The sequence below is a fragment of the Loxodonta africana genome, chromosome 22 (genome assembly GCF_030014295.1).
Source record: "Loxodonta africana isolate mLoxAfr1 chromosome 22, mLoxAfr1.hap2, whole genome shotgun sequence".
NCBI classification, from domain to species: Eukaryota; Metazoa; Chordata; class Mammalia; order Proboscidea; family Elephantidae; genus Loxodonta; species Loxodonta africana.
The window spans coordinates 64836389-64897336 of record NC_087363.1 but is presented as its reverse complement, the minus strand read 5'-3'; the positions used below and the strand labels follow the sequence as shown (position 1 = coordinate 64897336).

The 60948-nt window shown below is 51.7% G+C and overlaps 2 protein-coding genes across 2 annotated transcripts; both read left to right on the top strand.

The window, feature by feature from the left end:
• Positions 1 to 2192: 2192 nt before the first annotated feature.
• Positions 2193 to 24505, top strand: LOC135228452 (potassium voltage-gated channel subfamily H member 2-like). The gene is made up of 15 exons (XM_064274258.1): positions 2193 to 2268; positions 2954 to 3011; positions 4125 to 4152; positions 4867 to 5047; positions 5168 to 5398; positions 5703 to 5722; positions 6020 to 6106; positions 7934 to 8009; positions 8920 to 9059; positions 9214 to 9342; positions 17648 to 17756; positions 17976 to 18128; positions 21901 to 22065; positions 23119 to 23559; positions 24165 to 24505. The coding sequence occupies exons 1-15, from the start codon at positions 2193 to 2195 to the stop codon at positions 24503 to 24505; spliced, it is 2235 nt and encodes a 744-aa protein (XP_064130328.1).
• A 1849-nt stretch (positions 24506 to 26354) lies between these two features.
• KCNH2 (potassium voltage-gated channel subfamily H member 2) lies at positions 26355 to 36241 on the top strand. The gene is made up of 11 exons (XM_064275035.1): positions 26355 to 26462; positions 28689 to 29117; positions 29592 to 29979; positions 30265 to 30464; positions 30963 to 31215; positions 32150 to 32343; positions 32613 to 32709; positions 33121 to 33393; positions 33484 to 33670; positions 34013 to 34190; positions 35593 to 36241. The coding sequence occupies exons 1-11, from the start codon at positions 26355 to 26357 to the stop codon at positions 35740 to 35742; spliced, it is 2457 nt and encodes an 818-aa protein (XP_064131105.1). The 3' UTR covers positions 35743 to 36241.
• The last annotated feature ends 24707 nt before the right edge of the window (positions 36242 to 60948 follow it).

The following is a 60948-nucleotide window of genomic DNA, read 5'->3' as shown; positions in this document are numbered from 1 at the left end:
GGCCCTCTCTTCCTCTCAATTCCCTGATGAGAAGAGGAAGAGACTTCACCTATATGTAAATCTTCCTGGACTTATCACAGGCAAGCCAGCATCCAGGGCATCATGGGGTGGGGAGGGGGCTGGGCCAGTCATAGACTGAGTTCCACCCCAGTAGCCACCTGTATGGATGCATCTGATGTGAAATCACAGAGGAAGGGAAGCCTTTGCCACTGAAGACCCTGGGCATCCCAGTGAGGAAGCTGTTGGAGGTGGAGGGGGGCTAAGGAATGACTGTACAGGCAAGAGCCTCTGGTCTTTTTTAGCATCAGCTGGTAGAGCCACCTCCTTCTCTCCCACTGGCTGCCTTCCTGAGTCACTGCCCACCCACCAGCAAATAAAAAGGGGTTGTCATCTGCTGGTCAAGGGCCCCATTTGGTCCCAGTGTTTCCATCTTTTTGCTCTTGGTTGGAAGGTTAGAGTCGGGGTGGGGTGGTCTCACCAAGACCTCTCTGGACCTTTCTCCTTCCAGACTCCGCTTTCTTCTCTCCGCCTTTTGTTCCTCCCCTCCCCCCCCCCCCCCCCACATCTCAGGATGGGTCTCCCTGGTGACAAGACCCACCCCTTGCTTCAAGGACAGAGGCAGCTGCAAGCCCTCAGGAACCGCCCATGGCCCCATCCTTCTAGACAGGTCTCTGATCCCAGCGGCAGGGGAGGGGACCAAGGCCGGCTGCTCAGCTGCCGACTCCTCCCCGCTGGCCGCTCAGCTGTCAACACTCTCCTCCCAGCCCTGGCCTTCCTGGGGCCTGCCTGGCTGCTCAGGCCGGGGACGCCTCTGTGCCGGAGCCCCTCACGCAGACCCAGGCAGGCGGTGGGCAGGCGGCCGGCAGACACCCTGCCTGCCCTTGAGCATCCTCAGGCTTCCTTGCCTAAATAAGGGAGCTGCAGCTGGAGCGAGCCAGCTGGCCGGGGGGAGGGGCCTAGGGCTAGGCCAGGGTTTTCCGCGGGGCTGGGCCACCGCCGCAGGGCCCCGCGTCCGCGGACTGGGTCAGCGAGGCTGGTCCCGCGTTGCAGGGGGTGGGCAAGCCGTTCACACAGGGGCATCCCCAGGCTGGAATCTTGCGCTCGGGGGCCTCTCTTATGCCGCAGCCAGGAGGCCGCAAATTCTGTCAGAATGTCCCTCTGCGTATCCCCCAGGGGAGGCCCCGACTACCCCCCCGCCCCGAGAGGGCGTGTGTGTGTGTGTGTGTGTGTGGAGGCGTCCCCAACCCGGGTACATACCCTCCTAAATCTCACCCACCCTTATCTCAGATCGCGGCTGGCCTGCAATCTCCAGATTACCCTGACCTTCTCATTTCCCGGGTCTCTGTCGTGCCCAGGGGCCCAGGCCTCGCCCCTGGCACCTCACCAGCAGGCACCGGGCGCATGCTGTGTGTACCTAGGCCGGTGCTCGGCGTGGCTGGGCACCGTTCGTAAGGGACAGGCTCCCTTCCTTCAAATCAGGCTCCAGAGCCCTTCGAATCCCGGGGCGGGGGCAGGATCCGCAGCCCCTCCCTCGCCGCTTCAAGGCCAGCCCTCGCACCTGTCCTCACGGCTCCCCTACCTAAGGGTCCCTTCCTCCTCTTCGGGGCACGCGCGTCCCGGGGCTCCGGGGCGGAGATAACGGGCCGGGTGGGGGGAGCTCTCGGGGCGGCTCAGCCAATGGGAAGGGCGGGCGCGCGAGCCGGGGGGGAAGAAGGCGGTGCTGCGGACGCGGGGGGCCGGGAGGCGGGGGCCCGGGCCCAGGGGCGCGCGCCGCGTTAACCCCTCCGCGGCCGGGCCGAGCCGCAGGCACAGCCTGAGCCGCGGGCGCCCGGAGCCGCTGTCTGCACGGCAGGCGGGCGAGAGTCAGGAGAAGGACGCTCGGGAAAGCGGGCGGGCGGGCTGAGCGCAGCACAGGGACGCCGCAGAGCGGGCCCGCCGCCCGGCAGGAGCCGGCAGACAGGTGTGCGGGAAGCCGGGCGGCCCCAGCTCTGGCGGCTCCAGGCCGGGCCCGCGGTCCGGAGCCGGGAGCTGAACTGGGACCCCGCGCCCGCAGCCCAGTCCCGGCCCCGCCGGTGCTCAGCTTGGCCGCGGGGTGCGGGGATCACGGCCGGGCGGGGACACCCGAAGCCTAGTGTTGGGCCGGGCCGGGCCGGGGTGGGTGGGGGCCCGCCCGGCCCGCCCATGGGCTCAGGATGCCGGTGCGGAGGGGCCACGTCGCGCCGCAGAATACGTTCCTGGACACCATCATCCGCAAGTTTGAAGGCCAGAGTGAGTGGGGGAGGGGCCGGGCGGGGAGGGGGCTCTGGGGGCGGGCCGAGCTCTCCGGAGTGTGGATGGGGGGCGTGCCCGGGCCGTGTGCATCGACAAATGCAAGACAAATGGTGGCTGGTGGGCTGGAGGCGCTGGCCACGGGCCGCGGGTCAAGGCTTGGCGCTCGGCTTGGAACTCAGGGGGCTGTGGGCCTGGGGCCAAGAGGCCTGGTGTTGGGGCGAAGGCAAGAGGTTCATCTCAGGCTTCTGGGATCCGATGTGAGGTTGTGGGAGACACCTTGAGGGCGCAGGGAATGGAGATGGGATGGCAGTGGACGGGTGTCCTCAACTCTGGGTGGCTGGAGGTGCTTAGGGCTGTGTGAGAGCAAGGGCAAGAGGATGGTTATGACCCACACAGTGGGGCCCTACATGTACTTTGTGTGCCGTCTGGATTGTGTTGTCTGTCAAAGGCTGACATGTAAGGCTGCACACCTAATCTGCTCTCGAGTGTGTGTGGGGCATGTATATGACCCTGAGCCTGTATGTGTCATGCATGAGTTTGGCCCTGAATGAGCAGTGGGGAGATATCTCTGATAGGGCAAAGTGATTGTGGGTCCTGAGGTGACTGGGTGTTGAGGGGCTGAAGCCGGGCTTTGAGGGTACACAGGTTGGCTCTAGTGTCCCCATGTTGTGAATCTTCTTAGCCTCGGCACTGTCCCCCAGCCTCCTTATGGGGACTACAGCACCCCTAACGCTGCCCTGGTAAGGAAGGCTTCCAGAAAGTGTCCCAGGCTAGGTGAATGTTCTGGGTGTGGGCATTTGTGCCTACCCTGCTTGCGTGCACCTGTACCCAAGGCGTCATGTCTGTGGCCACAGGAGGGGGGAGGGGTGTGACTGCCAAGGGCCCTGGGAGCGGGTGACATTCCTTGCACATGACCCTGTGAGCACAGGACAACGTGTGCTTGTAACCATGGTCGGGGGAGGGGGTCAGTCGGATGGGAAGCATTGTCTGAAGCTGAGGAACAGGGTGATTTCAAGGGGGAGGAGACAGTGATACTGGCGGAAGGCGGTGGGGTGGGGCCCAGGGGCTTTCCTCCCCACCAGCTCCACAGGAGGCTGTGCAGGCAAAGGGTAGCACGCTGGGCTGGGGCTCAGGGGCCTGGCTTCTGCTCCACCTCTGACCTTGAGTGACTCTTCCCTCTATGGATGGGATCTCAGTTTCCACATTCTGTGAGGGAGTGGTCAGGCCAAGGGGGTCTTTAATGTGTCTTCTGTGCTGATATTCCAGGATCTCTGGGAATGTGGTGGGGATGGGGTGGCACTTGCCTTCGAAGAAACTCCTTCTTTTCTCAAGGCCTGGGAGAGAGGATAAGAGGTGGTTTTTCTTCCACGAAACTGGCATTGTGGTTGGTGCCCTGTGGACTGCCTTGGGTTGAGGTGGAGATAGAGGCAGAGCCAGGGGGTCTTTTCATGTGACCCTGAGCCCTGATTCCGAGGTTGATGGCTGTCTGGGAGTTTTGGGGGGCCTGGAAACTGACCTAAAGATAACTCATTTCCAAAAAGTAACTTCCTGGAGGCCAGGGGAAGGGAAGACATAGGAAGGTGGGAAAGGCCAGATTCTGTTGGCAGCAGCCTGCCTCAGGGAGCCCCTGCTGCAGCAGCCTGGACCTTGCCTATGGAAGTGGCCAGAGCTGCAGTCCATGGGCTGTGCCCATGGGGGCGGGGGGGGGGGCAGAATTCTGACTGCTGCTGAAAGCCCCAGCATTACAGGTTAACGTGGCCGGAAACTTCTGTGTTTATAAAAAGCTCCTATCCCTGGAGCTTCTTCCCTGGCACGGGCTGGGGCTGCTGCCTTGTCTGCTGCTTACCCGACAGTCTGGCTCTCGAGGCAGATGTGGAGGGGGTGAGCCAAGTGTAGCTGAAATTGGTCCACTGGGACTTCTATCCTTGATGGAGCCAAACTGAGGAAGGCCTCACATCCCTGGGGAAGGCCCCTTCCCTGGGTCTGTTTTCTTACAAGTGGACCACCATTTCAGGCCCAGGTATCCCCAGGGTTGAGAGCAGCAGGGGCCTTTTCATTCTCCCTCTGACCTTGGGCTTCTCTGCCTGTGACCCTCAGCTTATTCCTTCACCTTCTACCTGACCTAGGTTCAAAATATGGCTCTGTCATTTACAAACTACAAGACTTGGGCATGTTTCTTAATTCCTCTTGAGCCTCAGTTTCTTTATAAAATAAGGATAATCATACCTTAATCAACCGTTAAGAGTTTTATGTGAGATAAGACACCTAGCACAGAGCAAATGCTCAACACGTTACTTCCCTCATCCTCCTTAGCTGCGCCCCTCCCAGCCCCTGACTGCCCTTGGAGGTGGTGAGGAAGAGTATCAGGAAAGTACAGGTCCTAGGGAGCCCTGGGGTGAGGAGTGGCCGGGGAGCGCCCCCCCACCCCGAGTCTGAGAGAGTGGGGGTCAAGAGTTAGAAGCCAGAGGGGCCAGCAAAAAGGGGAGGCCGCGGCTGCGCCCGGGCGCCATCTCTGGCCCTCCCCAGGCTCCCTCTCCAGGCCCAGTGTTTATCCCTCGCCGCGGCTGCTGACACGCGTTGCTGACACCCGCCCAGGCCGGCCTCGGCCCGGGCGCTGAGGGGGCGGCAGTCTGCTGGCTGCCTGCCCGGGGGAAGCCACGCAGCCAGCCCGCGGGTCGGGCGGGGAAGGGGGCGCACTCGCCGGGTTGTGCCCCGCGGAGGCACCTGTGTCGGGCGCAGCTGCGCTCGCCCCCTGCTGGGGACCCTAGTCCCCGCTGTGCCCCCTGAGGCGGGGAGTCCCGGGGCGTCTGCGTGTGACAGGGGAGTGTGGGAAGGGGCCCGGAGTCTCGGAGGCAGGGGTCCCTCGCTCACGCGCCCTCTTCTCCCCGCCCCCCAGGCCGCAAGTTTATCATCGCCAACGCTCGGGTGGAGAACTGCGCCGTCATCTACTGCAACGACGGCTTCTGCGAGCTGTGCGGCTACTCGCGGGCAGAGGTGATGCAGCGGCCCTGCACCTGCGACTTCCTGCACGGGCCGCGCACGCAGCGCCGCGCCGCCGCGCAGATCGCGCAGGCCCTGCTGGGTGCCGAGGAGCGCAAAGTGGAGATCGCCTTCTACCGGAAGGATGGTAGGCAGGGCAGGGGCGGGGCCAAGGGGGCGGGCAGGGGCGGGGCGGGGCGAGGTCGGGGGTGCGGGGATGGGCGGCCGGAAAACCGCTCAAGCTCGGGTAGGTTACACCTGGCGGCCAGCGCTGGGAGGCGTGGTCCGAGTTGGAGCCCTGACAGTGCGCCTGGCGGGCGGCGCAGGCTGAGTGTGGGGGCTGCAGGGCTGGTTGGGTCTCTTCGCCTCACTCTGACGGGATGGTTTTCGGGGTGGCAGAGGGGCTACTTGGCTGTGGGTCTGGTGCCTCTGGTTCCTTCCTCTCTGGGTAGGTGTGGGCATGTTGAATCAGGTGAGCTGGAGTTTCACGGGGCCAGAATGGCAGGTGCGCGTTCGTGGAGTGAGGATGCAGGCTGGGGGCTAGGCGCTGACCTCCGGCCTCAGGTCGTCCCTGCCAGGTGACGGAAGATGTCACTGAAGTCGGGGCGGGGCAGGGCCACAGTGTTCTGGCTGCTGCCCCTCACCTGTCCCTTCGCTCTGTTGCACTTCAATTGCACCTGGGCAGGGTGCCCCTCCCTACAACCTCAGTTCTCTTTGTCTCATCTGTAGAACTCCCCGCCCTCCCTACCTCCCCTCCCCTTTGCACCAGGTGTCTCTGCTCAGCCACCGCCTCCCAGCCCAGCTGCTCCTGGCTTCGAGAGAGCAGATAAACAGAGCCCTGGGCGGGCCCGTTGGGGTGGGCTCTGCTCTGCGAGGGCAGTGCAATAGGGATCTCTGGGGTCCCAAACCGAGCTGTCCGCTAGTGTGTATTCCACAAGCATTTACTGAACATGTGAGCCAGGTGCTGCGCTAGGCTCTTGGAAGCGTAGTGAACCAGTGAACAGACAAGAAGGTTCCTGCCCTCATGGAACTTACCTTTGGTAGGCAGTGAACATACCTTGCCCCTGTTGCGGGTGAGGCAAAGTGAGCTGCCCTATGCCCCTGGCCCGCACAGCCTTCTGTGTGATCAGGGTTGGCTGATGTGGCCCTGCGTCTGCAGGCATGCACACTCTGACATCACTGGGGTCCTGGAAGGACAATTTGCTTATACCAAATAGAGGTTCCCTGAGAGGTAGGGAGTTCTGTCCATTAATGTATCCCCGGAACCTTCATCAGAGCAGATGTGCTTTTTATCTCTGTTTAGCTATCCCGAGATAGTTGACACTGGTTGGTGGCTCCACACATTGTGTGGGCACTGTCCCATGTCATCTTCACAATAACCCTGGGAGGTAGATGCTATTTCATTTCCTGGTTGAGGAACCTGAAGCTCAGAGAATGTAAGCAACTTCCCAAAAGTAACACAGCTAGAAAGTGGCAGAACTGGGAATTAAACCCATGTTTGCCTGACCAGGGCCCAACCCACTTTGTCTGTTATATATTAAAAATAATGCCTGAATAAGTTATGGGTATGTCCTTTTTTTTTTTTTTTTATGTCTGTATGTTGTATATTCTTTAAAATTTTTGTTTTAAAAGTTTTAAAACCCTGGAGTAATGAAAAGAACATTCATGGGAGCCATGGGTTCAGGTCTAACATTTGGAATTATATAATACTGGACAAGTTGATTACCTTTCCTGAGCCTGTCTCTACCTCTGCAAAATGGGATATTGGGCCTTGCTTGGGAACCTCACAATTACGCTGTGAGGCTTTTTAGAGAGTGCCTTGATCTGTTAAACATCATGCCACACCCCTGTGGCCGACGGCTTGTGCTGTGTGATCTGGACCCTTGGCAAGAGGCACCTAAAGGCTTCCGACTTTAGCCTGAGTGTGTGTGGGGTCCTCCTTGGTGGAGTTGGCCCTCCCTCTTGCCCCATCCCAGCTTCTTTGCGACACTGATGGCCATAGGACCCCTTCTGCAAAAGTGCTATCATGGAATTTTGGAGCTGGAGGTGACCTCAAGGACCATTTAATCCAACCCACTCAAGTTACAGATGAAGACACTGAGAACCAGAGGTCCAGTTACCAGGGAATCTGGAGAAAGTGGGACTAGCACACAGCCTCCAGCTGTGAGCCTCTTTCCACTCTCCACGCGACTACTACAGACGGGGCTGTGGCCCAGAAAACCTTCTGCCAGCCAGCTCTGCCTGCCCCTCTCTGGTCTCACCTAGCCTGTTGGCTGGCCAGCCTTGGTCCTAAGTGGGTCCCCATTTACCCTGGTCCTCTAGGCCTGGGTTAGAAACAGAGTTCCTACGCCACCCCCTCATCCCCTGCTTTGAAACACTCAGTCCCTTGTGCAGATCCCAGTGCCTGACCTGAGCTCTGTGTGTGCATGCGCACGTGCACATGCATGCGTGCACAACCTGGTGTGCTCATGTGTGCACGAGCTGAGAAGGGAGGCAGGGGTGAGGAGTGCTGATGACATCCCTTGTTTCTACCTGGGCCTTTCACAGGGTCTCTGCCAGGGTCAGCCATGGGGCAGTGGATCGCTGGGCTTCAGCCCCAGGGAGGTAGGGGTGGCTGGGAAGGAGGCGGGCCTTTTGCTGGCAGGCGCCACCGCAGACAGCTGTGCCGTGTCGGTGCCTCTAGCCCAGCTCTGTGCAGTATCAGGGCCTGGAGCCAGACAGCCCCATTATTCAGTTGCGGGGACTGCTGGGAGTTGGGGGTGGGCTGGAGGGAGAGACATGGGGTGCCAGTGGCTGTGGAGCTGCTCATTGGCCTGTGCAGATGCCCCTTAAAGTCAGGCCCAGAGTCAAGTCAAGATGGAGTTGGGAGCAGAGCCCAGCAGTGTGGAGCTGGGGCAGTAGCACCCCTCTGGCTGCCCCCCCATGGTGGCGGGAGGGAGGGAGGTGGTAGTGGTAGTGGTGCTTTAGCAGCAGGTGCAGGCAGGTACACACATGGGGCACATGACACAGTAAGCAAGGTAAGCATGGGCTTACTTGTGCTTACTTACTAATCTGTAGTGAAATTGGTCACTACAGATTAGTAAGCACAAGTAAACTGCGCTTACCTTGCTTACTGGGTCATGCGCCCCCGTCAGGGACTGTAAATTTGAAAAGAGGCTTTAATTCTGTAGGAAGGTGCTGTGAGGATAGGAGACAGACGCCAGCTAGAGCTAGAAGCAGAATCTTTGATATGCTGAAAAAATGTGAAATCGTACCCTATGGATGATCGGTGTAGGGGTGTTGTCCACCTCGCCTTGTCTACTGGGCGATCCACCCCTGTACACACCTCTGTTCCCACATCACTCTCTCTCCTCCTCAGCCTGTGGGCTCTCCTACTGTCTGTCCCTCTGCCCTTTGTTTCCATCTTTCTGCCCTCACCTCCTGGCTGGGGGCCTCTGCCTATGCCCCAGCGTCTCTGCTGCACTTCCTGTACCCACCCTCTGGCTTCCCTGCCTTTGTCTGCTGGAGTTGCTGCCACCTGGCTGGGGACCCTGTCCCCCTAGTCTTTATCTCCTTCTCCCTGCATCAATACCTCTTCTTCCCTTCCCTTCACACCCCACCTGAGCCTTCCTTCATGCCTCTCTCCCTCTCCCTGGGTGCCCCTCCATCCCTCTGGGCCTCTGTCTCCAGGTCGCTGTCTGGCTTCCCCCACCTCTGACTATCCTGGCCTGGTCTCTGTGTCCCCAGGAGCCTGTGCGTGGGTGGAGATGGGGGTGTCTCTGGAGGAGAGTCTGAAGCTTCTCCACTTCAGCTGCAGGCCGGTTGCCATGGTAACAGGGTCAGAGGGCCCCCGCTGCCGCAGCTGAAGCCGCCAGGGTGGGGGGAGGGGTGAGGGCTGGCAGTTGCTCTACCCCCCCACCTGCCTGTGGGAGGCCAGACCCCAGAGATGGCCCCCCTGCCACTGGTCTGCTGTGCCCACCTCAGACTCTGGCCTTCCAGTCTACAGTCACTTCTTGCGGTAATGGTTTTTGGCGGATCCTGCCATGTTCCTCCACACTGAGGCCATTTCTCCTGGGCCTCTCCTCGACTTTCCCCAGCGCCTTCCCTGTGTTTGTAAGCCAGACTCCCTGCTCTGATCTCCCACTCCTCCCTGCTGCCCGCCTCCTTGTTTTCTCCAATCCCTACTCCTCAGGCCCCCAGAGCCCCATCAGTCTGGGTTGGTGGTAAAGAAGCTTTCCCAGAGGAGCCCTGAATGTTTTGAGGCTGAGAGGGCAGACCAGAGAGAGGCTGGTGTCCAATGGTGTTCTGTCTTCCTGAGAGGGAGTGGACTGGGGAGAGCCACAGCACCAAGGACAAGCACGAGGAGCCCTTTTCTGTGGGGGAGCTTTCCTTCACCTCCGGTTGAGATGTCCCATGTCCCTGGCCAGCTTGGGGATAGGACCAGGTGGGATGACTGTGGAGCCCCCCCACCCGCCCCGGTCAGGCCTCCTCAGCTGCCTCTTCCCACCCAGCTCTGCCCACCTGCAGACCCTCTGGCACGCAGGGCTCCAGAAGCGTGCCCTGGCCTGTTGGGGGCTTTCTGTCTCTGCCCATCCAGGGGTGAGGCAGCTGGGATGTTGTCCACCTCATCTGCCTACCCTCGGGTCTGGAGAGTGTTGGGAGGGTGGCTCCTCACTGTCCTGTCTTCCGCAGCCCGAGAGGAACTATGTAAATATTTGCGCAGAGCTGTCTGGGACACTCACAGTCTGACGGTGGCCTTGGGCTCTGGGGAGGGGGACACGGGGCAGCAGAAGGGCCGGCTTAGGGGTGTTAACCAAGCATCTTTGCTGTCCAGAGGTGGCCTCCTATGGGGTGTGACTTAGAAGGTTCCAGGAAAGCCCTTTTACTTGAACACACCCTGTGGTGCATGAAACGCTGCCATTAGAAAACTTTCACTTGGGCTGAGAATTATCCTTTTTCTTTAAAAACACATTCTTTCTTATCACCACCCCTCCCCCATATACAGAACCATGGAAAGTAACCCTTTAGGGCAAGTGAGTTTAAGATCCTCCCTTCCCTGACCTGGGGAGAAGGGACATGGGGTCAGGGCCAGAAGAGAAGGGGTGGACGGACACCTGGGACCGATGGTGTGGGTGGGAGAGGCTCCAGTGAGCCACTCCCACCTTGGAGGGCCCCTCATTGCCCTTAGCCCGGGGTTCTACAGAGATCTTCTTACGCCATCGACTGTGGTTGGCCTAGAAGGAGCCCTCTACTTTTTGGTCTCTTGTCTACTAGAAGCACATTAAGGCCAGGCAGTGTTTTCCCCTTTGCCACTTCATCTCCCAAGCTCTCAGTCCTGGGTGAGGTTGTCATGGGAGTTGCAGGAGGGCAGAGAGCAGCCCTCATCTCTGTGCCCTGGTGACTCTGTGTCCAGCACACAATGGGAGCTCACTGCCAGTGAGGAGTGAGGTGTGGCTGTTGTAGCGGGGAAGCCTGTCCTGGGGAGGTGACTGGGGATCCATTTCTGGCTTGATTACAGAATTGCTGTTGTCCTGGGGCAAACCGCTTCTATCTCTGGACCTTGGCCTCCCCTCTGAGAAAAGCCTTAGAATAATAGGATGCCAGGGCTAGGAGGGGTTGTAGAGGATGGGGGACCATCAGGGCCAGAGGCAGGTGACCAGGGAGAGGGCTGGGGGACCACTGAGCGGGATGTGGCCTGTCCCTTCAGGTGGGACATGGAGAAGGCACCTGGAACTCCCAGCCTGTGCACCCTCAGAGGTGGGCTGGGGAGGCCCCCAGTGGGGCAGCAGTTTTGGAGCTGCCAGAGAGGGGCAGAGCTAGGGTAGGGGCTGGCAGCTGCACCAGCAGCACACACAGGCACTTTCATTGTTGTGTCTGTACTTTACAGTTAGCAAATTGGGGCACATGTGTAATGGCAGGTGGGCCTCGCAGCCCTCTGAGAGGCAGAATTCCTCACTGCCATTTGACAGAAGGGAAGCTCTTACTTAGGAAGGTTTAGGAAGTTTACGCAGCCAGTTCTTGCCTGAATGGGAACTTGAACCCAGCTTTCCTATTTCAGCTCCACAGCCCTACCTGACACAGAGCATCACTGCATAGGGTGTCTTGCCCCAGAGGGCCCTTTCGGGGGTGATGGGCCTAGGGCCTCAGGAAAATTGTGTGTTAGTTCTGGCTCTGCCACTGACCTTGGCCAGAATTCTGAGAGCCTTAATTACTCATTTACTACGTGGGATAATAACACCTTCCATGTACCGTTGAGGGGAGATTCTGTAAATAAGATGATAGGTGCCAAAACGTTTTAAAGCAGTATTTCGTGCCAGGTAAGCTCAAGGGCTCATCATGCTTGCCACAGACTAGTGGCCAGGGGTCCTGGCCAGTGCTGTTGCTACCCTGGGAAGTGAGCCCAGCCCAGAACCTTAGTGCCCTTGTTCCTCATGGCACGCCCCACCCTGCCCCATTCATAATCTCTGCTGGCCTTTCCCCTTCCTCTTGAGGCTCCTGCTGGCCCCAGCTCCTGCCTCTTTCCCAAATAATTATGATCATAGTATTTGTGTTATTTTTCTCTTGCATTTTATTTTCTTTCGTCTCACTTCCCAGCCTCATTACTCTCCCCATAGGCAACCATTCAAATGTACTTAACGCGAGTGTTTGCTTGTATATGTTGCAAAATGTGTATTTTTGTTTAGATGCATACAGGTTTAATTTATATAAATGATACTGTGCTACAGATTGGATTCTGGTGCTCACTTTTCTTGCACAAAATACCCCTTTAAGTCCAACCAGGTTGCTGTTTGACATCTCGCCTGTAGCTTTGTATTCCATGGGGTGCACCCACTCCATTTCACCTATCCACTCCCCTAGACCCCCAGGTTGTTTTCAGCTCCCTGCCACCATTAATAATGCTTCCATGAACATCCTCACACAGGATCTGGCTGATGAACCCAGAATCAACAGGTCAGATGGCAGGCTTCTGGCTCACAGGGCTCCGGAGCTGGCAATTCCCAAAGTTGGCAGGTCAGATAACAAGCCACTGGCTCAAATCCCAAGAACCAGAGGTCGAATGATGATGAACTGGAAACAGGATCCAGAGCAAGCTAGCAAGCTTTGCCAGAACCTCCATATATATATATATATACACACACACACACACACACATACATATATATATATATATACATATATATAGGGTACGAGCCACACCCCTGAGGAAGCTTCCCTTACAACCAATTGGCTGATCACATCATGGAGGTGATTATATTACATTACTTATGGGAGATCTCAAAATGGAGTTTAATCACATTAGATCACAAAATAGAGGATGATTACATAATACTGAGACTCATGGCCTAGCCAAGATGACAGATAGCATTAACCATCATAGGCTCCCTTTGGACTTGTGTGAGGGCGTCTTTGGGATACGTGCCCAGGAGCGGAACTGCGGGATCACTGTGTGTGTGGACACTTAATTCAACTAGGCACTGCCAGGCTGTGCTCCAGAATGGCTGTCCCCATCTACATCCCCTAAACAGAAGGTGGGATTCCTGTGCCACACTTGGCATTATCTACCTTTCTAAATTTTGCCAGTCTAATAGGGTGACGGTAATATCTTGTTGCTTTAGTTTGCATTTCTTTGACTTCTAGTGTAGCTGCGCATCTCTTAGAGCCCTGGTGGCTTTTTCAAAGAGAGATTTGATTTTTTAAAGTCATTTTAGATTTATAGAAGAATTGTGCAGAAAGGTCAGAGTTCCCATATGCCCTCTCCCCCTGCACTTAATTTCTCCTGTTAACATCTTACATTTCTGGGATACGTTTGTTGCAATTGTTGAACCAGTGCCAATACATGATTATTCACTAAGGTTCATATTTTACGTTAGCGTTCACTCTTTGTGTTGTATAGTCCTGTACCCCTTACCCGTTGCCCTCAAGTTGATTCTGACTCATAGCAACCCTGTAGGACAGAGTAGGGCTGCCCCATAGGGTTTCCTAGGCTGTAATCTTTACGGGAGCAGACTGCCACATCTTTCTCCCATGGGGTGGCTGGTGAGTTTGAACCGCCTAACTTTTGGCTAAACAGCCGAGTACATAACCACTGCACCACGAGGCCTCCTTGTCCAGTCCTACAGACTTTGACAAATGCATAATGTCACGTGTCTGCCGTTACAGTACCCTACTGAATAGTTTCACTGCCCTGGAAATGCCCTGCGCTCCACCTCTGGATAGCCTTTTCAGTTTACTTTGTTATGAATTTTCTACTTGCATCCTTTGCTAGTTTTTCTATTGAGTTTGCTGTCTTTTGTTCTCATTGATTTGCAGGAGTTCCTTGTGTTTCTAGAAATACAAGTGCGTACTGCTGAGTAGTCAATATATAGCCCAGACATTAATTCCTTGTAGAATTGAGATATTGCAAATGTCTTTTCCCATTCAGCCATCTGTTAAATTCACCCAACAAAAACACCTAATTTTGATACAAAGAAGTTCAGTTTTTTTTGCTTTGTTTGTGCTTTTGAAGTTTCGTTCAAGAAATTTTCCCCATTCCTAGGCCACGGAGGGGGAAAAAGAAACCCAAACCCGTTGCCGTTGAATTGATTCTGACTGATAGTGACCCTATAGGCCTCCATTTCATCTATTGTTTTACTTGGCCCAATTGGGTCTTTAATCCTTCCTGAGCCTATGTCCGTATGTGGTGTCAAGTAGGGATCAAGTGTTATTTTTTTCCGTGTGGTGAGCCAATTTTCCCAACGCTGTCTAGTAAGCAGTCTGTTCTTTTCCATTGATTTGTGGTGCCGCCTTTATCATAGATTAATTTCTCATGTATCCATGGGTCTCTCTCTGAGCTCTCTGTTGTGTTCCAAATATTTGCCTGCTCTTGCATCAAATCCACAATTTTATAAATCCTGTTGCATTTTATATGTCTTAGTATCTGGTAGGGCAAATCCCCCCTCTTTATTCTTTTTAAAAGGCTGATATAGCTATTCACGAGCCTCTATTTTTCCTTGTGAACTTTAGAGCAAGTTTTTTAAGCCCTGGAAAGAAAAAACCCACTAGAATCTTCATGGGATTAGATTGAATTTATAGATTAATTTGAGGAGAATTGACATCTTTATAATATTAGTTTGTTGCATCCAAGAGCCTGTCCTGTCTCTTCATTTATCAGATCATTTTTTGTACCTTTTATTAGTTTAAAGTTTTGTTTTTCCCCATAGAGGTCTTAGGCATTCTTGATTAATTCCTGGAAAACTCGTAGTTTTTGTTGCTATTATAATTTCTTTTTACTTTATTTTCTAATTGCTTATTGCAGTTGTAGAGAAAGACTATATTTTTTAGGCTGATCTTGTATCTAGCAACCTTGCTGAACTGTCTTATTCTAATTGTTCACCTGTTGTTCTTGTTGGTTTTCTGGGGAGATGACCCTATTATCTGCAAATAACGCCAGCTTTCTCTGTTTCTATTTAGGTCATTGTCATATGTTTTGATGATTGAACATTCCTTCTAGCTTTTTTGAGGGCTTCCACATGCACTTGTATTTGTTTACTGGTGCTTCATAGTGTCCCTGGAGGTGGGCAAGTCAGGGATTACGACCCTTGGTTTAATGAACAAGAAGCGGTGGGCCACTCAATGACAGATGCAAGAGCTGGAATTGGGACAGAGCTTTATCAAGGCCTCCTCCAGCCCTGCTGGGGTATGCTGGGAGCCAAGATAGGAGCATAGCTCTAGAAGTTCACAGAGAACTAGAGCACAAAGCAAGGGACCTCCAAGTCTCTCCTAGTGGGCAGAAGGGGCTCTTGTGTGTCTTCACTGCCCTTGGCCAGACTGTGTGTTTGTGAAGGGGGAGCGGAGTACAGGTCACAGTGAAGAGGGGTTTGGAAGTATCATAGACAGTGGGGTCCCTGCTCCAGTGTCTCTCTGACCCAGCATTCCTCGGTGGTCAGCCTCTGCGTTCCATGGTAGCTGTTGGTCAGATGTAATACCACGTCAGCCAAAGACACCTCAGTTCCCATGGTGGTCCAGTCTGCTGTCTAGAGTCGGGGCAGAGGGAACCATGTGTTTGATATGGGCAAATTCTGTGTTAAAGGAAAGGCAGTGTCTCTGGCTCTGAGACAGAGGTTAGAGGGCGGGGGCAGGGGCCTCTCCCCACCTGCCCGTGACTGTGTTTTCCTCCCTCCTTCCCCTCCAGTCTTTCTCTGTCCTTTGACAAATACCCTCACCTCCTGTGAGACCTTGCCCTGGCCTCAGGGATCTAACTCTGGGGCAGAGAAAGGAAGCTCACCCCTAAGCCAGTGTAGAGTTACCTCCTAAATCCGGGATATACTTTTAGAATCGTTCTCAAAGAGAGAAAGAGCCTTGTGGGCTAGAAGGAGGGGTCCTGTGGGGTCTAGAAGAACTGGTAGGAATTGGAGACGAGAGCCCCTGCCCCTGGCTTGGACTCAGCATGCCTGTGTGCACAGGGGTGGGAAACCTAGTGGAGAGGGCAGGCTGCCAAGCCTCTGCAGAGGTGATGGGGAGCAGGGGTCCAGGAGACTCTGAGGAGGGGCAGACCCCAGGAAGCAGGAGGGAGGAGGGGATGAGGGTGGGCCTGGAGAACAGCTCTTTGTGTCTAGACATGCCTTTGAGTCCCTCTTGGGATTTGGGAAGGAGGCAGGGATAATGACTCTGTTCACAGACAATGACACTGTGGCCCAGAGAGGCATGTGGCCCCTAGCAAGTTGGTCCAGGGCTAGGTCTGAGAGCTTTTCTGAGCAGAGCTCCCCTCTTAAGGTCACTGCAGTGATGCAGGTGAAGGGTGACAGAGGCTCACCACATGCAGTGGGCTTGGGGGGTCTGGATGGATAGAGGGCTGCCCTGGCCATGATGGCACAGAAGCCCCGTGGCCCTGTGTAGCGTTGGCAAGGTCTCAGGCTGGAAAGGCCCGTGGAGGAGTCTATCTGCAGGTGCTCCTCTGGGAGTTGAGGTCTTGATTGTGGCTCTCCCCAACCCCAGCGCTGCAGTGAGTGTTCCCAGGATCTCTGCTCCTGGAGTCAGGAGCATAGGCTTCATATTTCTCTCTCATACACGCATGGACACACGCACACACAAATGTACACCTAAACACACACGTATGCATGTGCATAGGCACACGTGCACACACACATGCACGTGTGCACACACCACACCCACACACATGCTCATGTGCACACACACACTATGCACACCGCCCTCATGCATGTGTGCACACACATGCATGCACACAGGCACATGCACGTGAACTGGCTGGCCTCTCATGCTCCTCCTGTCTGACCTTGGGCCTGCAATGTCCCTGCCTTTCCTAGGCCCTCAGCTGTCCAAGAGAGTGGTGTTAGTGACAAGGTGGCCCCTGGCCAGGAGTGGCTCCCACTGCATCTTACTGTCGCCGCCACCAAGCTAAATATAGCCTGACAGTGCACAGCCCTGCACCGGAGACAGCCTCTCTTCCTGGGGGCTGACGGCCAATGGGAGCCCCAGCCTCCTGCCCTCAGCATGACTTTGGGTGTTCTGGGTGCAGCCCTGTTGCAGGAGTGAGGCAGGGAGGGAGCCAGGGTGAGGACAGCTGCCTGCCTGCGGTCACCTTCCCCGCAGGGCCTGTTTCCTGTCTTGGCACAGCCCCTCTTTCGCACATCTGTCATTGCATCTGGCACCCAGGGCAGGGAGTCTGAGGCTCGGAGAGGCAGCTGGCTTGCCTCCAGTCACACAGCACGGCCTCCTGGTGGTCAGGGCTCCTTGTCTGTCCAGTTCACTCTCTTCTCCATCTTTCCCCTATGCATACATACTGGGACCTGTTTAAGTCTTGGCTGAATGCTGGCAGCGGCCAGGCCTCTCTTGTTCATCATTTAGCCCTAATGTTCCTCATGCAGCAGGCTCATGGTGTGGGCTCAGTGAACATTTGGGGGTGGGGGGGGAGCCAAGATTGTATGTAGTTGGCAGGTGAGGACACCAAGACTCTGAGCTGAGGAACTTGCCCAGGACACCTAGCTGTCACCTGTAGGCCCCTTCCCTGCCTGTGAGCAATAAGGCCTGCCCCCACCCCAGCAAAGTAGGGCTTCTGCCTGGGGCCTAGCCATGGCCAGGGGTGCTCAGAGATAAGGACCTGGGTTTGGGCCCGTGGGTGGCCCCTGGGCCCTGTGTGGGACGCTGAGCATGGGCTGGCATCATATGGAAGCAAATCAGGCGTTGCGTTCTGATGAGTGCTGGCGGCTCTGTTCCTGCCGTACCTGGAATGTGGGGAGGCCAGCTCTCCCTTGGGGCCCTCCCCATGGCCCTCCTCCCCTCCTCGGTGAGTTCATGACCTCTGTGGCACTGCCAGGTGAGTGCCCTACCTGCCTGGCTCGGCCGTTGGAATGTGAGATGAGGCAGAATATGGATGGCTGCTGTCGATCCGTGTCCTCCCTTTTCTTGTCTCCATCCCCAGGGAGGCCGGGAGAACTGGGCTGGGGGACGGATTGCGGATGGGGCTGTTCTGCACCAGGCATGTCTGCCAGGCCAGCAACGCTGCACCTTCCATTCCTCGGACCTTCCCTGTGCGCATGCTGTGCTTTACTTTGCAGGCTGCTGTTTGTCCCTGCAGCTCCACTCTGCAGAGTTGCACCCTGGGGCTCAGGAGGGCCAGAGACTTGGTCAAAGTCATTCTGACTCAAGGAGGGAAGGCAACCTGATTCCAAAGCTTGCACACCCTCCCTCCACAATTCACTGTGGGGGCGGCACGGGCCCTCCTGCTCCCTCCAGTCCTTGTCCCCGAGTGGCCCGGGCTCCGCTGCTTCTGGAGTGTGGGCTGTGCCTGCCACAAAGTGGCTCCTGGTGGAACTGCAGCCTTGGCCCGGCTCTGGGCAGTGTCGGCACCTTCCTGACATTGGCCTCTGCCCCTGGGTACTGGGATGCGGGTGCTGAGCAAGGTCAGAGGGGGATGAGGAGCAGATGTGAGGGGCCGGGGGTCAGGGCAGGTGGGAACGGGCAGGGCTCTGTGGTTTTGTGGAGACAGCAGGCTGGGCTACACTCTCTCCAGGGAGATGCTCTCCCCAGGGCTGCCCAGCCCTGCTTCTCTGACCAGCTTTCTCCGCTGGGGGGAGCCCAGAGGCCAGTGCTCCACTGTGCTCTGGGCTTGGCTCCAGCCTGATGCCCAGCTCAGGGCTGTCTCTGGGCCCTACGCCCGGCCTGGCTGACTTTTATCTGCTCTCAGGGACCCCTGCCCAGGATCTGTCTCTCGGGCACACAGCCAGTGATGGAGCAGGGTCAGCTAGGGGTAGGGAAGCCCGTGATGGGGAAGAGCTAGAGGTGGGTGATGTGGCAGCTCCTGGGCAGGACTCAGCCACCCCAGTAGGGGCTGGGGGCAGTGCTTCAGAGGGCTCTGACAGGTGCGGGCTACCCTCTCTTCTTCCTTCTACCACCTCACCCCATCTCTCTCCCTCAGCCTTCATGCAGAGCTCCAGGTCACATTTTTGGAACAGGGCTTTTGTTGCAGGGCAAGGCTTTCCAGCTTGGGACCAAGTCCTGCCTAGGTTCTCACCTTCTACTGACCAAGAATGATCAGGAGAGGCTCAGAAGTTCCACACGAACAAAGGTTTATTAGTGACAGAAAGAAAGCTGAGGCTCGTCAGGGAGAGACAGAGAGGGATTTCCACGTACGCTAGCCTCCAGTCTCTCCTAATGGAGGTTTTTCTGGAGTTTATAAGGGGTTTTAGGTGGGAAGGATCTTATGTTTTATTCTTTGCTGTCTTGGGGAAAAGGTGGGCCTTTCTGGGAAATGGCTGGGTTAAAGAAATTAGGGACCCAAGGTGGAGTCAGTTTGCACAACTTCACGTCACTACCACGCGGTCTCTGTGGCCACAAGACTGTAGAGTCGCACCCATTCTCACTGTGCATGCCCCGGGGATCAGCTGATTCTGTTCATCTTTGGGAAACAGCTTGTAGGGAAGATGTGTAGAACTCCACGCATCAGGGTCCAGGATGTGAGTATTTTTGTGACACCACCCACTATGGTGGGGTCCTGAAAAACAACTTACAAAAGAGATACGCAAAACTTTGTGCCTCCTAGGCTGCATGTGTGGGTTATCTTGTAACGCCACCCCCCACCCCCTCATAGAGTCCCAGATCAACGGGCTGGTTATTCCAGCCTTGAGGCTGTCCAGCCTTCTGTCCCTGTCTCACTTTGACAGGCTTATTTGAAAGGAAAAATTCCTTGAATGTCGACAAAGGGAGAGGCCGAGGGGCCGTGTGTGAGCGTGTCTAGAGGCAGGCCTGTGCTGACAGCATAGCTGTTACCTGGACTTTCTGTCGCCTGACCAGGAGAGGGGGAGCTGGAGGGGCTGGGGGTAGTGGCAGCACTTTGGGCTTGTAGGCTCTTGGGCTGAGTGGGCTTCAGAATGCAGTTCTGGCTTCAGGCTGAGAAGCTAGAACTCAAGTGGGGGTGGGACAAGGAGGTCTGAACTTCATAATTCCTGGGGCCTCGTGTTGGTGGCAGTCTCCAGACCATCCTGAAGGTTGGGGTTGTCTTGGTTCCAGACTCTGGATTTTTCTGAGATGGGTTTCCTGGTGAGGAACGAGGATTAGGGCTCTGGATTGCTGGGATTCTCGGGTGGACGTTGGGGTCTCCAGGGCCGAAGTCTCCTGGTCTTTCCTTAGGCCTGAGGAGGCCAGTCCCTGTTCAGGCCGCTGCCGGCCATCACCATATTAGGGCATAAACTCTAGGCAGGCTGTCTGGGTGCCAAACGGTCTCGAACTGGGCTGGCCCTCTGGTCTCCCAACACCACAGTTATGCTTCAGCCGGGGCGTGTTAGAGGCCGGAGGTCAGGGGACGGGAGAGGCAGAGCTATGGGCCTCCTGCGGTGAGTGGAAGGGGGTGGGGTGGTGGAGCATTCCCTGCAGCCCCTCCCCTGCTCTAGCCTCTCACTCAGTGCCATCCTGTTCTATTTGGCTCCAGGGAACCTCACTGCACAGGTGAATCCATAGCCATTAGGATCCTGACCCTCTTACCTCTCTCAGCCCCATCCCTGGCAGGTCCTCCCCTAGCCTGGTCAGCATCTCCCAAGAGTCAGGCCTTCCTCCTCGATCTCATTGGTCCCCTCAGGCTGCTCCCACCACCTCCCAGGGCCTGGTTGGCAGAGTCATCAAGCACTGCCAAATCGAGGGCTGTCTGGTAGTGCCAGACCTCAGTCTTGACTCAAAGCCCCACCGCCATCACCCCTGCTGCTGGCTTGGATCAGGGATGGGCCTGAGGGGGACACAGGGATGGGGACCAGCCCAGGGAGGTTATGAGAGGTGAAAGGGCCCTCCTCATCCCCTCTCCAGCACAAACTCCTCCCCTCCGCATTGCCCTTCAGGAAAGGCTCCGGTCAGTACCTGGTCCCAGCATGTGGTGTGCTAGCGACAAGGTGCGCCAGAGGGGCACAGGCACTGGGGAGTTAGGCCTCTGAAGTTCAGGGAAGATGGGGAAACACAGGGAGAGCCAAGACAAGGAAAGAAGAGTAGGGAGGTGAAGAACAGGCCTGGGGCCTTGCAGGGTCCAGAAAGAAGGAGGAATAGGATTTTAATATGCTTCTGGATTCATTAAGGGACTTCCTGAGCTCAGTGGGTTTTGAGCTTGGCCTTTGGTGGGCCTGAGAGCTCGGCAGTGGTCTACTTCAGAAGTCAGCAGGGGCGAGGGTGTTGGGGCCGCTACACTGGACAGGGAGCAGAGGGAGAGAAGGAAAATCGGGCCTGGCTTATCTAGGAGGGGGTGTCTGAAGGGATTCGCCTCACCTGGTGGAGGGCTTTGGTGACCAGAGAGAGACTGAGAGGGAAAAAGTCAAGGACAGAGAGACAGATGTAAGACGTGGGAGTGCTTCTCCCATTCCTTAGTGAAGGATCAGTTTTCTTTATTTCTAATGATGTTGCAGACCAATTCTGGGAAACACACAGTCACGTGCTTGGACATTGTGGCAATGCCAAATTGCTGTAAAGGCTTTGAAACTCTGGCTCTCAATTTCTGACTTATCTAGTTGTGGCTGACACAACAGTTGGGTGCTGAGCTAGTGAGAACAGAGACAGTAATAGCTAGCCCACCTGTACTGCTTAGTATGTGCCAACCATCGCTTTAAGCACTTAGCATGCATTGATTTATGTAATTTTTACAGTTCATGAGAAAAGAACCCTTATTATTCCCATTTTATAGATGAGGAAAATGAGACACGGGGAGGCTAAATCATTTAAGAAAAGTGCACAAATGATTAAGCAGCAGAGCTGAGATTTGAACCCAGCAATTCTGGGTCTAAAGTTTGTGAACTTAACCACCATGCCACACTTCCTTGCATGAGGTAAAAAGCAAAGATGGTTTGGGAGGGTAGGGGGGTAGGGAAAATGAATGAATGAATAAAAAGATGGAGGAAGAAAGGGTTATAAGCCAGTGTGAGAGCAAATATGCCAGGAAATACGGTAGGCAGAGTGAGAGAAAGGGTGACTATGTGGCCAGCAAGCTGGAGAAGACAAATTTGGGCGAGAAACTCCGAGTGCCAGGCAGACACCAGAATGAGGCATCAGGGCAGAGGACACAGAGGAGGGGCAGGAAATGGTGGGGAGCTGTGGGGGTGGAAATGGAAGGTCCTGCCGGGCTCAGGGGTCTGCCTCACCTGGTTCTGCTCAGCTCTACTGGAGGTGCCAGGTGTCACAGTGGCTGTGGCTGCCCACCTGCAGGGAGCTGCTTCCTGTGCCTGGTGGACGTGGTACCCGTGAAGAATGAGGACGGGGCTGTCATCATGTTCATCCTCAACTTCGAGGTGGTGATGGAGAAGGACATGGTGGGCTCCCCAGCTCGGGACACCAATCACCGAGGCCCCCCTACCAGCTGGTTGGCCCCAGGTAAGGGCAGCCTCATTCCTCAGCTAGCTCAGGCCACGAGCCTGTCTAAGGCCCTTCAGAGGTGGGGAGAGCAGGCCAAGGAGGCAGCCTAGGCCTGCCTGGCCCAGGATGGACAAATGGGGTAGAGTGACAGACAGGGCCCAGAGTCACAGATCCTTGGGGCAGAATAGCCCCTGTTTCCTAGCCTAACCTGCTTGGGTTCCCCCACATCATCCTGAGACTGCCTCTCTCTCCTGTCTGTTCCTGAGGAGCCCCTTGGGGGTGGGCACACCCTTCTCAGATGACCCAGGCCACCTCTGAGTGCCCCCTTTGATCTTTAGGAAGCTCTGTCTTGCATGGACTCCAGTTTCTCCCTATGTGGTTTCTATCCTTTGGGGCTGGTCCCTGGATTGGACTGGTCTCATTCCCTACCGTGGCCATGGTTTATCTAGGAGAAGGTTTCTGAAGGGTTTTGAGGGGCTTACTCACCTCGGCTGGAGATGTAGTGGTCTGCCCTCATCCCCTCTGTGACTCACACGTTCAGATCCCCTACCTCCCACCCCCACTCCAGAATGGCTTCCTGGGTTTTGATTTTTCCCTCAGATTTATGGCAAAGTATTGCACCTCTTGGCTCTAGAATGTCAATGTTAATACTTTGGGCCCCACTGGTTCTACAGATGCCTTGAAAGGCTGTAGGGCTTGGGGGAAACGCAGTGGTTGCACCTCCAATTCAGATACAGGCCCCATTTATGGGTGACCAGAACTGTACCACACAGCTCATTGAGGCCACCATTTCCTCCTCTATCAAATGTGGATAATGGTGCCCACCTAGCACAGTGGCGTTAATCAAGGATAAGGGATGTAGGGTCGACCACCATGCCTGCTCAAGAAATGATGTCTATTATTATCCTGAGTCTTAAATTAAGCCTGTGGTCTAGAAATGTTTTGGAAATTCTTACTAAGGTCTCTGCAGTGCGGTAGGATGGAAGGGCGCTGGCTGCTCACTGCCTCGGCGGCTCCTGCAAGGGCTCCAGCCACCAGGCCTCCCAAGTGCTCATCTTCCGCCTTTCACAGGCCGCGCCAAGACCTTCCGCCTGAAGCTACCTGCGCTGCTGGCGCTGACCGCCCGGCAGTCGTCAGTGCGGTCTGGGGGCACTGGCGGCTCGGGAGCTCCAGGGGCTGTGGTGGTGGACGTGGACCTGACGCCTACAGCGCCCAGCGAGTCACTGGCCCTGGACGAGGTGACGGCGCTGGACAATCACGTGGTAGGGCCCGGGCCGGCTGAGGAGCAGCGCGCGCTTGTGGGCCCCGGCTCGCCGCCCAGCCGCGCCCCCGCCCCGCATTCGCCTTTGGCGCACAGCCTCAACCCCGACGCCTCGGGCTCCAGTTGCAGCCTGGCCCGGACCCGCTCCAGAGAGAGCTTCGCCAGTGTGCGCCGTGCCTCCTCGGCCGACGACATTGAGGCCATGCGTGCTGGGGCGCTGCCCCCGCCACCTCCACGCCATGCCAGCACTGGTGAGGCCCAACTGGGACTGCCCCTGGGGCTTAGTGGGGTCAGCGGCCACCGCCAGGTCTGCTTGTGCCAGGACTTCCACTCCCTCACTCTCCACCATCTGGCCTGTGCCTGGGAGATGGAAATCCCACTAACCGTTTATTAATCCCATAAGTGGCCCTTTACTCCATTAAATATCTATTCACCCTGTTACGTTCTTGGACTCACAGAGGCTTTGCTGGTCCCTGGAGCTGGCTTTCCAGGGCAGACTGGAGCTTGGACAATCATGGGGAGTCTGAGGGGCAGGAAAGGCACCCTGGACCCTTGCCCCTCAGGTCGGGTCTACTGCCTGCTGACCAGCCCCTTCTTGGGGGCCTCCTCCTCTTCTGCCACCCCTATTTCCTCATGGCTTGTTCCTTAGAGTGGGTGGAGTCAGACTTGCTTGTGCAGGGCCTGGCTGTTTCTCAGTGACCCCTTGTCTCCTGAGCTGATTGCCTCCTGGTTCACCTGTACCCCATGCCCTGACTTGTGCTGGGCCCAGTGTCCACTCTAGCTCTTCCTGGTGATGGCCTGGCTGTCCTCTGGCCCCTCCCTGCCGGCCTGACCTTGCTCTCCCTCTCCACCCCAGGGGCCATGCACCCCCTACGCAGTGGCCTGCTTAACTCCACGTCAGACTCGGACCTTGTACGCTACCGCACCATTAGCAAGATCCCCCAAATCACACTCAACTTTGTGGACCTCAAGGGTGACCCCTTCCTGGCTTCACCCACCAGTGACCGGGAGATCATAGCCCCCAAAATAAAGGAGCGGACCCATAACGTCACTGAGAAGGTCACCCAGGTAGGCGCCCATCTCCTCGGCTCTCACCTCACCTTGGAGGAGCTTGGAGGGGGAGGTGTGGGCAGGTGCCTGGCCAGGGATGGGGAGTGGCTGAGGTCAAGAGGAGGGGATGGAGGGGGTGGCCAGTGAGGGTCTCGTGAGAGTGTGCAGATCTGCTGGCTTGGAGGGTCTGTTCTAGAGCTGGAGGTGAGGTAACAGTCTGAGAGGGCCTGGAGAAAGGCAGATGGAGGGGGCGGGGGGAAGGGAGGGGAAGGACCAGATACAGAGGGTGCGTTGATGGGCGTGTGGCTCAGAGGGCACAGGGTGAGGGCAGGGTGTTGAGGCTGGGCAGAGAAGTCCAGACTTGAGAGGGCCAGGGTGGGCAGAGAAAGCAGCTACAGGGATGCGACAGGGTCTGGCCAGGGTGTATGTGAGGCGGGTGTTGGGGGCAAACCAATAGGAGACTTCAGATTAGAAGGGGCCCGCTGAGAGGGAGGTGGGGGGGGGGAAGTCAGGAAGATTCTGATTCTGCTAGGCCAAGGGGAGAAGCCAGGGTGAGGGTGGGGACCAGTGGTACTAGGTATGGCCAGGATGGCCTGGGGTGGCCATGCCATCTGGGGGCATCCTTCCCACTTGTAGGGAGGAGGGGAATGTCTGCTGTGGACGCAGAGATAGGGAAAGGATCAAGTCCCTGGGTCCTGACCAGAGAAGACTAGCAGCCTTTTGGGGCATTGTCCACCACTGCCCCTGGGAGCCCTGGTGGCGAAGTGGTTGAGCTCGGCTGCTAACCAAAAGGTTGGCAGTTTGAATCCACCAGCTGCTTCTTGGAAACCCTATGGGGCAGTTCCACTCTGTCTTATAGGGTGGCTATGAGTTGGAATCGACTCCACAGCAAAGGGCCCGGGCCCCTGGGACAGGGCCATTCTGGCCTCCTGCCCCCTCCTGGAGCACTGACCTGGCAGCAAGGTCATCTGCAACATCCCCACTCCCCAATCCATCCCAGCTTTGTCCCCCCTCCTGCCCACCTGCAGTGAGTGAGAAGCCTTAAAGCTTGTCCCACAGCTGCTGCTGCCCCCTCCCGTCCCCCTTCCATGCACGTCCTTGGCTGGCCTGCACAGGGCTGGCATCCCTGCCTGCTCCTGGCTTTGCTCCTGCTGTCTTTGGTACTCTGGGTCCCTGCCAGGCTCCAGCCCCTTGGCCTTGGCTCCAGAACTGTCCCCCTCACCCCAAACCCCATGTCTGGCTGCCCGCCTCTCTTGCTTTTCCACCTAGAGCCCCTGGCGTCTGCCCTGCTGCTGCACCAGGACTGGTGCCTGCTGGGGTGCGGGTGTGGGTGTGGGTGCGTGTGCGCCTGGGTCTGCGTGCGTTTCTGGCCATGCCGGTCACTCTGGCTGTCTCACCATCTCTGGGTGTCTCTCTCTGACTCTGGCTTGGCTAGCACTCAGACCGGCAGGGCGGGGGTGTCGGGGAGGCCATTAATCTGCGATGACAGGCCGGCTGCCGGTGGAGGGGGAGGGGCAGGGCTGCAGGAACGGCTGCAGCAGAGCCCTGGAGCAGACCGTGGGGGAGGGGGCCGTGGGCCTGGCACAGGGCGCAGGGGCGGGCAAGGCGGGCGGGAGCCCGGGTGGTGGGGGGGGTGGGGACCGTGAAGGAGGAGGGGCCGGCTGCTGAGGAGGTTCCGACCGACCGCGGCCGGCCAAGCTGCTGGGGCTGCTGGGCTGGTGGCGTGGGGCAGAGCACAGCACCCTGGCAGCGGGGCCCATACCAGGGGGCCATGAACAGTGTGAGCCAGGTGGGCTGCTGCCCACGGACACTGCCAGGGTGACCCCAGCCCCTGGGGCCCAGCCCCAGCCACCCTGGCTTCATGCCAGAGCTGCCCTGGGAGCCAGTCTGCTGGCCTCGGGGGCGCAGCCTGGACTGGGATTGCTGCAGGGCGCAGGTGGGGGACTGGCCGGGCCCTTGGACCCAAGGCGGGCAGGCCTGGGGAGCCAAGTCCTCAATGGCAGCCACAGCAGGGAAGGCGAGCGGGACAGGGGCTCTGCAGGCCAGGGCCCAGAAAGGCCGGGTGAGGCGGGCTGTGCGCATCTCCAGCCTCGTGGCCCAAGAGGTAGGTGACCCCCAGCCCCCTCCCTCTGGGGGCCAGGGCACTGAGGCAGGAGGCCAATGAGTTGGGCAGGGCCCAGAGGGCTCTGGCTCTCAGCGGAACCAGGACAGGAAAAAGCTCGAGAGAAGCAGACAGTTCAGAGGGCGTGGGGTCTGCAGCCCTGCTTACCACCCTTGGCTCCTACTGGATTTTCTCCAGGCCCGGTGGGTGGCAGTGCTTTCTGCCAGGGCTTCCCCATGCTATGGCTTCCGTTGCCCACAGCCTCCTAGCTCTGAATGCCAAGCGGGGGGGGGGGGGGGGAACAGGAGTGGAATGGGCACACAGGGGCTCGTGGGCAGACTGAGGAAGGCTGGCAGGACTGGGAGCGGGTGCGGGCGGCGCTTGGGCTCCGCTATTCCCCACTCCGTGGTGCTGGATGGGCCCTGAGTATGGCAGGTGTGGGGGTCCAAGGTTTGGAGCTGAAGTCCAGGAGAGTAGGGTCTGGGGGCTGTGGGTGGATGCAAGGGCACACTGAGCTGGGGGGCCTGGCTTATCTTTTCCGGAGAGCCTGGGGTGCTGGTAGCTGGGCTGTGGTCTCCAGCCTGATAACTCTATAGGCACCCATGGGGAGCCCCGCTCTGTTCCAGCTACTATCTGGGGACCTCTGACATAGAGATGGAGTGGATAGGGAAGGAACGGCTGGAGATGTGACTCCTCCCCCCCACCGCCTGGGTCACCTAGCCACCCACACCCGCTTGCACCTGAGCGGGGCCTGGGCACATATGTTCCTCACAGCTAGGGGACAGGTACAGGTGAAGATTTAGGGTTTGGCTTAAATGAGCTCCTGCATTCTACAGAGAAATGGGTCCAGAGGTGTTAAGTGCCTGGCCCAAGGCCATATGGGCAGTGAGTGTTGCAGAGTTGGGACAGGCACCTGTGAAAATGAGGTCAGCGGGTCTCGGCCTTGTAGCCTATGCTGGCCTGTCTGTGTGCGTGCATGTGTGCCTGTGTTCGCCTGTTGGTGTGTGTAGTAGGTAAACTTGGAGGACGGTCACCGATGTGTTTGGTCTAGCATAGCCCCAGGCCTCTTGATGGGGAGGAGTCCTGCTCTAGGGGCCAGGACCACCTTCTGCTCCCTTGTCTGCAGAGGCCCTGGGTGGTTTTATTTTAACTCTCACTTGATTCGTGAAAGGCCACCACCTGTGCAAACGTATTCCTGCCTTAAAGAGTGGGAGGTTGGGCTGAAGGCAAGGTGGAGGGGGAACCTGTGAGCGCTTCCATATGCCCCTCCCTGCCTGGTGCCTCCAGAGCAGTTGTGTCCACTCTAGGTGCCAGTCCCCTAACTATGGCCTGTCTTAATGTCCAGTTCTTTCCTTTAAGGGGTATTTGCCAAATAGCACCATCTTGTGAAGCTGGTCCAGAGACCCTGGTTTGAATATGAGTTGGGGAGCCTGAGGACAGAGCCCTGGCAGGCGGGACTCTGGGAGCAGTGCTGGCCTCTTTGGCTCTCAAGGGGTCTGGACAAGGCTGAGCGTCAGGCCACAGATGGCAGGGCCCAGGCTGGGAGAGCCTGGGGGAGTCTTGGGTTGAGTGATACGTCTGTGAGAGAGGTGCTGAGGGGTAGACAGAGGCTCTAGGGACAGAGTCCTCACCTGGCTAAGGGGCCTGAGACAGGCGGCTGGTACTTTTGCGCCAGTGGCATAAAGAGGCCTTTAGGCCCTTGGTCCCTGGGCCGCCCAGCAGTGGGACTGCCACTGTCATATATGCTGAGACAGTGACCCCCGAAGCCATTGTACAGGCTGGGAGCCTCAGGCCTTAGACCACTTTCTGGGCTGAGATGAGGGCGTGCGTGGGGGCAGCATCTAGGGTGGGCAAGGTTGCACAGTAGAGCCGTAGCCTGTGGTTATGGGTCTACCTTGCTTGTGGGGAGCTTTATTTCTGGGTGTTGCTGCTTAGTGCCCGGAACTCAGGTGTGCTGGGGCTGTCAGCCCTGCTGGAGCCAGCAGGGGGTCCCCGTGCTACATGGCATTCTGGGAACTGTACTCCCCACGTCTAGGGGTAGCCAGTTGCTGTGGCCACTTGGCTGCGGGATGGGCATTCTGACTGAAACCTTTTTTGCTCCTCCCCCACTTGACCTCTTCTCCGGAGGCCTCAGCAAAGATGTCACCCCTCTTGAAGTCCCATGGCCTGGCCTCCTCTGCCCTGTACCCCATGGGACATCACCCATCCCTGCCCCACCCCTGTGTGCAGGTGCTGTCCCTGGGTGCGGATGTGCTGCCGGAGTACAAGCTGCAGGCGCCACGTATCCACCGCTGGACCATCCTGCACTACAGCCCCTTCAAGGCTGTGTGGGACTGGCTCATCCTACTGCTGGTCATCTACACAGCTGTCTTCACGCCTTACTCAGCTGCCTTCCTGCTGAAGGAGACTGAGGAGGGCCCCCCGGCCCCCGACTGCGGCTATGCTTGCCAGCCACTGGCTGTGGTGGACCTCATTGTGGACATCATGTTCATCGTGGACATCCTCATCAACTTCCGCACCACCTACGTCAACGCCAATGAGGAGGTGGTCAGCCACCCCGGCCGCATCGCCGTTCACTACTTCAAGGGCTGGTTCCTCATCGACATGGTGGCCGCCATCCCCTTTGACCTGCTCATCTTCGGCTCTGGCTCTGAGGAGGTGGGGCTGGCAGGGAGGCAGAGAGGGACGAGAGCAAGTGGGGACAGGAGAGAAGGCAGTGGGAGGTGGTGGGAGGGAGTGGACAGAGACGGAGGGCTGAAGAGTCAAGGAAGCGCCCTGCCCACCCTTGCTCCTTCCTCTACTCGACCCCAAAAGGCCCACCGTTTCTAATTCAAATAAAGGACCCTGTAAACGAGTGGGTGTGGCTGTGACCACCCAGTGGTCCCCTTGTTCTCATCATGGAGATTATGGTCCCTCTACCACAAGCTAGCACAGATCCATGGGACCTGTGTCCTGGCCCAGGTTGCGGTAGGCACATGATAAAAGGCGGTTCCAGGTATTAGGAGGAGTTTCAGGGAGGAAGTCTTTGGAATCTCACCTCGGATGCCCTCCGAAGACGAGGACAGCAGAGTCCCCAGCCCTCGGTAGCCCACTCCCCATTTGCCCTCACACTGATGGCCCCTTCCCCTCCAGCTGATTGGGCTGCTGAAGACAGCACGGCTGCTGCGGCTGGTGCGCGTGGCCCGGAAACTGGACCGCTACTCGGAGTATGGGGCGGCCGTGCTCTTCCTGCTCATGTGCACCTTCGCACTCATTGCGCACTGGCTGGCCTGCATCTGGTACGCCATTGGCAACATGGAGCAGCCTCACATGGATTCGCGCATCGGCTGGCTGCACAACCTGGGTGACCAGATTGGCAAGCCCTACAACAGCAGTGGCCTGGGCGGCCCCTCCATCAAGGACAAGTATGTCACAGCACTCTACTTCACCTTCAGCAGCCTGACCAGCGTGGGCTTTGGCAATGTCTCTCCCAACACCAACTCGGAGAAGATCTTCTCCATCTGCGTCATGCTCATCGGCTGTGAGTGTGCCTGGGTGGCGGGCAGGGACGAGCCAGTGCTCCCTAGAGTGGCTCAAGCTAGAGGACAGTGAGGGTGCTAGTGGGGCTGTCATGGGCAGCAGGGCAGAAGAGTAATGGCAGGGCAGGAAGGGAGAGCAGAGACCTTGGGGTTTTTGTGTGCATACTTTGTGCGTGTGGGTTTCTACTGCAGCTACACACACGTGGATATGTGTCCTTGACATGGCACAGGGGCTGAGTGAGGGGCCCGCAGACGCTGACAGCCTGTTCCCCTTCCCCTGCCCCCAGCACTCATGTACGCCAGCATCTTCGGCAACGTGTCGGCTATCATCCAGCGGCTATACTCAGGTACCGCTCGCTACCACACGCAGATGCTGCGCGTTCGGGAGTTCATCCGCTTCCACCAGATCCCCAACCCACTGCGGCAGCGCCTTGAGGAGTACTTCCAGCACGCCTGGTCCTACACCAACGGCATCGACATGAACGCGGTGGGCCACCGGCTGGGCTAGAGAGAGAGTGGGACAGGGAGGGCTTCCCTTGGCCGAGTGAGCGGCCTCACCAGCCAGGGCCACACCTGGTGATTTAAGTGGTCCCATTAGTGCTAAGGACAGCCTGAGAGGTGTGATTGCCCACTTTGCCTGTGCGCTCACATGTAGTAGAAGGGCTCCCATGGTGGGGCAGGTACTCCCATGCGGGCCGCCGCATTTAATCCTTACCGTAGGTAGCGCCTTGCCTGAGGTGGATGGGAGTGTCCTCTTTACATATAGGAAAGTGGAGGCCAAGGGAGGTGAGGGACATTCCCAAACTGGCACAGCTAGAAGGGAAGGAGCTGGAATGTAGCTTACCTGGCCTGGGGTAAAGGCAGGGAAGTCAGGGCTGGAAGGGTGGGGTTTCCTGAGGTGGAGGGTGGGGTGAGGACTGGGGGCTCCTGGGCTGGGCTCCAGACACTGTGGGTGGAGGCTGAGCTTCCTGCCCGCTCCCCGCAGGTGCTGAAGGGCTTCCCGGAGTGCCTGCAAGCTGACATCTGCCTGCACCTGAACCGCTCGCTACTGCAGCACTGTAAACCCTTCCGTGGGGCCACCAAGGGCTGCCTGCGGGCTCTGGCCATGAAGTTCAAGACAACCCACGCGCCACCTGGGGACACGCTGGTGCATGCAGGGGACCTGCTCACTGCCCTTTACTTCATCTCCCGGGGCTCCATCGAGATACTGCGGGGCGATGTTGTTGTGGCCATCCTAGGTATGGCAGGGGTCGGGGCTGGACTGGAGGTGGAGTGGCCAGAGCCTCACGGATACTCACTCTTAGGCCCCCCAAGGCGGGCAGCCAAGAGAGGTTCCACCTGAGGGGGTGGTTGACCTTGGCCCCGATCTTCCTTCCCCTTGGTCTCCCACAGGCAGCTTAAAGTAGGCTGCCTGAGGTGGGCAGTGGCAGGAGGAAGGCTGGCTTGGGGCTGTGCATTGGGTCCCTGAGGGCCTGTGGGCACTGCAGCCTCCTGCCACAGCTTTGCCCGCCCTCCAGGGTCAAGGGCATCCTGTCTCTTTCCTCTCACTCCTCCTTTCTCCCCACTGTACCTGTGGATAGGTACACTTGGCACTGGAGATGTCCTGTCCTCTGCTTGCCCCTTCCTTGGCCCTTACTCCTTAGGGAAAATGTGTCTAGTTTTTTTCCATAGCTCATGGTAGGAGCTCACAGAATTTTATATCTTAGCCAGCACAAACACACCCCATGTGCCGCTAAAACCAAAGATTCTCTATGCACTTGGCATTACTGTAGTAAGTGGGCCTTATACATTCTGGGATTTTCTGTTCTAGGCTTGCTAAGCTATGCCATTCCGTTATTTTCTCAGTAATGTGTTAAGATGTGTAGTTTGGAAAACACAGCTTGTAAGGGTTGGTGATTGGGACAGGAGGGTGTTTATGATGTGATGTTTTGGATAGAAGTGGTGGTAGAACCCAGGGGCATGGGCAGAGTGGAGCCTCTGGGTGAGCCCAGCAGGCAGGCCCCAGTCACCGGGAGTGCAAGGATCCAAGGCTCCCATACTGCCTCTTGGGAGCTGAGAGAGACTGGACTGTCTGTGTGCTGTGTAGGGTAGGGCTGGGTCCAGGAGGGAATGGCTGGAGGGGAACTACCTGCTGCCCTCACCTTGAGCTCCTGCCTTTCCTCTGGCCGGCAGGGAAGAATGACATCTTTGGAGAGCCCCTGAACCTGTATGCGCGGCCTGGCAAGTCCAACGGGGATGTGCGTGCCCTCACCTACTGTGACCTGCACAAGATCCACCGGGACGACCTGCTCGAGGTGCTGGACATGTACCCTGAGTTCTCTGACCACTTCTGGTCTAGCCTGGAGATCACCTTCAACCTTCGAGACGTGAGTGGCCTTCCCACCGGGCCCTTGTCTCCAGGAGCCCTGTCTTCTGCTCCATCTGTGTGGCTGCCCTCACATGTCGTGCCATGAGAGTGTGGCTCCTGTCCTGGCCTCAGCCTCCCTCTTTGTCTGGTGGTGCTGTGGCCAGATCCAGTCGTGAAGCCCACGTGGCCGTCTCCCAGCCCCACCACCAGCCGCCCTGTGTGAATGAGGGACTGGGCCTGACTCGGCAGGCGGGGTGTAGCAGGCCCTGAGCGCGGTTTTGGTTGCAGACCAACATGATCCCTGGCTCTCCGGGCAGCACAGAGCTTGACGGCTTCAGCAGGCAGCGCAGGCGTAAGCTGTCCTTCCGCAGGCGCACGGACAAGGGTGAGGCGAGGGGAGGGAGGGTGGCCAGCCCCACAGGCACCCTTGCCTCCTCTGGTGTTCCCCGACACCTCACCCTATCCTGTGAGCCCAGCTCAGTGTCACCTCTTGGCCTGGCCTCTGTGGTCTTCATGGGGCTGGGGTTCTGGTGGGTTCTGCAGGACAAAGGAGGGCGAGAGGGTCTGTGGTGGGGGCAGAGGGCTAGGCAGGCCCAGGGGTCCCTGTGCCCTGTGGCTGAGGGTGGAGGGGAGCTCCGCCCACTCCGAGTGGTTCAGTCTGCTTGCGAGTGGGGGCAGATAACAGAGGAAACAACCAGGGACAAGCCCAGCCTCCTGTGCTGTCCCATCCCAGCCAGCTTCCCCCCCGCGCCCACTCCCTCACTCAGGGGTCCTCCCCGTTCTCTGTTTCCCACAGATGTGGAGCAACCAGGGGAGGTGTCGGCCTTGGGGCCGGGCCGGGCAGGGGCAGGGCCGAGTGACCGGGGCCGGCCGGGAGGGCCATGGGGGGAGAGCCCATCCAGCGGTCCCTCCAGCCCCGAGAGCAGTGAGGATGAGGGTCCAGGCCGCAGTTCCAGCCCCCTCCGCCTGGTGCCCTTCTCCAGCCCCAGGGCCCCCGGAGAGCTGCCAGGTGGGGAGCCCCTGACGGAGGACTGTGAGAAGCGCAGTGACACCTGTAACCCGCTGTCAGGTATGGGCTCGGCCAGACTGGTCAGGGGCCAGAGTGGGGCACGGGTAGGGTAGGGATCGACCCAGCCTCCTCCCGACTCTCTGGCTCCAGGTGCCTTCTCGGGAGTGTCCAACATCTTCAGCTTCTGGGGGGACAGTCGAGGCCGCCAGTACCAGGAGCTGCCTCGCTGCCCCGCCACCACCCCCAGCCTCCTCAACATCCCCCTTTCTAGCCCAGGCCGCCGGCCTCGGGGTGACGTGGAGAGCAGGCTGGATGCCCTCCAGAGGCAGCTCAACAGGTGAGGCCAGGAAGGCAGCTCAGCCTGGCACTGTGTGTGTGTGTGTAAGGGGCTGTGATCTGAGCGTCTGGGTGTGGATTGCTGGCAGCAGTTAGGGTATGGGGAGGAGTGTCTGCTCCTTCTAGGCCTATCTGTGTGTTGGGCAGCTGGACCCTCTCCTTCTATCAAAGCTGAGCAGTGGCAACCACCACAGAGGTAGAGGGAGCCTGGGTTGACCAGCTGGCTCCTCAGGAGGGTGGTCCCCGAGTCACAGTGAATGGTGTTTCCTCTTCCCTTGAGACCTAGGGTACCTCCTCCCACATGGCCAACGTGTCTGCCTGCCCTGCTCCTTCCTGCCCTCAGACTAGAGACCCGACTGAGTGCGGACATGGCCACTGTGCTACAGCTGCTACAGAGGCAGATGACACTGGTTCCGCCCGCCTACAGTGCTGTGACCTCCCCGGGACCCGGCCCCACCTCTGCCTCCCCTCTGCTGCCTGTCAGCCCCATCCCCATCCTCACCCTGGACTCGCTTTCTCAGGTATGAACTGAGACCCCAGCCCTGCCTTTTCTGGCCTGTGCTGCCCTTTCTGCCTGACCCCGTGCCTGACCTCCCCCCTCTGTCCCCACCCTCCCATGGCTCTGCCCCTGAGGGGGGCTGCCCCGGGAGCACCAGGCACGGGGAGGCACTGCCCGAGTGGCGTGTGCTGCCACACTACCTGAAGGGCCAGCTCTGCACGCGTGCCTGCGGAACGAGTCATGTGTGGTCCCAGAGCGGAGAACATGGTGGAGCCTGAGGTGTGGTGTGGGCAGGGGGCACTGCCTGCTGGTGTGTCTTTGGGGCAGGACTCCAGGCCTTGCTGTGGCCAACACCCCCCTTGCAGGGCCTCTGGCTCTCAGCACTGGCCACACTGCAGGCTTCTGCAGGGTCTGGCCTTCCTTGGATGTTCAGGCCAATCTTACCGGAAAGGCTCTCTGGGCCTTCATCCCTGTCCTCCTGCTGGACAAGGGGTCTCCACTGCCCTTTGTGCCCAGCCTGCTGACAGGACAGCTGTGTCTGGGACACCTCTGACTAGTTCCTCAGCGCCCTGAGAAGAGGGGTTCCCCAGCTTCCCACTCAGCCCCGATCTGCTCCCTCCCTCCCTCTCTCCCTCCCTGCCTCCTCTGGCATCCGCTCCCCCTCCCATATGCTGCCTGCTCCTGTTTGCAGACACCAGGGCCCACGTCAGCAAATGTGCCAGTCTCCCCTCACAGCCTCCCCCGCTGAGATCACACCAGCAGGCTTGCAGCACACACAGACCCTCTGCCTGCCCTGGCACTCTCCCTGTCCTCTGCAGCCCTGACCCAGCCTGTCCCTGTTCCCTGCTGAGATCACACCAACAGGCTTGCAGCACACACACACCCTCTGCCTGCCCTGGCACTATCCCTGGCGTCTGCAGCCCTGACCCAGCCTGTCCCTGTCCCCCACTGTTATCATGCCAGCAGGCTTGCAGCACACACAGACCCTCTGCCTGCCCTGACACTCTCCCTGCCCTCTGCAGCTCTGACCCAGCCTGTCCCTGTTTCTAGGTCCCTGAGTTCTTTCTGGACTGGAGGAAGGAATCTTGTCTCTCTTCCTGCCCAGCTTCTGTCCCAGCTCAGGGCCTCCTTATCCTGGGTTGGGTTTGGAGTCAGCTGCTATGTTCCCTGGGGAAGGAAGAGGCTATGGTCTGGAATGTTCCCTGGGCCCTCAGCAAGGCACTCTGTATCAGATTGACACGCCCTCTACTCCCACTGGGAACTCATTTTTCCCAAGCGCAACGCCTTTCTTGGTGGTCCTGGTCTGTCTGCCTCAAACCTTCTCTGTCCCAGACTTAAGCCCCCCTCTCGGTCTGCCCACCTCCTCCTTCTCCCTCCCATCCCTCCATGGCTCCTTGCCCACTAACACTCAGTGTTCTTTGCAGGTTTCCCAGTTCATGGCGTGTGAGGAGCTCCCCCCAGGGGCCCCAGAGCTCCCCCAGGATGGCCCCACCCGACGCCTCTCCCTGCCGGGCCAGCTGGGGGCCCTCACCTCCCAGCCCCTGCACAGACACGGCTCAGACCCAGGCAGTTAGTGGGGCTGCCCAGTGTGGACACATGGCTCACCCAGGCTCAGGGCATGGCCTGGGCCCTCCCCTCTGATGCCTGTTCAGGTGGCCCTGGCCATGGATAGCACAAATCCTCCCCAGCCTCGGGACCATCTCCTCCTGCAGTCCCCAGGGCCCCAGTGGGAGGGGCAGGGGCAGGGCTGGGCAGTGGACAGGGGGCCTGTGGTCTCGCCCTGCCCTGGGGGCATTAGCTGGTCTAACTGCCCGGAGGCACCTGGCCTGGGCCTTAGGCACCTCAAGGACTTTTCTGGTATTTACTGCTCTTATTGTTAAGGATCATAATTAAGGATCGTATGAATAATTAATGAAGATGCTGATGACTATGAATAATAAATAATTATCCTGAGGAGACTCCAGTGGTGCTGGGAGGGCACAGCCCTCAGCATGCTGGGCCGAGCATCTACATTCAGGACATGCTGCGTGTGCGTGCACTGGCCCATCTGTGCGGGAATCCACTGGGGATGACATGGACCATCTCCAGGCCTTCCTGTCTCATAGGGCCTGGGCTCAGGGAAGTGAGAGCCATACCGGCCTGTTTGGAGGTTAGAGGTAGCCCTAAGGGGGTGCAAGACCTGGAGTCCAGCCTCCCAGGATCATGGAGGTTTTCTGGGCATTATGCTGACTACCCCAAAGCTGGCTCTACACTATGAATGCCGACCATACACTTATCCCCTTCCCCAGGACAGAGCCCAGCCCCACACTGGCCCTGACTGGTGGAGCTGAAGTTCCGACCCATGCTGTCCTTCCCCAACTTGGCCTGATCGTGACCTTAGCCCAAATGCACTCTGACCCTAGATGACTGGGTCTCCATGTGGAGCCACTTCTGGACACTGGTTTTTCTTGCTGTGATCAAAGCTTAGCAGATGCCTGACTGCAGATGGACCTCATCTTACCTCGATCAAAAGGAGGTCTGGACTAAAAAGGATGGACCAAACCAAAACCAAACCTGTTGCCATCGAGTCGATTCTGACTCCTAGTGACCCTATAGGACAGGGTAAAACTGCCCCATAGGGTTTCCAAGGAGTGCCTGGTGGATTCGAACTGCTGACCATTTGGTTAGCAGCTGAGCTCTTAACCATTGCACCACCAGGACTCCAAAGAGGGTGGAAGTTTCCCCTTATTAGAGAAACAAATCTAAATAGACGTCCTGGGGGTAGAGAAAGTGATACGTGTGTGGTCGTGTGTGTGATGGGTATGTGTGATGTGTGTGTGTGTGTTGTGTGTGCGTGGTGTCTTTGGTTTGTGGGTGGCTGTTCCTGTGAGGACACAGAGCTCCTGGGAGGAGTGGTGGGTACAGTGGCCATTCCCAGGGTCAGCAGATGTCCAGCAGGAGGAGCCGATGGACCTCCGAGGGCTCTGTCTGGGCAGGTTGGTTTATAAGTGAAGCTATGCCCTAAAGGCTTCCAGAGCCCTCAGAGCTGTTTCTCACGCAACCTGCACGACCTCTGACTCTTTGAGTGGGTTTTGGTAACTGCTTTAAAGACAATCGTGGTTCTTTCCGCTGTTCATGCTGGAATAGAGACCTTGGTTTCTGAGCAGCCTGGAGGGTTCTTCTCAGCAGCCCAGAGCAGGTAGGAGAGAAGGGGGCCTCTTTTCTACCTGTTCAGGTGGTTCAGCCCCAGGACCCAGTGCCATCTCCCTGAGGGTGTGAGCCTGGAGGAGCCTGTGTGAACCCAGAGTGCCCTGGAGGGACAGAGGACAGCCAGGGGTAGAGGGGGCCGTAGAGGGACCAGCAGAAGAGCAGCTTTGTGTGAGGGGGTGTTTTGTGTGTGTCCACGAGAGCGTGAGTGCCATCTCCTCATGGCTGGGAGCTCACATGCAGGCCTCTTGGTGGTCGATGTGTGTGAGTGGGCTAGGCTGGGCAGGCTGTGCTCACGGATTGTGGAGGCCAGGAGCATCAGGAGGCTGACTGTGAGACACGAAGGTACAACTAAACCTCAGGCCTGCCTTGTACCCTGAGGACAGCAAGGTCAAGTTCCCACTCTCTGGCTGGGCCTCTTTCCTTGTTAGCATCTTACCTAGAGTGTCTTCATCCTGTGAGCTGCAGCTCTGATTCATACCCTGTGGTGTCCAGGTGAAGGGCTGGGGCTGCTTGAGCCAGACTCAGTCGGCTGTGGGGGGAAAGCGTGTGTAGAGTGTGGGGTGAGGACCAGCCAAGTGAGTCAGGGCTGGGTGTGAGTGGGGACAGGGAGGGAGAGAGAAAAGACCTTTACCCTTATGTTCTAGGCTTTGAATTAGTTATGAAGCTGGTGACTTCTTTTTGGGCACTGTGCCGGCATTCACAGTCAGCTGCCTGCTGCCAGGCAAGGGCACTATCCAGGCTGTGGAGGTCTGGCATGGACTTTGGTTCTTCCCGGGGAGCAGTGTGGGTGTGTGTTGTGCATGTGTTGTATGTGTAGTGTGTGTTTTGTGTTGCCTGTGTGGTATATCTATTGTGTGTGTAGCATGTTTTTTTGTGCAGGTATGCTTGTATGCATGCATGTGCACAGGTATATGCTCAGGTATGTGACCAGATACAAAGGGACCTCTAAATGGTTGCGCTCTATTGGAAGCCCTGAAAGCACTTGGGTGTCCTAGGGATCCATCCATTCCATCTGGTTGGAGGAGCTGCCAGCAGGCTGAGACAAACTGTACCAGGTCCCTACCAGGGGCCACCTGCTGAGTGGGGGGCCCCACTCACCAGGTAGCTACTACCTGCCAGCTGGAACTAGGTGCTCTGTACACTGCATTGTTTAACCTCTGTAACATCCCAGAGAGGTGGGCATTATGATTCCACCTGAGGAAAGTAAGGCTCACTCAGGCTCAGTGACTGGCCTGAGGCTGCGCAGCTGGTAGGTGCCAGGTCTGAGTGACTCTAAAGCCAGTGTAGGGACTCAGGACACACTTTTGTGAACCAGCAGCCACTGGCTGCAGGGGTTGGGTTCAGACTTGGGCCTTGGGGCCTCAGCGGCAGGCAGGCAGGCAGGCAGGGGTGCTATGAGTGGGGAGCACAGCCTAGTTAGTGGGCACGCATGGAGACTCTCCCTGACTCCCATTCCCAGTCTAATCTGGGCCCTCCCCTCACCTGGCCAGGTGACAGGCCACTTCTCTGCCATACTGGGGGCGATGAGTAGCGCTGTAAACAAGAGTTGTGCCTGTGACCTTGGCGTTACCCGCTGGGCTGGTGAAGATCAAGTTTGGGCAGGATCTGCCCAGACCAGAAGGCTACCTAGACCACCCATAAAGGGCCCAGCTGCAGGTGGCCACCTACCAGCTTCTTGTTGCATTCCTGGGACTTGGGGCGTATTGGGGAGGGGCCGGTGGAGCTTTACCTCTTGTGATTCTGAGGCTCAAGCGGTAGCTGGGACCACATGCTGCATGTCATGTTATTTCCCCATGGGTGGTCCTGTTCACGGGGCGCTGCCACTCCTTTGAAAGGGTGAGCCCGGGGGACAGGTGGCTCAGCAGCATCATCCTGTGCCTCTTTTTTCAAGAAAAAGCAATAGAGGTATAGTGACTGGACGGAAAAAAGATACAACTGCCTTTTTTTTAAGACAGTTATTTGCAACAGTAGGACAAACAATAGGATAATCTACATAGACATTTGAACAGACAAGTTAACAGAACTAATAAGAAGGCTGCTGGCTGGATGTAAGATCAACTAACACAAATGTGATAATACTTTCTCTATACCACAATAATTACCGAGGATATACGCCCTCTCCTCAATTACTGACATGGTTAGTTTCCAAAGACAAGGTCATTATGTGAAAATGGAGAGTGACTATGTCATTACATAGCTGCCAAATTACATCATTATGTAACTGCCAAACCACTGAGAATCATGGCCCACCCAAGCTGGCACATAACCTTAACCATCAAAACCAGTGTTACTCTGGCCTTGTACCTTGGCATTCGTTATTGCCAGACATATGTTGTTAATGGGCAAAATTGCCATATAGTAGATTTTTTACTGTTGTCTTTAATGTGTAAGGTTGGGTAATAAGATAGCTGATAAGTGAGGAGAAGGTGTTATAGGAGAAAATATGATGCCATCATAATAGCGACAAAAACTAAAATACCTGAAAAACAACAACAAAACAAACCAAACAAAAAAAACCACCTTAGTCTTCTATGGAGGAAATGTCACCCTCTGTTAAAGAAGATAAGAGAATATCTAAATAAACGGAATACTCCATGTTTCTGGATGGGACAACTTAATATAAAAATATCAATTCCTTCCAAGTATTATCTCACAATTGCAATCCTAATTGAATTTTAACTGTACTTTTTAAGGAACTCAAACTTGTTCTAAAATTCATAAGGAAGAATAAAGGTTCCCAAATAACTAAGGTAATTTCTAAAGAGAAGAGTAAAGGGAGGGATTACCTACGAGATATGAAGATATGCCCCAAAGCAATAGTAATAAAACTATAAACCAAAATACAGAACTCAGAATTAGACACGGTTCTCCTCTATGATAATAGGGGAGGCACCACGAGTCAGTGGGGAATAAAGAGCTTGCTCAGTAAATTATTTTTGGGAAAACTTATTTTTTATATGGGGTGGGGAGAGTTGAGTTCTTGCCATATGCCATAAACAAAGGTGGATTCCAGGTGAATTTAAGACTTAAATGAAAGATAACTAGAAGGCTAATAGAAAAAAGTGTAGACTGATATATTCATCCCTGGGATGGAATTTGGGAAGATTTCATAAATAAGAGGTAAAAATCACCAACTGTACCATAAAAGAGGCCCCGTGGCACAGTAGTTAAAAGCTTGGCTGCTAATCAAAAAGTCAGCAGTTAGAATCCACCAGCTGCTCCTTGGAAACCCTATGGGGCAGTTCTACTTTGTCCCTGTAGGATCACTGTGAGTCGGAATCGACTTGACAGCAGCGGGCCATAAAATAAAAATTGATGCTTTCACTGTTTCAAAATTAAGAATTTCTGTTAAAAGGAGAACAGCATATACAAAGTTAATGTACCAATGCCCAATTGAGAGTAGATATTTGCAAAATCTAAAACTGACCAGGCGTGATTAGAATAAACAAAAACTCCTGAAAATTAACAGGATAAACTTAGGGAACTTCACAGACTCACCATGAGATGGAAATTGCTTGTTGGCAAAAAAAAAAAAAGGAAACCTAATAGGAAGACAGGCAAAAGGGAAAACAGGCAAGTCATAGAAGAAGAAGCCCAAATGCCTAAACAAGTATACACAGAGTTGCTCAAACCTGTTAATAATTAGACAAATTGAAATTACAATGACAGAATAATCTCATCAGAGTGGAAGAATTTAGAAAAGCATATGTAATGCGCATCTGTCACTCATGGCTGCCCAAAAGCTTTTGAACACCTCTCCATAGTGTAAATATCACCTTTCTCTATGTTTCCAAGCCTCCTTTGTTGTTAGAGTGCAGACATGGAAGTTACGTTCTACTAATGACACACACCCACATGACACTTAGATTCTGAATTACGTGGGCAAAGAGACAAAGTGCCCAGCTTCCGTGGCAGATGGTGGCAGAGGCAAGAGGCAGCTGCACAGTGTGATGTGGGGCATCATTCCTGGAAGCTCATTCTTCAGCCTGTTTCTTCCAACCTCCATGATTCTGTGCTCTACCTAATACCCTTAATAAACCGTTTTCTCCTTAAATCGGGTAAAGTGGATTCTCTTATTTGTAACTGTTAAGCTGGGTTTTCTAGAGGAGCAAAACCAGTGAAGTGTGTATATATATACCAATGTATAATAGAGAGGTTTACCTCAAGGAAATGGTTCATGTAGTTATGGAGGCTGGCAAGTCCCAAATCCGTGGGCCAGGCACTAGGCTGGAGGCTTCTCTTGACTCGTGTGGTTGCAGGGGCTGAGGAACCCCAAATCAGCAGGTTAGGCAGCAGGCTGCTGACTCACATCCCAAGAACTGGAGGTCAGAGGATGACGAATCAGATACAGCATCCAGAAAGAACTTTGCCAGAACATCCATATATATTGGATGCAGGCCACACCCCAAAGAAATTGATTGGCTTTCAACTAATTGGCTGTTCATATCAGATCACAAAATGGAGGATGATTACATAATATCTGCCAAACCACTGAGAATCATGGTCTAGCCAAGTTGACACATAACCTTAACCATCACAGCCCAGCTCTCGTCAACTTGGCAGCTGTTTACATGTCCTTAAACTATATGTCATCTCTGAAGAAAGACAACTATAAAGTCATACTTGTGACTAACACAATACAACTAACGTGTACAAATGAAAATGCTGTAGCCTTGTTTATATTTTAAAATAAGAAATGGAATAAGGATGGGAAGAAAACAAAGATATTTGCTATACACACACACACACACACACACACGTGCACACATACACGTATAATAAAACAAGGAAGAGATACTCAACAATTACAGTCCTTGTTTCTGAAACTGGTCACATGGTCTTAACTGGCATTGAGAACTACCTTCTTCCACCGCCCATTCTGTATTTCCTTTATTCTCAGCAAGCACCTCAGCTGGTCATGGTTCTTTGCCTGGTGGGGGAACCCAAACCTTCATTCCTGAAGGGTCTGGGCCTTTAGTAGTCATGTTGGAATTGGGTTGCTGTAGTTTTCAATTGACTTTAATCACAGGGTATGGTAGTACTAAAAGACCACTTAAGGGATCTCCTCTTCCAGACATACTCTTTTTTACCTCCATTATGCAATGTCAATCTGATTTTCCCTGGTAATCAGGATCAATCACACCAATCAATATGGTAACTCCCTTCTTTGCCTGTTGATCAGAGATATGAGGAGCCCAAAGTGGCTGGGTGGCATTCTTAACTTCCAGTTCAATGGAATCAGTGTTTGTCTCCAGGTGAGAGCATTCTGCCCTTTGGAACTAAGATCTCTAGACTCACAGAGCATAGGGTCATGGAGACAGAGCAAAAATTTTGTGAGTGGGTCACGATGGGTAATAGTGAGTGGTGCCACTCCCATCCTCACCCCTTAATTCCTGGACTGGTGAATACTGGCTACGGGAGAAAGAGCACCGTATTTTGGACGCTGGTTTAGAGCACATACAGCCTCCTGGAGAACATTGCCCCAATTCTGCAAACTATTGCCACCTAGCTGGTGCCATAATTGTGTCTTTAGGACATTCCATTGTTCTATCAAGCCAGCTGCTTCAGGATGAAGGGGAACATGGTAAGACAAGTGAATTGCATGAGCACTTTATTTGTTGTCAGGTGAGTCCCTTGATCCCAGGGAGTGCTGTGTGGGATACCATGATGGTGGAAAAGGGATTCTGTAAGTCCATGGATGGTAGTTTTTGCAGAAGTAAGGAAGGTGTAGAGCAGACAATTCCATATCCAGAGTAAGTGTCTATCCCAGTAAGAACAAATGCTGCCTTTTCTATGATGGAAGTGGTCCAATGTAATCAACCTGCCACCACGGTGCTGGCTGATCACCCCAAGGAATGGTGCCATATTGGAGACTCAGTGTTGGCCTCTGCTCCTGGCAGATTGTATACTCAGCAGTGGCTGTTGACAAGTTGGCCTAGGTGAGTGGAAGTCCATGTTGCTGAGCCCATGCATAACCTCCATCCTTGCCACCATGGCCATTTTGTTCATGCACCCATATTGCAATGATAGGAGTGAGTGGGGAAAGAGGATGACTGGTTTCCACAGAACGAGTCATCTTATCCACTTGATTGTTAAAATCCGCTTCTGCCAAAGTCACCCTGTGGTGAGCATTCACAGGAGACACAAATATCTTCACTTCTTTGGCCCATTCAGAGAAATCTATCCACATACTTCTTCCCCATAATTCTTTGTCACAAATTTTCCAGTCACGTTCCTTCCAAGTCCCTGACCATCCAGCCAAACCATTGGCCACAGCCTGTGAATCAGTATGCAATAGCACATGTGGCTATTCCTCCTTCCAAGAAAAGTGAGCATCCACGTGCACTACTCAAAGTTCTGCCCATTGGGAGGATTTCCTTTCACCACCATCCTTCAGGGAGGTCCCAGAAAGAGGTCGAAGTGCTGCTGCTGTCCACATTTGAGTGGTGCCTGCATATTGTGCAGGACCATCTGTGAGCCAGGCAAGAGTTTTCTCTTCTACAGTCAACTAACAGATCATAAGGAACTCCACATGAGGCCACAGGTGTAGACTGGGAGATGGAAGGAAGGTAATGTGACAGGAGTGGAGATTGGGCATTTGGGTTACTTTCTCATGCAGTTTACTTGTGCCTTCAGGTCCTGCTTGGACCTGATCTCATATATACCACTTTCATTTAATGATGAAGTGTTGCTGTGCACGTTCAACTATGTGACTCTGTGGATCAGAAAAAGCCAGTTCATGATGGGCAGCTCAGGCTGCATGGTGACATGGTATGCCCTGATTAAGCATTCAGTCACTACTAAGGCCCAGAGGCACGCCAAAAGCTGTTTCTCAAGAGCGGAATAGTTACCTGCAGAGGATGTCAGGCTTTTACTCCAAAATCCGAAAGGTCTGCACTGAGATTCACCAAATGAAGCCTGCCAAAGTCTCCAAATATCTCTATCTGCCACTGACACTTCAAGAGGCATTGAATCAGCTGGATCACATGGCCCAAGTTGCAGAGTGGCTTTCATGACAGACTAAACCTGTTGCAGAGCCTTCTCTTGTTCTGGACCCCACTGAAAACTAGCAGATTTTTTTTTTTTATTACTTTTATTAAGCTTCAAGTGAACGTTTACAAATCCAATCAGTCTGTCACATATAAGTGTACATACATCTCACTCCCTACTCCCACTTGCTCTCCCCCTCTTGAGTCAGCCCTTTCAGTCTCTCCTTTCTTGACAATTTTGCCATCTTCCCTCTCTCTCTATCCTCCCATCCCCCCTCCAGACAAGAGTTGCCGACACAATCTCAAGTGTCCACCTGATATAATTAGTTCACTCTTCATCAGTGTCTCTCTCCCACCCGCTGACCAGTCCCTTTCATGCCTGATGAGTTGTCTTCAGGGATGGTTCCTGTCCTGTGCCAACAGAAGGTCTGGGGACCATGGCCGCCGGGATTCCTCCAGTCTCAGTCAGACCATTAAGTTTGGTCTTTTCATGAGAATTTGGGGTCTGTATCCCACTGATCTCCTGCTCCCTCAGGGGTCCTCTGCTGTGCTCCCTGTCAGGGCAGTCATCGATTGTGGCCGGGCACCAACTAGTTCTTCTGGTCTCAGGATGATGTAGGTCTCTGGTTCATGTGGCCCTTTCTGTCTCTTGGGCTCTTAGTTGTCGTGTGACCTTGGTGTTCTTCATTTTCCTTTGCTCCAGGTGGGTTGAGACCAATTGCTGCATCTTAGATGGCCGCTTGTTAGCATTTAAGGCCCCAGACGCCACATTTCAAAGTGGGATGCAGAATGATTTCATAATAGAATTATTTTGCCAATTGACTTAGAAGTCCCCGCAAACCATGTTCCCCAGACCCCCGCGCTTGCTCCGCTGACCTTTGAAGCATTCATTTTATCCCGGAAACTTCTTTGCTTTTGGTCCAGTCCAATTGAGCTGACCTTCCATGTATTGAGTGTTGTCTTTCCCTTCACCTAAAGCAGTTCTTATCTACTGATTAATCAATAAAAAACCCTCTCCCACTCTCCCTCCCTCCCCCCCTCGTAACCACAAAAGTATGTGTTCTTCTCAGGTTTACTATTTCTCAAGATCTTATAATAGTGGTCTTACACAATATTTGTCCTTTTGCCTCTGACTCATTTCGCTCAGCATAATGCCTTCCAGGTTCCTCCATGTTATGAAATGTTTCAGAGATTCGTCACTGTTCTTTATCGATGCGTAGTATTCCATTATGTGAATATACCACAATTTATTTACCCATTCATCCGTTGATGGACACCTTGGATGCTTCCAACTTTTTGCTATTGTAAACAGAGCTGCAATAAACATGGGTGTGCATATATCTGTTTGTATGAAGGCTCTTGTATCTCTAGGGTATAAACCTGTTGCAGAGCCTTCTCTTGTTCTGGACCCCACTGAAAACTAGCAGCTTTTTTTTTTTTTTTTAAAATAATTTTTCCTGTGCTTTAAGTGAAAGTTTACAAATCAAGTCAGTCTCTCACACAAAAACCCGTATACACCTTGCTTTTTTTTTTTTTCTAGTGCCATCGCTACACACTCCCAATTACTCTCCCCCTAATGAGACAGCCCGCTCTCTCCCTCCAATCTCTCTTTTCGTGTCCATTTCATCAGCTTCCAGCCCCCTCCACCCTCTCATCTCCCCCCCCAGGCAGGAGATGCCAACATAGTCTCAGGTGTCCACGTGATCCAAGAAGTTCACTCCTCACCAGCATCCCTCTCCAACCCATTGTCCAGTCCAATCCATGTCTGAAGAGTTGGCTTCAGGAATAGTTCCTGTCCTGGGCCAACAGAAGGTCTGGGGGCCATAACCACCAGGGTCCTTCTAGTCTCAGTCAGACCATTAAGTCTGGTCTTTTTATGAGAATTTGGGATCTGCATCCCACTGCTCTCCTGCTCCCTCAGAGGTTCTCTGTTGTGTTCTCTGTTAGGGCAGTCATCAGTTGTAGCCGGGCACCATCTAGTTCATCTGGTCTCAGGATGATGTAGTCTCTGGTTCATGTGGCCCTTTCTGTCTCTTGGGCTCGTAACTGCCTTGTGTCCTTGGTGTTCTTCATTCTCCTTTGATCGAGGTGGGTTGAGGTCAATTGATGCATCTTAGATGGCTGCTTGCTAGTGTTTAAGACCCCAGATGCCACTCTTCAAAGTGGGATGCAGAATGTTTTCTTATTAGATTTTATTATGCCAATTGACTTAGATGTCCCCTGAAACCATGGTCCCCAGACCCCTGCCCCTGCTACACTGGCCTTCGAAGCATTCAGTTTATTCAGGAAACTTCTTTGCTTTTGGTTTAGTCCAATTGTGAATGCTTTTTGAATCTCTTGATAATTAGGCCAGAGTAGAACACCCACATGAGGGATATGTCACCTCCTAAATCCAGAGAAGCCCACCAGGTATTGTATCTCCTTTTTAGTTGTAGGAGGGGCCAGATGCAACAACTTATTATTCACTTTAGAAGGAATATCTTGACATGCCTCACACACTGGACTTCTAGAAATTTCACTCAGGTGGAAAGTGCCTGAATTTCTGTTGGATTAATTTCCCACCCTTTAGCATGCAAATGTCTTACCAATAAGTCTAGAGTCATTGATACTTCTTCCTTACTAGGTCCAATCAGCATAATGTCATCAAATGTAATGGACCAGTGTAACATCTTGTGAAACGGAAATTCGATCAAGATCCCTGCAGACTAAATTATGACGCAGGACTGGAAAGTTGATATATTCCTGATGTAGGACAGTGAATGGCCAATACCAGCCCATTTTGGCTTACTGATGCCTAGGATATCGATCTTTAGGCAGTCCATTTCTTTTTTTTTTTTAATCGTGCTTTAGGTGAAAATTTACAGCTCAAGTTAATTTCTCATACAAAAATATATACACATATTGTTTTGTGACACTAGTTGCAATCCCTATAATGTTACAGCACACTCCCCCTTTCTACCCTGGCTTTTCCATGTCCATCCAACCAGCTCCTGTCCATTCCTGCTTTCTCATCCTGCCTGAGGACAGGAGCCACCCATTTGATCTCGTGTATCTGCTTGAACTAAGCAGCACACTCTTCATGAGTTATGACTTATGCTTTATAGTCCAGTCTAATCTTTGAAGAATGGGCTTCAGGAATGGTTTCAATTCTGGGTTAACCATGAGTCCACAGGCTATAGTTTCAGGGGTTCCTCCAGTCTCAGTCAGGCCATTAAGTCTGGTCTTTTTACATGAATTTGAGTTCTGTTCCACATTTTTCTCCTGCTCCCTCAAGGACTCCCTGTTGTGTTCCCTATCAGGGCCATCATTGTTGGTAGCCAGGCACCATCTAGTTCTTCTGGTCTCAGGCTGATGGAGTCTCTGGTTTATGTGGCCATTTTGTCTCTTGGGCTATTTTTCCTTTTGGCTTTGGTGTTCTTCATTCCCCTTTGTTCCGCGTGCGTTGGGGCTAATTGATGCATTTCCTCATGTATCTGCTAGCTACCTGAATGTCTTCTTTGGTGGAGTGTCTGTTCATATCCTTTACCCATTTTTTAATTGGGTTGTTGGTCTTTTTGTGTTGAGGTGTTGCAGTATCTTTTAGATTTTAGAGATCAGATCCTTAGTGGTTATGTCGTAGCCAAACATTCTTTTCCAGTCTGCAGGCTGTCTTTCTACTCTTTTGGTGAAGTCTTTGAAGGAACATAAGCGTTTGATTTTTAGGAGCTCCCAGTTATCTAGTTTCTCTTCTGGTGTTTGTGCATTGTCAGTTATGGTCTATATTCTGTTGATGCCATGTACTAGGGCTCCTAGCATTTTCCCTATTTTTTCTTCCATGATCGTTATCATTTCAGATTTTATATTTAGCTCTTTGATCCATTTGGAGTTAGTTATTGTGCATGGTGTGAGGTATGGGTCTTGTTTCATCTTTTTGCAGGTGGATATCCAGTTATGCCAGTGCCATTTGTTAAACAGACTGTCTTTTTCCCATTTAACAGACTTCGGGCCTTTGTCAAATATCACCTGCTCACAGGTGGATGAAATTATGTCTGGATTCTCAGTTCTGTTCCATTGGTCTATGTATCTGTTGTTGTACAAGTACCAGGCTGTTTTGACTACCGTAGCGTTAAAAAAGGTTCTAAAATCAGGTAGTGCGAGGGCCCCCACTTTGTTCTTCTTTTTCAGTAATGCTATACTTTTTAGAGACCTCTTCCCCTTTCATATGAAGTTGATGATTTTTTTTCTCCATCTCATTAAAAAATGTCATTGGAATTTGGATCAGGGTTGCATTGTATCTGTAGATCACTTTGGGTAGAATTGATATTTTCACAATGTTGAGTCTTCCTATCCATGAGCATGGTTTTTCCAGTCTGGGTACTGGGTAGGTCTCTGTTGGTTTCTTGCAGTAGTGTCTTGTAGTTTTCTTTGTATAGGTCTTTTATATCTCTGGCTAGATTTATTCCTAAGTATTTTATCTTCTTGCAGGCTATTGTAAATGGTATTGATTTCATGATTTCCTTTTCGAAGTTCTCTCTGTTGGTGTAGAGGAATCCAACTGATTTTTGTATGTGTATCTCGTATACTTCACTGAAATCTTCTATTAGTTCCAGTAGTTTTCTCGTGGATTCTTTCGGGTTTTCTGTGTATAACATCATAACATCTTCAAATAGGGATACTGTTACTTCTTCCTTACCAATTTGGATGCCTTTTATTTCTTTATCTAGCCTAATAGCTCCAGCTAAGACTGTGAGCACAATGTTGAGTAAGAGTGGTGATAAAATGTATCGTTGTCTGGTTCAAGGGGAATGCTTTCAGACTCTTTCCATTTAGGATAATATTGGCTGTTGGCTTTGTATAAATGCCGTTTATTATGTTGAGGAATTTTCCTTTCTATTCCCTATTTTGCTGAGAGTTTTTATCATGAATGGGTGTTCAACTTTGTTGAATGTCTTTCCTGCGTTAATTGGTAAGATCGTTTGGTCCTTATATTTTGTTTTATTTATGTGATGGATTACATTGATTGTTTTTCTAATGCTGAACCATCCTTGCATACCCGGCATGAATTCCACTTGGTCATGGTGATTTATTTTTTGATGTGTTGTTGAATTCTATTGGCTAGAATTTTGTTGAGGATTTTTGTGTCTATGTTCTTGAGGAATATTGGTCTACAAGTTTCTTTTTTTGTGTGTGTCTTTATCTGGTTTTGGTATCAGCATTATGCTGGCTTCATAGAACGAATTTGGGAGTATTCCATCCTTTTCTATGCTCTGAAATACCTTTAGTAGTAGTGGAGTTAACTCTTCTCTGAAAGTTTGGTAGAACTTTCCAGTGAAACTGTTTGGGCCAGGGCATTTTTTTTTTGTTGTTGGGAATTTCTTTTTTACTACCTCTTCAATCTCTTGTCTTATTACAGGTATATTTGGGTTTTCTACCTCAGCTTGTGTTAGTTTAGGTAGGTAGCATGTTTCTAGAAATTTGTCCGTTTCCTCCAAATTTTCAAATTTGTTGGATTGTAATTTTTCATACTATTCTGTTATGATTCTTTTAATTTCAGTTGGGTCTGTTGTGATTATGGCCCATCTCAGTTCTTATTTGGGTTATTTTGTTCCTCTCCTGTTTTTCTTTTGTCAGTTTGGCCAATGGTATATTGATTTTGTTGATATTTTCAAAGAACTAGCTTTTGGTCTTGTTCACTCAATTGATTTTTCTGTTCTGTAATTCAGCTCTAATTTTTGTTATTAGCTTTCTTCTTGTGTCCGAGGGCTTCTTTTGCTTCTCTCTTTCTCTTTGCTTGTGTTGTAGGGTTAATGTTTTGATTTTCACTCTATCTTCTTTTTGGATGTGTGCATTTATTGCTATAAATTGACCTCTGAGCATTGCTTTTGCTATGTCCCAAAGGTTCTGGTAGGATGTGTTTTCATTCTCATTTGATTCTATCAATTTCTTTATTCTATCCTTGATTTATTCTATAACCCCAGTAGTTTTTGAGCAAGGTGTTGTTCAGTTTTCATATATTAGATTTTTTTCCTTGCTTTTTCTATTATTGATTTCTACTTTTATGGCCTTATGGTCAGAAAAGATGCCTTGTAATATTTCGATGTTTTGGATTCTGTTAAGGCTTGCTTTGTGGCCTAATATGTGGTCTATTCTGGAGAATGTTCCATGTGCGTTGGAAAAGAATGTATGCTTGGGTGCTGTTGGGTGGAGTGTTCCATATATGTCTATGAGACCAAGTTGGTTGATTGTGGCATTTAGATCTTTATTGAGCTTCTTTCTAGATGTTTTGTCCTTCACCGAAAGTAATATGTTGAAGTCTCCTACTACTATTGTAGAAAAAAAAAAAATTTTTTTTTTTTTTTTTTTTGGTAGAGCTGCCTATTTTCTTTTTTCAATGCTGTTAGAGTTTGTATTATATATTTTGGAGCCCTGTCATTGGGTGCATAAATATTTATTGTCATTATGTCTTCTTGGTGTATTGACCCTTAAATCTCTGTCCTTCCTTATCTTTTCTGGTGGATTTTGCTTTAAAGTTTAGTTTTTCAGAGGTTAATATTGCTACTCCTGCTCTTTTTTGATTATTGTTTGCTTGGTGTATTTTTTCCATCCTTTGAGTTTTAGTTTGTTTCTGTCTTTAAGTCTAAGGAGTGACCCTTGTAGGCACCATATAGAAGGATCATGTTTTTTTAATCCGTTCTGCCACTCTCTGTCTCTTTATTGGTGCATTTAGTCCATTTATATTCTGTGTAATTATTGACAGATATGAGTTTAGTGCTGTCATTTTGATGCATTTTTTTTTGTGGTGTTGACAGTTTCTCAGTTTCACTTAATTTTCTGTGCCACGTTGTTTTTTATTTATGTATTTTCTTTTCATCTTTGTCATTGTCCTTGATTTTGTATTTGCTGAATCTTCTTGTCTTTCTTCTTTATTTTGATGTGTAGGTTTGTTAGTTTCCTTTGTGGTTACTTAAAATTTACCTCTATTTTCTAAGCTTAAACCAATCTTTTATTTCTTCATAGCACCTTAACTTCCTCTCCATATGAGTGTTCTATGACTACACTATTTAGGCCCTCTTTTTTGTTTTAATGTTGTCATCTTTTACATATTGATGTCTTTGTTTCTCTATTTTCAATGTTTTAGCTTTTACTTATTTTTGTGACTTGTCTATCTGGGTTGATATCTGGTGTTTCTATTCTGTGTTCTAGTCTTGGGTTGTTATCTGATTCTATTGATTCTTCAGCCAGAGAACTCCCTTTAGTATTTCTTGTAATTTTGGTTTGGTTTTTACAAATCCCTTAACTTCTGTTTATCTGGAAGTGCCCTAATTTTGCCTTCATATTTGAGGGACAGTTTTGTTGGATATATAACTCTTTGCTTGCATTTTTTTTTCTTCAAGTTTTTATATATGTAATCCCATTGCCTTCTTGCCTTCATGGTTTCTGCTGAGTAGTTAGAGCTTAGTCGTATTGACTCTCCTTTGTAGGTGACTTTTGTTTATCCCTATCTGCTCTTAAAATTCTCCCTTTATCTTTGGTTTTGTTAAGTTTGATTATAATATGTCTTGGTGACTTTCTTTTGGGATCTACCCTTTGTGGGGTTTGATGAGTTTCTTGGTTAGATATCTTCTCATCTTTCATGACACCAGGGAAGTTTTATGCCAACAAATCTTCAACGATTCTTTCTGTATTTTCTGTTATTCCCCCTTGTTCTGGTACTCCAATCACTTGTAGGTTATTCCTTTTGATAGAGTCCCACATAATTCCTAGGGTTTCTCCATTTTTAAAAATTCTTTTATCTGATTTTTCATGAAATAATTTGGTGTCAAGTGCCTTATCTTCAATCTCATTAATTCTGACTTCCATTGCCTCAATTCTGCTCCTATGACTTTCTATTGAATTGTCTAATTCTGAAATTTTACTCTTAATCTTTTGGATTTCTATTGGTGTCTCTCTATGGATTCTAGCAACCTGTTTAATTTGTCATTTTGCTCCTGTATATCTTTCTTAAATTCCTCTATTGCTTTGTCTGTGTGTTCGTTGGCTTGGTCGGAGCTTTGCCTGATCTCCATCCTGATCTCTTGAAGAGCACTGTATGTTAATCTTTTGAATTCTACTTCTGGTAATTCCAAGACCTTATCTTTCTCCGAGAGGTTTCCTGGTTCTTTGTTTTGGTCTCTTGCTGAAACCATCATGGTTTGCTTCTTTATGTGATTTTATATTTTGTCTCTGAGCCATCAATTAGTTATTACACTTATTTACTGTATGTTTGCTTACTGTGTCCTAGCTTGTTGTTTTGTTTTGTTTTGATATGCCCAAATAGTTTGGGCATGTAAGCTACTTTGATTATTGGAGTCTTTGAAGCTTGCATGTCCTGTCGTCAGGTGGTTAGAGATGTTACTAGGTATGTGAGCCCAGGAGCCCATTTTCTTTTCTTGTGTGGATTTAGCTCACATGTCCGGGTCGTCCGTCACTGAGTGTGTGGTCCAGGATCTCACCTATAGTCCTAGATAAACAGGACTATGTAGGGGCAATTGAAGCTGGCACAGATATTTGGCTGCAATACAGGGTTATATGCTGAGCAAGGTATGGGGCTGTTGGCTGCCCTGAATGACTAGGTGGAAGGCTTGTGCCTGTCCCCTAGAGTGCATAGGTTAGTGGCCTTGCAGCTGGACTGTGGGTACCCAATGCTGTTGGCTCTAGGGACTGGGAGGCACAACTTATTCTCAGACCCAAGTTATGGGTGGCTAGGTGGAGTGGGTAGAGCCACCAGTCCTCAGGCCCCTGATGTGGATAGATGAGTACCCTGCTTAATGGGCAGGGTGGTGTCAAATGTCATGAATTTGCCACACCCCCTTAGATGTTGCAGTTGAAAACAAGCTTCAGGTGTATACCCTTTTATACTATGCTAATGAGGGCCACGCTGTTGAATGGCCCATACGGGGTGAAAGGCATTGGAAGTCTGTGGACCACTTATGCCTGTGCCTAGGGAAATGGGCAGTGTCTGCCCTGAGTTTCCAGCTTAGGGAGCATGGCGATTTTTTAAAGCCGGGACACTGGTTTGGGAATGGTTAGCCCTGAAGTCCCAGGTTAGGGGAGCTGGTAGTTTCTTGTTTCCTGTTTGTTCGTTTGTTTATTTGTTCTCCCCCCTCCAAAGCTGGGAGACTGGCTGGGGCACAAAGGGTTCCACTTCCAGCCTAGTGGGTATGGCAACCACGAACACTTTTGTGCCAGGACCAGAGTAGAGGAGAGAGGCAGGTGAGGGAAAGAGAGGCACTTCCCAGAGGGGGAAGGGTTATTTTGATCCCATGCAGTAGGTTAGATGCCTGCACTTAACTTTTGCAGATCCAGTGCCACCTCCCCCTGGTTCCAGAGGCTTGTGCAGACTGCCTGCTGCTCAGTTTCTCCCAATGTGGAAAACGTGTTCCAAGCGAGCATGCAGGGTGCTGGCCAGGTCAGGTCTGGCACTCCCTCACTGCTTCTGAACTGTCTCTCCCTCCCCCTGCCACTCAGTCTGACTACTCAACTTTGTCTTTGATGTTCAAGTTCTAGATTGTCATAAATAATCAATTCACTTTTTTTTTTTTTTTGGTCTTCACTGATAGAGGGACCACAGGAAGCATCTAACTATTCCAACATCTTGGCCTCACCTCTCTCCATTTCATTTTTGATGACTTCCAATTGTCCTAGCTTCTTACTTTGTACATTCCATGTTTTTATTATTAATGGGTATTTGCAGCTGTTTCTTCTCATTCTGAGCCATGCCACATCAGCAAGTGAAGGTCCTGAGAGCTTTTCTCCATCCACGTTATTAAGATCAACTCTACTTTGAGGAGGCAGCTCTTCCCCAGTTGTATTTGGAGTGCCTTCCAACCTGAGGGGTTCCTCTTCTGGCACTATATCAGACAATGTTCCTCTGTTATTCATAAGATTTTCACTGGTCAAATTTTTTTTTTTTTTAAGTAGATTTCCAGATTCTTTTTCCTAGTTTTCTTAGTCTGATAGCTCTGCAGAAACCTGTCCACCTTGAGTGGCCCTGCTGGCATTTGAAATACTGGTGGCATAGCTTCCAGCATCACAGCAAAATGCAAGCCAAGACAGTACAAAAAACTGACAGATGATATTATGGTCTACTATGCTACTATACTGGAGCTCCTCAGGTTGGAAGGCACAGAAAATATGACTGGGGAAGAGCTGCCTCCTCAGAGTAGTGTTGACCTTAATGATGTGGATGGAGACAAGCTCTTGGGACCTTCATTTGCTGATGTACAATTAAAAATGAGAAGAAACAGCTCCCAACATCCATTAATAATCAGAAAAGTGAAATGCATGAAGTATGAATCTAGGAAAATTGGAAATGGTCAAAAATGAAATGGAACTCATAAACATCGATATCCTAGGCATTAGTGAGCTGAAATGGACTGGTATTAGCCATTTTTAATCCAACAATCGTATGGTCTATTATGCTGGGAATGACAGCTTGAAGAGGAATGGCATTGCATTCATCGTCAAAAAGAACTTTTCAAGATCTATCCTGAAGTACAATGCTGTCAGTGATAGGGTAATATCCTTATGCCTATAAGGAAGACCAGTTGATATAACTGTTGTTTGGCTAAGGCTAAAGGTGAAGAAATTGAAGATTTTTACCAACTTCTGCAGTCTGAGAATGATCGAACATGCAATCAAGTTGCACTGATAATTACTGGTGATTAGAATGTGAAAGTTTGAAACAAAGAAGAAGGATTGGTAGTTGGAAAATATGGCCTTGGTGATAGAAATGATGCCAGAAATCAAATGATAGACTTTTGCCAGACCAATGACTTCTTCATTGCAAATACCTTTTTCACCAACATAAACAGCGACTATACACGTGGGCCTTACCAGATGGAATACAAATACACAGGAATCAAATTGATTACATCTACGGAAAAGGACGATGGAAAAGTTCACTATCATCAGTCAGAACAAGGCCAGTGGTTGACAGCAGAACAGACCATCAATTGCTCATATGCAAGTTCAAGTTGAAACTGAAGAAAATTAGAACAAGTCCACGAGGGCCAAAGTACGACCTTGAGCATATCCCACTTGAATTTTGAGACCATTTCAAGAATAGATTTGATGCATTGAACACTAATGACTGAAGACCAGATGAGTAGTGGAATGACATCAAGGACATCACACATGAAGAAAACAAGAGGTCATTAGAAAGACAGAAAAGAAAGGAAAGACCAAAATGAATGTCAGAAGAGACTCTGAAACTTGCTTTTGAATGTGGAGTAGCTAAAGTGAATGGAAGAAATGAAGTAAAAGAGCTGAACAGAATACTTCAACGGGCAGCCCAAAAAGACAAAGTAAAGTATTATAATGAAATGTGCAAAGACCTGGAGATAGAAAACCAAAAGTGAAGAAAACACTCGGCATTTCTCAAGCTGAAAGTACTGAAGAAAAAATTCCAGCCTCGAGCTGCAATATTGAAGGATTCTACAGGAAAAATATTCAACATCACAGGAAGCATCAAAAGAGGTTGGAAGGAATACACAGAGTTTCAAAAAGAATTGGTTGACTTTCACCCATTTCAGAAAGTAGCATACGATCAGGAACCAATGGTATGAAAGGAAGAAATCCAAGCTGCACTGATGGCATTGAAGAAAAACAAGATTCCAGGAATTGACAGAATACCAATAAAGATGTTTCAACAAATGGTTGCAGCGTTGGAAGTGCTAGATTGTTTATGCTCAGAAATTTGGGAGATAGCTGCCTGGCCAACCAACTGGAAGAGATTCACATTTATGCCTATGCCAAAGAAACGTGATCCAACCAAATGTGGAAATTATCAAACAATATCATCAATATCATACACAAGTAGAATTTTGCTGAAGGTCATTCAAAAGCAGATGCAGCAGTATATTGACAGGGAACTGCTAGAAATTCAAGCAGGATTCAGAAGAGGATGTGGAACCATGGTCATCATTGCTGATGACCGATGAATCCTGGTGGAAAGCAGAGAATACCAGAAAAAACCTGTGTTTTATTGACAATGCAATGGCATTCAACTGTGTAAACCATAACAAATTATGGATCACATTGCAGAGAACGGGAATTCCAGAACACTAATTGTGCTCAAGAGGCAGAGGTTCGAACAGAACAAGGGGATACTGTGTGGTTTAAAGTCAGGAAAGGTGTCCGTCAGGGTTGCATCCTTTCACCATACTTATTCAATCTGTATGCTGAGCAAATAATCCAAGAACCTGGACTGTAAGAAGAAAAACATGGCATCAAGATTGAAGGAAGACTCATTAACAACCTGCGTTATGCAGATAACACAACCTTGCCTGCTAAAAGTGAAGAAGACTTGAAGCACTTACTGATGAAGATCAAAGATCACAGCCTTCAGTGTGGATTACATCTCAACATAAAGAAAACAAAAATCCTCACAACTGGACCAATAAGCAGATAGAGAAAGATTGACGTTGCCAAGGATTTCACTTTATTTGTATCCAAAATCAATGCTCATGGAAGTGAAGAAATCACACGAGATATTGCATTAGTCAAATCTGCTGCAAAAGACCACTTTCAAGTGCTAAAAAGCAAAGATGTCACTTTGAGGGCTATGGTGCACCCGACCCAAGCTATGGTGTTTTCAATTGCCTCGTATACATGCAAAAGCTGGTCAATGAATAAAGAAGACGGAAGAAGAATTGATGCCTTTGAATTACAGTGTTGGTGAAGAATATTGAGCACACCATGGGTTTCCAGAAGAATGAACAAATCTGTCTTAGAAGAAGTACAGTCAGAATGCTCACTGGGAGGATGGAGAGACTTTGTCACATATACTTTGTACATGTCATCAGGAGAGCCCAATCCCTGAAGAAGGACATCATGCTGGTAAAGTAGAGGGTCAGTGAAAAAGATGAAGTCCCTCAACCAGGTGGATTAATGAAGTGGCTGCAACTATGGGCTGAAACATAGTTACGTTTGTGAGGACGGCACAGGGCCGGGCAGTGTTCAGTTCTGTTGCACCTATGGTTGCTATGAGTCAGAACTGACTAGATGGCACCTAACAACAGCAACAACAACGACAACAACAACAACAGCACAGTGAAGGTGTGTTGCTGGCCCTGCCAGCTGAAGGCAAACTGCTTCTGGTGCTCCCTCGAAAAAAGATGGAGACAATGGTATTCGCCGGATCAATATCTGCATACCAGTACCAGGTTGTTGTTGTTGTTAGGTTCTGTGAAGGCAGTTCTGAGTCGTGGTGACCCTTTTGCATGCATATGAGGTGATTGAAAACACCATGGCTTGGATCAGGTGCGCCTTAGTCCTTAAAATGACATCTTTGCTTTTTAACACTTTGAAGAAGTCTTTTGCAGCAGATTGGCCCAAAGCAATGCGTCATTTGATTTCTTGACCGCTTCTCTCATGTGTATTGATTGCGGATCCAAGTAAAATGAAATCCTTGACCACTTCAAAATTTCTCCATTTATCACGATGTTGCTTATTGGACCAGTTGCGAGGATTTTTGTTTTTTTTCTGTTGAGACGTAATCCATATTGAATGCTGTGGTCTTTGATCTTCATGAGTAAGAGCTTCATGTCCTCTTACTTTCAGCAAGCAAGGTCGTCAGTTAGTCTTCCTTCAATCCTGATGTCGGCTTCTTCATATAGTCCAGTTTCTGGGATTATTTTGCCCAGAATACAGGTTGAATAAATATGGCAAAAGATACAACCTTGACACACACCTTTCTTGACTTTAAATCGCACAATATCCTCTTGTTCTGGTCTAACTACTGTCTCTTGGTTTACATACAGGACACAATTAAGTGTCCTGGAATTTCCATTCTTCAAAATGTTACCCATAATTTGTTATGATCTATTTCATATAACCAATAAAACACAGGTAATCATTTTTCTGGTGTTCTCTGCTTTCAATCATGATTCATCTGACTTCGGCAATGATATCCCTTGTCTCATGTCCTCTTCTGAACCCAGATCTAATCTCTGGCAGTTCTCTGTCAATGTACTGCTGCAAATGTTTTTAAATTATCTTCTGCAAGATTTTACTTGTGTGTGTGTAGTATTAATGACATTGCTTGACTATTTCTGTGTTCTGTTGGATCACCTTTCTTTGGAACGAGTACAGACATGGGTCTCTTTCAGTTAGTTGGCCAGGCAGCTGTCTTCCAAATTTCTTGGCATAGACGAGCGAGCACCTCCAGCGCTGCATCTCTTTGTCGAAACATCTCACTTGGTATTCTGACAATTCCTGAGGCCTTGTTTTTCTCCAGTGCCTTCAGCGTGGCTTGGACCCCTTCCTTCAGTACCGTTGGTTCTTGATCATATGCTACGGCCTGAAATGTCTGAAAGTCGAACAATTCTTTTTGGTACAGTGACTCTGTGTATTCCTCCCGTCTTCTTTTGATGCTTCTTACGTCATTTAATATTTCTCCCATAGAATCCTTCAATATTACAACTCAAGGTTTGAATTTTTTCTTCAGTTCTTTCAGCTTGAGAAATGATGAGTGTGTTCTTCCCTTTTGGTTTTCTATTTCCAGGTCTTTGCATATTTCATTATAAATACTTTACTTTGTCTTCTTGAGACACCCTTTGAAATCTTCTGTTCAGCTTTACTTCATCATTTCTTCCTTTTTCTTTAGCTATTTTACATTCAAAAACAAATTTCAGAGTCTCTTCTGACATCTGTTTTTGTCCTTTCTTATCTTTTTAATGACCTCTTGCTTTCTTCATGTGTTATGTCCTTGATGTCATTCCATACTCATCTGGTCTTCAGTAATTAGTGTTCAATGTGTCAATGTAATCTTGAGATGGCCTCTAAGACTATCAGGTGGATATACTCAAGGTTGTACTTTGTTTCTCGTGGGCTTGTTCTATTTTTTTTTTCCAACTTCAACTTGAACTTGCATAGGAGCAATTGATGGTCTGTTCCACAGTCAGCCCCTGGCCTTGTTTTGACTGATGTTATTGAGCTTGTCCATTATGTTGTTCCAGATGTAGTCCATTTGATTCCTGTGTATTCCTTCTGGCTAGTCCATGCGTATTGTCACCATTTATATTGTTGAAAAAAAGGTGTTTGCAATGAAGAAGTTGTTCATCTTGCACAATTCTGTCATGCAATCTCTGGCAGATGTGTTAATTTGCTAAAGCAATGAAACTACCTATGGAATAACAACTGTAATTGGTGTCACCACCTGGCTAAGTTTCTGATAATCCACTGTCATTCCCCAGGATCCATTTGTGTTCTACACAGGCCAAATATGCAATCATGAATGGGGATGGGGTGGGAATCACTACCCCTGGATTCTTCAAGTCCTTGATGGTGGCAGTAATCTCTGCAGTCCCTCTAGGAATGTGGTATTGCTTTTGGTTTACTTTTTTTTTTTTAAAGTAGGGTCAGTTCTAATGGCTTCCGCTTGGCCTTTTCTGTCATCATATCCCTTACTCCACCTAACAGGGATCCAATGTGGGGGTTCTGCCAGTTGCTAAGTACTCCTATTCCAATTATGCATTCTGAAACTGGGGATATCCCCTGGAACTGGAAACCACTGGATCAACTGTGAGATGGACCTGAGCTAAAACTCCATCAATAACCTGATCTCCATAAGCATCCAATCTGACTGGCAGGCCAAAGTGACATTTTGGTCCTCCTGGAACTAGTGTCATTTCAGAGCCAGTTTCCAGTAATCCCTGAAAAGTCTAGTCATTTCCTTCCCCCCATTGAACAGACACTCTCGTAAAAGGCATTAGATCCCTTTAAGGAAGGCTGGGAGAAAGATTAACAGTGTCAATTTTTACAGGGTCCTTCCTCAAGGAGACTCGGCCTCCCCTTCATTCAAGGAGTTGTGGGCCTGTAAATTTGCTCAAGTCTGGGAATTATTTGAGGAGCTGTGACTCTGTAGTCTGGTGATTCAAGTTAGACTGCCATTCACTTGACCTGGAATTCTTCCACTTGTAGAAATCAAATAAATATTTAATAGATTTCCAATCTATTTCACTCCTAGTGACATCATGACTATGTAGTCAATGCCGTATGAGTCAGATTATTCTGATTACTGCTTTGACTCTGCTTTCCATTAGGGTAACCAAGCCCACCTAGTCTTTGGTGATTAAGTGCCACCACTTGGCCCCTACCACCCCAGAATCCACTCAGCCCTATTGTAGTTAGTTGTCTTAATTCAGTTAGGGCAGTTTCCACTGTCAAACCTGACTTACATAAAATAACAATCACAGCAGTCTTCAAGAATACTGGGGCTCCCTTCACAAATTTGTTCCTCACCAACATGGTGAAAGTTATGTTCTCTGGGCACTCCATGGGTGGGACTGTGGATCCAACCTGATAAATCAACTCTAAGACGCCAATTTCCCTAAGCCTTTGGATACCTTCTTTTACGGTATACCAAGGCAGGTGTGGCACTTCAACTGGATTTAGTGTACACCATTGCTTAATCCACGCTTCAGCAAATCAACTAAATAAACTCTCAGGTCTGTATTTGCCAAGAATTTGTCTGCCTTTGCCATTAATTTCTCTATTTTTTCCTCATTTTTGTCTGCTTTTGGCTTCAAATTTTTAAGCTAAATCTGTCTGTCTGCAACTTCTGTCCATTAGTTCTGGTCT

Excerpts from the sequence above, each read along its gene's own strand:
- LOC135228452 (XM_064274258.1), top strand. The coding sequence starts at position 2,193 with ATGCCGGTGCGGAGGGGCCACGTCGCGCCGCAGAATACGTTCCTGGAC. Across the intron at positions 5,399-5,702 it reads CGCCTTCTACCGGAAGGATG|GTGTGGGCATGTTGAATCAG; the intron begins GTAGGCAGGGCA and ends CTCTCTGGGTAG. Across the intron at positions 9,343-17,647 it reads CCAGCGCCTTCCCTGTGTTT|GGAGGCCGGGAGAACTGGGC; the intron begins GTAAGCCAGACT and ends CTCCATCCCCAG.
- KCNH2 (XM_064275035.1), top strand. The coding sequence starts at position 26,355 with ATGGCAGCCACAGCAGGGAAGGCGAGCGGGACAGGGGCTCTGCAGGCC. Across the intron at positions 31,216-32,149 it reads TGTTGTTGTGGCCATCCTAG|GGAAGAATGACATCTTTGGA; the intron begins GTATGGCAGGGG and ends TCTGGCCGGCAG. Across the intron at positions 33,394-33,483 it reads CACCTGTAACCCGCTGTCAG|GTGCCTTCTCGGGAGTGTCC; the intron begins GTATGGGCTCGG and ends CTCTGGCTCCAG.